The sequence below is a fragment of the Mobula birostris genome, chromosome 7 (assembly GCF_030028105.1).
Source record: "Mobula birostris isolate sMobBir1 chromosome 7, sMobBir1.hap1, whole genome shotgun sequence".
Lineage (NCBI taxonomy): Eukaryota > Metazoa > Chordata > Chondrichthyes > Myliobatiformes > Myliobatidae > Mobula > Mobula birostris.
The window spans coordinates 164,425,403-164,497,491 of record NC_092376.1 but is presented as its reverse complement, the minus strand read 5'-3'; positions in this window follow the sequence as shown (position 1 = coordinate 164,497,491).

Below are 72,089 nucleotides of genomic sequence, written 5' to 3'. Positions count from 1 at the left end.
GAACAAATGTGAGTCTACAGACATGAATCCAGGCATCACTGCAGCCAGAGTAGGCCTCAGCCGCAGTACAACACAGAGCCGAGTTAATGTCGCAGATCAGTGAGCAGAACCAGCCCAAACCTTGCCTTTACAATTTGGCCCAGCGTTTAAATTGTCCAAACATCAGGTTGTTGCTTGCTCTACGTCCTGGACCCTGTCGATTTGATACCCTCTAAGCCTGGACCTCGCTGCCATATTTCGGCCCTTGCCTGACCTTTCTAAATCAATCTGGCGCTTAGAGTGATCAAACCTCATGGTCTTTCCTCACTTTCTCTTTTGGTGGGCATGCCTTGCCTCGATATGCCTCGACCCTGCTTTGACTTCACCTCAGTTCTGCTTCACACTTGCTCACCTGCCTCTGCCTTCCCTCCATTCACCTCCTCTCTGCCTCACCTCCATTGTCTACAGTGATGGGTTAGCAGAAATTTTTCCAGAAAAAGTGTTACTTCATAAAGAATCTAGTAGTATTCTTTGTTTTGTTTGCTTTAGCAGCACCATCTTAAACTGGAATCACAGGAAGGACAGCAATGCCCAGTTTTCAGACTTGAGCAAAAAATACAGCACAGTGACTTCAATAATAATCATTGGGACATAAAATACATTGAGAAATCTTATGGATGTAAACACAAGAATGTGTTTGCTATTAGATGTCATTGTGCAAAATTACCAGGTGTTTAAGTAGTAATAGTGAGCTAAAATGAAACATTTGCAGATAATGCTGGCAGAAATTGTGATCTAACTCCTGATCACTGCCATCTTCATTTTGTGCCATGTTCTATGACATAGGCAATAATGATCTTTGACCATGATTGTTGTTGGCAAATTTTTCTACAGAAGTGGTTTGCCATTGTCTTCTTCTGGGCAGTGGCTTCACAAGATGTGTGACCCCAACCATTATCACTACTCGTCCGAGATTGTCTGCCTGGTGTAAGTGATAACGTAACTAGGACTTGGGATATTGCACCAGCTACTCATACAACTATCCACCTCCTGCTCCCATGGCTTCATGTGACCCTGATTTGGGGGGTGGGGGTGGGGGGAGGGGCGAGGGGTCTAAACAGGTGCTACACCTTGCCCAAGGGTGATCTGCAGGCTAACAGAGGGAAGGAGCAACTTACACCTCCTTTGGTAGAGATGTATCTCTGCCCCCTCAGCCCAACTGCTGGTGCTAAGTGAAAACGGAATACTGGAAATATTCAGAAGCTGAGTTAACATCTGAAGAGAGAGAGAGAGAGAGAGAAAGATAGAGAGAAATAACTTTCTCTAAGCATGCAGCTACAAGGCAAAGTCAGGGTGAGGTCAAGGCAAAGTCAAGGCAAGCAGAATGGAGCAAAGTCGGAGTGGAGGAGAGGTAGATTTGAGGACATCCACCTAAGCTGAGAGCAGGATTTAATTGTTCAAAGTGTGGGGCCGATTTGGAAAGGGCAGGTACAGGCCAAAATATGGTGGCGGGTGTTATAGCGTGTTTGAAATCACCGGAGAGACAGAGTTACTGGTAGATACAAAGCAGCTTCTTTATTCAACACAACAAGGTACACAGGCATCATACGGATGGAGACGCTTTCACTAGAAAGGTCTGCTAGCCTAATATGGGCTCAGTATTTGTATGCTGAACACAAAGGCAATCGCTACTTAAAAAGCTATAGACAATGCATAGACAATGCTTCCATTTGAAGCTACATACAAACATCACACCTTCTGCCTTCATCCTTTCCTTCCAACGCCAACATGTCTGGGTTGGTATCCACAGCCTTTAGGAATGCAAGTTAAATCCACAATACATTTATTTGGTATTTTACATGCTATCATAGAGGACAATTAATATTATAAAGTATAGGTAATACTGTCTTCGAAACTACCTGTAAACTTCACACTTCCATCGGCCGCGTCTGGCTAGTATCCTGATATTCACAGCTTTTAGGAAATGCATTGTTGTGAACTCAATCCACAGTACTTTGTCAAACAGAAGACTGGTGGCCAGAGTCATTTAAGTGTAAATGAATCATCTACCCAAAAACTCACTCTAACAGCAGGGTCCAGGCCCAGGGCGTAGCAATGCAACAGGGCCCGGGTGTTGGAGTGAGGAATGACCCAATGTTTGGACAATTTAAACGCCAAGCCAGATGGATTGACAAGATGGGATGTCGGGACAAGAGGCCAGGATCGGGCTGGTTCTGCTCATTATTCCAAGATGTTTACTCCATTCTGTGCTGCACTGAGGCTAAGGCTGCAGGCCTGCTCCAGGCTGCATGCCTGCAGACTCCATTACATTTACTTTGCTATTCACTGAACTAAGGCTGATGCTGTGACCTGCTCCAACTGCTCTGGGCATCACGTCTCACTTTCATTCTAAATGTTATTTGCTTACTTTTATTGCTTGCACAAATTGGGTTTTTTCCTCTCTCCGCGCAATGAATGTTTGTCAGTCTCTTTTTATATGTTTTTTGGGTTTCTTTGTCTTGTGCTGCTTGTGAGGAGACGAATCTCAAGGTTGTATAATGTCTACGTATTTTGATAATAAATGTACTCTGAACTTTGAACCATTGCGCACATCTACATGGAGCCCTGACACTAAAAAGCAGCATCCATCATCAAGAATGCCCACCACCCAGGAAGCTCTCTTCTCACTACTGCCATAGGAAAGGAGATACAGGAAGCTTGGGTACCAGACTACCAGATTCAGGAGCGGTTACCTTAAACCACCTGGCTCTTGTGGATAAAGTGGATAACTTCACGTACCTCAACACTGAGCTGATTCCACAACCTGTGGACTGAATTTCAAGGACTCTACAACTCATAACCTCAATGTTATTTATTTATTTACTTAATTTTTTTGTATTTGCACAGTTGGTCTTTTTTTGCACATTGGTTGTTTGTCAGTTTTTGCGTGTATTTTATTTCCATTGATTCTACTGTGAATGTTTGCAAGAAAATGAACCTCAGGACAGTATATGCTGACAAATCTGTACCTTGATAAAATATTTACTTTGGACTTTGAATGAAAAATCCTTGCCCTTCATAAATCCACACCCTAAATCCTATCTGGTGCTGTTTGGCAAAAGCAGATGCAATTTAATGTGGATAAGTGTGAAGTTATCCACTTTGGTGGCAAAAACAGGAAAACAGATTATTATCTGAATGGTGGCCGATTAGGAAAAGGGGAGGTGCAATGAGACCTGGGTGTCATTGTACACCAGTCATTGAAAGTGGGCATGCAGGTACAGCAGGAGGTGAAAAAGGCGAATGGTATGCTGGCATTCATAGCAAGAGGATTCGAGTACAGGAGCAGGGAGGTACTACTGCAGTTGTACAAGACCTTGGTGAGACCACACCTGGAGTATTGCGTGCAGTTTTGGTCCCCTAATCTGAGGAAAGACATCCTTGCCATAGAGGGAGTACGAAGAAGGTTCACCAGATTGATTCCTGGGATGGCAGGACTTTCATATGATGAAAGACTGGATGAACTAGGCTTATACTCATTGAAATTTAGAAGATTGAGGGGGGATCTGATTGAAACATATAAAATCCTAAAGGGATTGGACAGGCTAGATGCAGGAAGATTGTTCCCAATGTTGGGGAAGTCCAGAATGAGGGGTCACAGTTTGAGGATAAAGGGGAAGCCTTTTAGGACCGAGATGAGGAAAAACTTCTTCACACAGAGAGTGGTGAATCTGTGGAATTCTCTGCCACAGGACACAGTTGAGACCAGTTCATTGGCTATATTTAAGAGGGAGTTAGATATGGCCCTTGTGGCTAAAGGGATCAGGGGGTATGGAGGGAAGGCTGGTACAGGGTTCTGAGTTGGATGATCACCCATGATCATACTGAATGGCGGTGCAGGCTCGAAGGGCCAAATAGCCTACTCCTGCACCTATTTTCTATGTTTCTATGAACAGATGCTTAAAAGGGAAGTCTCAATTACTGAATTAACATGTACAAAATCCAAAGTATTAATAATGACCCAGAAGTTCTGAATGCGGAGGCTATTAATCACAAAAGAGGTTATAGCTTTCAGTAGGGCTTGTCGAGCACAACTTAAAACTACTCCTGATGAGAAAAGTCTGTTACTAATTGTGTGGCTGGCAAAATTTCCATTGTCCTGTCTTCCACTCCTGCTGACGTCTCAGACTCAAAAATAAATGAAATACTCATCTCCAATGATTAGATTACTTTAAATTAGATGATTAAATGTATCCAATGGCACCCAGTAACGGAAAAATTTTAAGAGCTGCAGTTCGGTCTCATTGTCTATTTTTGGGATCAGCTGTGGCTTATTTGACTGCACTCATGCCTTGCGTTCAAATCCAACTGCAGGATCTGGAATACAAATTCTCCACTGGCAACTCACTATAGAACAAAGTAGATATCAAAGGGAACATTTTATGAAGGCAAAATTAGACCAAAGTCATACCTGCTCTATTGCTTGCCACTACTTGAATGACGTTACAGAATGCCTCCCCAGTGGAGGGCATCTTCAAAAGGAGATGCTTCAAAAAGAAAGCATCTATTTTAAGGACCCCCATTACTGAGGGCATGTTCTCTTCTTATTACCACATCAGCGAGGGGGTACAGGAGTCTGAAAAAATATATTCAATGTTTTAGGATCAAATTCGTCCCCTCTGCCATCAGATTTCTAAATGGACTGAACCAACCCTTGAACACCAACTCACTACTTTTGCTCACTTTTTGCACTACTTAATTAAATAAATTTTTTAACATCTAGTTCTTACTCTATTGTATCGTATTTTTATGTGGTGCACAAAATCAAGTTTAATATCTCCGACATAAGTTGTGGAATTTGTTGTACTGCTGTCATCGAGCTGTGGTACTGCTGCCGAACAACAAATTCCACAACATATATCAGTGATACTGATCCAGATTCTGCCTCTGAAGAACAGATGGCTTCCAAATAACCTCCTAGTGGACGTCAAATTTCAACCAGCAAATAGACGGATGGTTCATTTTGTGGAATTGCTCTGTATGGTATTTTGATTTGTACATATCGGAAGTGGTGATACCTGCATTGTAGCAAGGTAAATTCCAATGTCGACAATAGATCAGTTGCTCACAGTAGTACTCTACTTTTGTTCCGTAGACAGCACAGAAGGAGACAGAATGGTTAAGAATCAATGTCAATAGAATGAACATGACTATCAAAGACTTCTTTACATTTTGGGTGGCTGGGATTTGCCACTTTTTAAAATGTCTCATTTGAAATCATTGGGGAAACAAGAGATTAGCATAGTTTTTCATTCTGATCGACACATATCCATCTTTTATTTCTGGATTAAATGCTGGACTCCAAATGAGCATCCAGCACTTTGCAACTGATTTTGATATAGCTCATGTAAAGTGTCATCATGCCACAGTCTGATTTGTGCATGCAATGGGTTTATTAAACATTTCCATTAATTTTCTATACAATAGTTTGTTACTTCGATTTGGATTGTAATAACACATAATCTCACAAATAAAAATAGTATAGCATAAATATTTTATATAATTAGTTATGAATAACTCAACATTACAAGCATAAGTTATGTTAGCCATGGGACTTTTGCTACCAACCTTTAAAATGAAAGGAAGAACATCTTATACTGTAATTTACTGAGCAATAATTTAATTACCTCTCTTTTTGCAGCACGTTCTTAATACCAAATCACTCACCACTGTGCAGAAGGCAATATTTTTTGATTTAATAAAAGCCTCAGATGAGAAAAATTACTTTTTTTTATTGTTTGCCTTTGTTGGCAGAGACTCCTTTGTGTTTTATAATTCAATTGCCTGTCACTAGCACTTAAGAGGGAATTGGGGGGTAAAAAAAGGAGAAAAATTACTTAATCATTTTGAGAAGAAGAAAAAAAACACAAAATAAAGGAGCAGAAGCGAATTGGTTACAAAGAGTGCTTCTCGTGACCTCGGGACATCCTAGAGCACCACAAGTGGGTTCACTGCTGGAATAGGCAGTGTATATTGGCACAGCAAGATCCCACAAACTGCACAACGACACAGTACAAGCCCTTCTGCCTATAACTTTAAACCTACTCTCAGCTCCATGCTACCCTTCCCTCTCACATAGCACTCCATTTTTCTTTCATCAATCTGTGAGTCTCTTAAATGTCCATACTGTACCTGGCTCTACTACCACCCCTGGAAGAGTGTTTGATGCACCTACCACTTACTGTATAAAAAATATCTTTGAAGAATGTCATGGGAACTTTTCCTCAAAAGCAGCTGGAGCACCATTTTAAAAGAAACTGCCTCTGAAAATGCAACACTCCCTTCGTACATAGGAACATAGAAACATACAAAACTTACAGCAGAATACAGGCCCTTCGGCCCACAAAGCTGTGCCGAACATGTCATTACCTTAGAACTACTTAGGTTTACCAATAGCCCTCTATTTTTCTAAGCTTCATGTATCCATCCAAGCAGCATCCTTGTAAATCTCCTCTGCACCCTTTCTATGGTGTCCACGTCCTTCCTGTAGTGAGGTGACCAGAATTGAGCACAGTACTCCAAGTGGGGTCTGACCAGGGTCCTATATAGTTGCAACATTACCTCTCAGCTCTTAAGCTCAATCCCACTGTTGATGAAGGCCAATGCACCGTATGCCTTCTTAACCACAGAGTCAACCTGCTTAGCAGCTTTGAGTGTCCTATGGACTTGGACCCCAAGATCTCTCTGATCCTCCACACTGCCAAGAGTCTTGCCATTAATGCTATAGTCTGCCGTCATATGTGACCTACCAAAATGAACCTCCTCACACTTATTTGGGTTGAACTCCATCTGTCACTTCTCAGCCCAGTTTTTCATCCAATCAATGTTCTACTGTAACCTCTGACAGCCCTCCACACTGTCTACAAAACTCCCAAACTTAGTGTCATCAGCAAATTCACTAACCCATCCCTCCACTTCCTCATCCAGGTCATTTATAAAAATCACAAAGAGTAGAAATTCCCAGAACAGATCCCTGAGGCACACCACTGATCACCGGCCTCCATGCAGAATATGATGCGTCTACAATCACTCTTTGCCTTCTGTGGGCAAGCCAGTTCTGGATTCACAAAGCAATGTCCCCTTGGATCCCATGCCTCCTTACTTTCTCAATAAGCCTTGCATGGGGTACTTTATTAAATGCCTTGCTAAAATCCATATTCACTACATCTATGGCTCTATCTTCATCAACATATTTAGTCACATCCTCAAAAAATTCAATCAGTCTTGTAAAACACAACCTACCTTTGACAAAGCCATGCTGACTATTCTTAATCATATTATGCCTCTCCAAACATTCATAAATCCTACCTCTCAGGATCTTCTCCATCAACTCACCAACCACTGAAGTAAGACTCACTGGTCTATAATTTCCTGGGCTATCCCTGCTCCCTTTCTTGAATAAGGGATCAACATCCACAACCCTCCAGTCCTCTGGAACCTCTCCCGTCCTCATTGATGATGCAATAATCATCGCCAGAGGCTCAACAATCTCCTCCTTCACTTCCCACAGTAGCCTGGGGTACATCCCATCTGGTCCTAGTGACTTATCCCAGGGGTCCCCAACCTTTTTTGCACTGCGGACTGGTTTATTATTGACAATATTCTTGCGGACCGGCCGACCGGGGGGGGGGGGGGGGTGGCGGTGGTTAGGATTGCCAACGGACAATAGTAGCAGTAGCGTTCGGCACGGACTAGAAGGGGCGAGATCACCTGTTTCCGTGCTGTAATTGTTATATGGTTATATAAGTCACTTATAAGTCAAAAGCATCATAACATTTTAAGTAACATTTGGATATTAAACACACAGCACATATTTTCCCCGTATGAACACATAAAATCATTGCAACGCACCAATGTCGCTGAATCAGTGGGAGCCCTGGGCTGAATACTTGTTTCCCTGCAACAAGACAGTGCTATCGAGGGGTGATGGGAGACAGCGATACTCGAAGGGGGTTCCTTATATTCCGCAATTTAGTTTTCGTTGCATTCATTGCAGAGATATGTTGGAAATGGAAGCTACGTTTTCAGTGCTTTTGTGGCTATCTCAGGATATTTAGCCTTGACCTTGCTCCAGAATGCCAGCAGATATGTTATGTCGAACATACTTTTCAGCCCGCCGTCATTTGCAAGCTCGAGGAGTTGATCTCCTTCCCCCGCTGACGTGGATGACGCATGTGTAATGACCTCGCGCGTGTTCAAGCTCGACAGTGCGTGACAGGGAATGAGGAAAGTTGCAGCTGACTCCTATTGCCAAATCATATCGTTTCCTCACGGCCCGGTGGCACATGCTTTGTGACCCAGTGGTTGAGGACCGCTGACTTATCCAACTTGGTGCTTTCCAAAAGCTTCAGCACATCCTCTTCCTTAATATCTACATGCCCAAGCTTTTCAGTCTGCTGCAAGTCATCCCTACAATCACCAAGATCCTTTTCCGTAGTGGATACTGAAGCAAAGTATTCATTAAGTACCTCTGCCAACTCCTCCGGTTCCATACACACTTTTCCACTGTCACACTTGATTGATCCTATTCTCTTATCATCATGCTCTTCACATGCTTGTAGAATGCCTTGGGGTTTTCCTTAATCCTGTCCACCAAGGCCTTCTCATGGCCCCTTTGGCTCTCCTAATTTCATTCTTAAACTCAAACCACTTTGAATAGCAGTCAAGATGTAGTTTGAACCTATACAGAAGCTTACAATGAAATGCAAGCACGGAAGGACCTGCATTTGGTTAACTTTTTAATATTCAAGATTGTGAACATACATCACTGAATTTCATTTTCTTGTGTGGTATGAGGTTTCATTCACACCTGCAAAGGTGTCAGAAGCACATTAATTAGGGACTTTTGAGAGATGTTTAGATAGGCACATGAATGCAAGGGAAATGGAAGGATATGGACATTGTGCAGGCAGAAAGGATTAATTTAGTTGGCTATTTGATAACTAATTTAATTGGATCAACACAGCATTGTGATCTGAAGGGGCTGTTCCTGTGCTGTACTGTTCTATAATCTATGTTCAACATTCATTCACACCCTCAAATGAGGTATAGAATAAATTAAATGAAGTGAAACATGCCCACATCCCAATCTGCTTTGGATCAGTGAGCATTTCTGATTACATTTCTCATTTCAGTGAGCCTGGCAATTTTTTGTTAATGGATGAGAAATTCTTTATGAGCTTTGTGCCAGGTTTGAATAGATTCTTTCCAACTGGTAACTAGTTTGTGCTAAATTCTTAGCCAATTTTCTACTAAACACTTGTTTTCAGCTCTTGAGTCACACTGGGAATCGGCTTGCGACTGCGTCAAATTAATTTCACAGAGGATTCTTGGCAGAAAATGATTTTTTTTGTAAATTCTATCAACAATTCCAGGCAATAAGATGAAAGAATTGAATTCCAATGGATTAAAAAAAACCCTTGTTCTGAATGAAATTATGTAAGTGTCCTGATGGTATCATAAAGCAAGGAATAAGTTCAAAGTAATTTTATTATCAAAGTATATATGTTGCCATATACTCAATATAGACAACTGAAATTCATTTTCTTGCAGGCATTTACAATAGGACAATGAAACACAACAGAATCAATGAAAAAGGACCCACAATCAAAGACTGACAAACGACTAACGTGCAAGAGAAGACAAACTGTGCAAGTAATGCTAATGAAATAGAAAAATAGATAGATAAACAGATAAATCAATAAATACATACATACAGAGAACATGAGTTGTAGAGTTGTTGAAAGATGGCTGAAGGTTAAAAACTGTTCCTGAACCTGGTGATATGGGACCTAAGTCTCCACATTCTCATTCCCAATGGAAACAGTGAGAAGAGAACATGACCAGGATGGTGGCAATCAGCATTCCTTTTAGATGTGCTCAATGGTGGGGAGAGCTTTGTCTGCGATGGACTGTGATATACACTGTATGCTCTTTAAGATCCTCTCAGATTCATGAGAAGGAGATAAATTTAATTAGGACTGTGGAACCACGTTAAGAGGAATATAAAAGCAAATTACAAAAACCTTCAGATTCCCAAAGGTGAATTAAAAGCAAAAATTGTCAAAAATACTTAGCAAGACAGACAGCATCTATGGGGCAGAAATGACATATTCTAAGGAGAGGTCAATGGCTTGAAGTATTAGATCGTTACCCCCTCCACATTTGCTGTCTGACCTGATCTCATATTTTCTGTTTTTACTTGAGGCAAATATCATAATTTTGCTTGTTTAAGAATTTTTCATTCTTTGGACTTGATAATAGTAATGCATTACTTAGCAGATTTATATCACCACAGAAATAAGTTAATATCATAGCCCTGAAATTACTGAATATGCCTTCTTGTTGTAGCCTCTGTGATATTGATTGTTTCTCACAAACCTTACTTTTGTGTATCAAATTGCAAACTGATAGATTCAGCAGATAGTAGTTCCTCCCAAGTCTGAGGGCAAGAAGGCAATGGTGCAGAAAATGCAAAAAGAAAAAAAGTGGATAGGAGTCAAAGCAGAAAAAGATAAATAGAAAACACAAAACATTAAAAAAACAATAACTATATTCAAGGCTAAGAACAAAAAAGAAATGTTGCTGTAAATGTTTCAAAGTATAGGCAGAAACTGAAGTTGAGGCCATAATCTTATTGAATGGAGAAACAGGTTCAAGAAAAAGGATATAGACTATTCCTGGCCCATATATTCTTGAGAGAGAGCAAATAACATGAGAAAACGAGAAATATACACTCCATAGCCACTTTATTAAGTACATCCTGTACTGAGTGTATGTTCATGGTCTGCTCCTGTAGCCCATCCACTTCAAAGGTCAATGTGCTGTGCATTCAGAGATGCCCTGCTGCACACCACTGTTGTATTCTGTAGTGATCTGAGTTACAGTCACCTTCCTGTCAGATTGATTCAGTCTGTCCATTCTCCTCTGGCCTCTCTCATTAAAATGGCAATTTTGCCCATAGAATTGTCACTCACTGGATTTTTTTTTTTGGTTTCCAATCCATTCTCTGTAAACTCTAGAGACAGTTGTGCATGAAAATCCCAGGATTTCTTTCTGAGATACTAAGATCACATTTCTTCCCCATTCTGATGCATTGTCTGAACAACAACTGAACCTTTTGACCATGTCTGCATACATTGATGCATTGAGTTGCTGTCACATGATTGGCTGATTAGATATTTGCATTAAAGAGTGAGTGTACCTAATAAAATGGCCACCGAGTGTATACTTAAATAGGAATCATGTACTCCCTATAGCACCATAATCTCACAGTTTCTGTTGTTCTCTCTCTGGGTCCAGATAGTTGAGTATCTTATCAGAATCATTATTAAAAGCTATTATCAAAATGAAAATGCAGCTCCCTAATGCCACCTACAATCCATGGATCAACCTACCCACTGCTCACGCCATCATCTTTGTATTCATTCCCTCGAGACTCATTTGGTTTATGCTAATCCTTGCTGTAGGAGGCTCCTTCAGAGATTGTAATTGAATTGTTGTCTCTTCCTGTAAACATGGAGAAAAATTCTGAAGTGCAGTCCTGTTATTAGTTAATCTTTGATAAGGTAAAGCAATATCAGTGGATATCACGGGCACAACGTACACAATGTACACATCAGATCAAGGCACTGCAGTCCTAACACACCTAGTTATGGATAATGAGGTCTGAAGATATTCCCTTCCTCCGGGATGGTCAGACCCACCGTGTGAATGCCAAAGTAAAAGCTGAAGCATTCATAGCTATGTTTAACCAGAATCTCTGTATTCATCTCATCTTCCTCTTGAAATCGCTACCTTCAAAAACAGCAAAGGTCCATCACAGGCAAAGCTCTGCCCACCATTGAACACGTTTACCGGGAGTACTGCCACAAGAAAGCAGCATCCATCATCAAAGACCCCCACCACCCATGCCATGCCCTCTTCTCATTACTACCATCAGGCAAGAGGTACAGGAACCTTGTGTCCCACATCACCAGATTCAGGAACAGTTATTATCCTACAATCATCAGGCTCCGGAAACAGTGTGGATAACCTCACTCATCACAGCACCAAACACATCCTATAGACTGACTTTCAAGTATCCTTTACAATTAACGTTCTCAATATTTTTATATTTGCACAATGCGTCTTCTGTTGCATAATGGTCATTTGTCCACCTCTGTTTATGTACATCTTTTGTAAATTCTGTAGTACAATATTTCTTTATTTTTTTTCTATAACTACCTACAGGAAAATTAATTTCAGAGCAGCATATGGTAACATATACATACCTTGATAATAAATTTACTTTGAACTTTTATCAATGTCCTACCAAGTCAATTCACTCCACGTGATAGCAAGAGAGACCTGAGAACTCCGGATGCACTAAAGACAATGAAACCAGAAAACACCCCAGCTGTAGTACAGAAGACCTGTGCACCAGATCAAGTTGCACTCCTAATTTTGTAACTGTGCAGTTACAATATTAACTTGAGACCTAACAATGTGAAAACATGACAATCCCAGTCACCACCGGCATATGTTGTTAAATTTGTTGTTATGCAGCAGCAGTACAGAGCAATACATAATAATAAAAAATATATGTTTCAAAATTAAGTTAAATAGTGCAAAAAGAGAACAAAATTTAAAAAAATAATATTGTGCTTGTGTACCTGGATTCATTGTTCATTCAGAAATCTGATGGTGGAGGAGAAGAAGCTGTTCCTGAAACATTGAATGTGTGTTTTCAGACTCTTGTACCTCTTCCCCGATGGTAGCAATGAGAAGAGGGCATATCCTGGGTGATGGGAGTCCTTAATGGTGGATGTTGCCTTTTCAAGGCGTTGCCTTTCTAAGATTTCCCTGATGCTGGGGAGGCTAGTGCCCATGATGGAGTTGGCTGAGTTTGCAACTTCCAGCAGCTTTTTCTGATCCTGTGCTGTCACACCTCCATACCATGTGGTGATGCAACCAGATAGAATGCTCTCTACAGTACTTCTTTAGAAATTTGTGTGAGTCTTTGGTGTCATACCGAGTCTCCTCAAACTCCCTATGAAATATAGCCACTACCGTGCCTTCTTTGCAATTGCATCAATATGATAGGCATGGATAAATCTTCAGAGTTGTTGACAGCAGGAACTTGAAAGTACTCATCCTTTCCACTACTGACCCCTTGATGAGGGCTGGTGTGTGTTCCTTCATAACCGGGAATCCAAATTATGTTCCTTTCACAAAAAGTAGGACAAATATATCCAATCCAATAGTCTAAAGATTCAATGTACATTTATTATCAAAGTACGTATGCAAGATACAACCCTGAGATTCGTCTTCCCACAGACAGCCACGAAACAAAGTAACACCATGGAACCTGTTCAAAAAAAATATTAAACACCCAACGCACAAAAAAACAGATCACACAAATAGTAAAGAAATGAAAGTAAAAACACAGAATATAAAACATTAAACCACAACGTCATTGAAACTGTCTAGGAATGTTCAGTTTAGTTCAGTTCAATTCAATTTAGCACTATGTCATTCATTGACTGCAGACTACCCTGATCAAAATCACACAAAACAGCAATTTTTTTGAAAAAGGAGCAACCGGAAAGATTAAACTCTTACTGTATGACATGAACTGCAGATCCAATCCACAAACCACATTGATTATGCCTTGGCGGAAACTAAAACTCCAGCACCATCCTGGCAGCAGCAAGCAGGAGGGACAGAGAGAGACCAGTCAAATGTAGGCAGTTGGCATTGAACACCTGCTCACCTTCCACTCTCGTCCTCGTTGATTTCCATCTTGCTCGATGATTTAATTAGCAAGATCAGCAAGAAATGGAGTTGATCATGAGCTCACATTCCATTACCAGGCTTCTTGGTCTCCAGGTCACACACTCCACTCCAAACTTCACAGAATTCCCTCGTACTCAGTGATTTATGAAGGCCTTCTTTATGATCCTATCTACACTTTCAAATAATAGTGGATCTGTATTCTGAGATCCCTCTGCTCTACTGCACTCCTCAGTGCCCTACCACTCACCATGTAAGACTTACACTGGGTGGTCCTCCCAAAGTGAAACACCTCACACTTATCTGTATCAAAAACTATCTGCTAGTTTTCAGCCAATTTCACCAGGTGATCTAGATCCCGCTACAAGCTTTGATGGTCTTATTCATGGACCACTACATCCCCAATGTCATCTGCAAATTTGCTGATCTTGTTTACCACTTTATCATCCAGATCATTGATGTGGATAAAAAAACAATAATGGACCCAGCACTGATCCCTGCAACACGCCAGTAGTCTCAGGCCTCCAGTCAGAGAGGCAACCATCTCCAAGCACACTCTGGCTTCTTCTGCAAAGCCAATGTTTAATTCAATTTTCTACTCATCTTAAATGGCAAGTGACTGAACTTTCACGGCCAACTCTCATTTGGACCTTGTCAAAGGCCTTGTTAACATCCATGTAGACCACGATCACTGTCTTGTCTTGATCAACTTTCCTTGTAACTTCTTTGAAAACACTATAAGATTGGTTATACATGACTTACCACACACAAAGTCATGTTCACTATCCCTATTCAGTCCCTGTCTATCCAAATACTTACAGCATATATATGGACGCTTAGAATACCGTCCAATAACCTTCCCACTACCGATGTCAGGCTCTCCAGCCTATAGTTTCCTGGCTTAATCTTAGAGCCATTCATAAACCTAACTATAGGAAGGATATCAGTAAGATTGAAAGAGTGCAGAGAAGATTTATTAGGATGTTGCTGGGTCTTCAGAAGTTGAGTTACAGGGAAGATTGAACAGGTTAGGACTTTATTCCTTGGAGCGTAGAAGAATGAGGGGAGATTTGAAAGAGGATTACAAAATTATGAGGGGTATAGACAGAGTAAATGCGAGTAGGCTCTTTCCCCTTATATTAGGAGAGGTAAATATGAGAGGACATGGCTTTAGGGTGAAAGGGGAAAGGTTTAGGAAGAACATTGGGGGAACTTCTTCACTCAGAGAGTGGTGGGAGTGTGGAACGAGCAGCCATCTGACGTGGTAAATGTGGGCTCACTCTTAGGTTTTAAGAATAAGTTGGATAGATGCATGGATGGGAGAGATCTGGAGGGTTATAGACTGGATGCAGGTCAATGGGACTAGCGGAATAAAGTTTCGGCACAGTCTAGAAGGGCCAAATGGCCTGTTTTCTGTGCTGTAGTGTTCTATGGTTCTATGGTTCTATAAACAACAGAACAACATTAGCTATTCTCCAATCATCCGGCACCTCACCTGTGGCTAAGGATGTTTTAAATATCTGTGTTAGGGCACATGCTTTTTTACGCTAACCCCCCACATTTTCAGGCCCTCGGGAGCTATCTATCCTAATTGCCTTAAGACAGTCAATACTTTGTAATCTACAGGGGGTGCTTGACCTCACTACTGCATTGCCTCACTTCTATAGACTCTCTGTCCATCTCCCGAGTAAATACAAATACAAAACATCTATTTAAAATCCCACCGCCCCAACAATTTTGGCTCCACACATATATTACCGTTCTTATCTGCCACAGGACCAATTTTGTCCCTTGCTATCCTTTTGCTCTTAATACATGTGTAGAAATCCTTAGGATTCTCCTTCACCTTATCTGCTAGAGCAACCTCATGCTTTCTTTTAGCCCTCCTGATTTCCTTCTTAAGTGTTCTCTTGCATTTCTTAAGCACCTCATTTGTTCCTGCATGCTTATACCTGTTATGCACTTCCTTCTTTTCCTTAACCGGGGCCTCAATATCTCTCGATAACAAGATTTCTGAAACCTGCCATCCTTGCCTTTTATTCTGACAGGAACATAAAACTCTACCCTCTCAGGATTTCATTTTTGAAGGCCTCCCATGGACACCCAGGACATGGACACCTTTGCTAGAAAATAACCAATCCCAATCCACACTTGTCAGATCTGTTCTGATACCATCAGATTTGGCCTCTCCCCAATTTAGAATATCAACCTGAGGACCAGACCTATCCTTTACCATCATTACCTTAAAACTAATGGCATTATGATCACCAGGTACAAAGTGTTCCTCTGCACAAACTTCTGTCACCTGTCCTGTCTCATTCTCTAATGAGAGATCTAGTATCACACACTCTACAGGTGTTGCAAGGAGGCGGCTGGAGCAACTGGAGGTGAACCCAAGTGCAGGACACAGGCACAGACTTAGACTTGACTAGGAACTCGGAACCAGGACTTGGACTTGACTTGGAACTTGGAACCAGGACTTGGAACTTGACTCAATCTCGGAGCCTTGGGACCTGGACACAGGACTCGGAGTCTTGGGACTTGACTTGGGACTCAGAGCTTTGACTTGGACTGGACCAGACTGTAACACAGAGCCTAGACTTGGACTTGGACTCGGACACGGAACTGTGATTCTGACTTGGACTCGGACATGGAACCGGGACTTGGATTTGGACTCGGACATGGACACGGAACGACAAAACAACGACAGTCCATTCGAGTAGCGGCAAACAACCTACCTACTCAGCTGGATACAAGACGACAAAACGATGACAGTCCATTTGAGTAGCGGCAAATGGCCTGCCTACTGAGCTGGATACGAGACAACGAAATCCAAACCACAACAGTCCATTCAAATCTCCGCTTGGAGTAGCGGCAACGGCCAGCAAATCTCAGCTGGCCATGGAAACGGCAGAGTTCGTACCTTTGGCTCGGAGTGGCGGCAAACGGCCGGCAACTAAGCTGGACACGAAAGTGACCAAATCCACAAAGCACCCCGGCACTGAAACCACTGAGTCCACAATGAACGGGGACCCGAATCGGGCACAACTGCACTTGCTCAGGTGACGGTCCGGCTCCGAGTAGCTGTAAGCCGGAGCTTTTATGCTCCCGGCTCGGATAGGAAATAGGTGCCTTAATCAAGGCACCCGATGGACCATGGGGAAAAGGAAATAACTGGAATGAGGAGTCAATGGACCAGACCATGACAATAGGTAGGACTGCTATGTACTGATTAAGGAAACTTTCTGAGAACACATTTGAAAACCTCTTTCCCATTCAGCCCTTTTACAGTATGGGAGTCCCTGTCAATATGTGAAAGTTATAATCACCTTCTATGAAAACCTTATGGTTCTTGCAACAGTCTGCGATTTCGCCACAAATTGGCTCTCTAAATCGTACAGACTGTTGGGTTGTCTGTCATATAACCCCATTAATGTGACCATACCTTTCTTACTCCTCAACTCTACCCATAAAGGCTCACTAGACAAGTTCTCCAGTCTGTCCTGACCAAGGACTACCATGACATTTTCCCTGATGAGTAATGCCACCCCTCCTGCTTTATCACGTCTAACACAACAGCACCCTGCGACACTGAGTTGCCAGTCCTGCCCATCCTGTGAGTAAGTCTCGCTAATGGCTACAATATGATAATTCCATATGCTGATTCATGCCTGGAGCTCATCCACCTTTCCTGCAATGCATTGAAATAAATGCAGCTCAGACCATTCGTCCCACCAGGCCTGACCTTTTGAATCCTGATTTTGTATGGTTCCCATCCCCCTGCAACTCTGGTTTAACATACCTCTCCCATGCCCCCCACCCCCAATCTCATGCAGCACCAGCAAACCTTCCAGCTAGGATATTAGTCCCCTCCAGTTCAGGTACAAACTGACCTTTCTGTACATATCCCACCTTCCCTGGAAGAGAGCCCAATGTTTGAAAAATATGAAACCTTCCTTCCTGTATCAACTCCTTAGCAACATGTTAAACTGTATGATCTCCTTACTTCTGGCCTCACTAGCATGTGACACAGGTAGCAATTCCGAGATCACAACCCTGGAGGTTCTGTCCCTTAACTTAGCATCTAACTCGCTGAACTCACTTCACTAAACCTCATCATTCATCTTACCCATCTCTTTGGTACCAACATGGACCACGACCTCTGGATGCTCACCCTCCCACTTAGAAATGCTGTGGACTTGATCTGAGATATCCCTCACCCTGGAACCTAAAAGCAACAAACCATCTCATCCATAGAACCTCCTTTCTGTTCCCATAACCAACAAATCCCCTACCACTACAGTTCCCCTCCTCTCCCCATTTTCTTTCTTTCCAAATCTTTTTATTATTATTATCCAAAATTAACAAGGGTACAACGAAGTAAGCAACACTGACAATGTCTCAAGAGAAAAAAAAACATTGTTTTAAAGATTGAAAAAATGTTGGTGACCAAAAAAAAGAGGGGAAAAAAACCCTACTAAAGCAAAGAAAAGTGAGAAAAGAAAACCCATTAGGTGTTCGACCCTGGAGCCATGCGTTATACAAAAAGCTTCTAAAGATAAACATCAAACCACTAGCAAGAAGAAAAATGTACCAAAAATTTACAATTAGATTGTGGAGTTCTCCCCACTTCCCCTCTGAGCCACAGAGATCTGTGCACTGTGGCTTTCCTCTGATAGGTCATTCCCCCCCTCCCACCCTCAACAGTATCCAAAGCAGTATAGCTTTTGATGAGGGAAACGTGTAGTTTCGTTGTTGTCAGTAGATCACCATGGCCGAGGACATTGCTGAAGGAGTTTGTCAGGCAGGTCTGGGCCCCACCATGTTCAGCTGCTTCATTAATGACCTCCTTTCCAAAAACAGGTCAGAATTAATAATTTCTCAGCAAACAAAACAGCCCATCCCTGCATGCTGCAGGACCTAAACAACATTCAAATACGGGCTGATAAGTGGCAAATAACTTACACTCCACGAAAGTGTTATTTGCTGACAGTCCCCGACAAGAGAGACTCTAATCATCTCTCCTTTATGTTAAGTGGTTTTATCCTCACTAAGTGCTCTGCTATCAACCTTACTGACCCTTCATGTTCACTAACTACCCTGCGATCAACCTTATTGACATCAGCATTGACCCAATTCTCAACTGGTTCAGCAGCTTTAACACTGTGGCTGCAAGAGAAGGTCAGAGCTGTGGTGAATGACTCACCTTCTGAAATCCAAGACATCTACATCTCTACTTTGAGTGTGATGTGATACTCACCACTAGCCTGGATGAGTGCAATGGGGAATTGGCTTTAAATATGAAATTGTGAAGCTTTCTTTTTAATTTCATATCATTTTATTGTCTGGAACTTTCTCTCCCAGAGATACTCACTTCCAGCTTTCTCAGAACTGCTACTGCTTAATGAGTTAAATAGCCAAGTGAATACAAAGTACATCAATTTAAAAGTATGAACATCTGTGGGTAACCTGCCTAACATCACCATTGCAAAAGCTGTGAGCCTGTTTCTAAAATTCTGGCTAATAGCAGAAACAGGCATTTTCATTATAAACCTAACACTTCTTGAACGGCCCACAGTGGAAATTTAACAGCTAACACATGGATTAAATGAGATGTACAACTATAGCTGTCCTGCTGACTTCAAGTTCCAGACAAACCAACAATCACTAGATATCGGAATCTTTAGATGTCATTTCCCAATGGACCAGAACTACTCTGTCTGGGCCAACAGGGAGCTAATTACCACAACAATAAGATATAGAGTCAGAATTTATTTCTTCAGCCTACCAAATCTGCTCTGCCATTCAATTATGAATGATATTTTTCTCAACCCCATTCTCTCATTTCCCTGTAATTTTTAAACCCCCGCCAATGAAAAACCTATCTCTGCTTTAAATACACTCAATAACTGAGCAAGAAATTCCACAAATCCACCACTTTCTGGCTGATGAAATTCCTCCTTATCTCTGTTCTAAAGAGACATTGTTAAAGGCTCAAAATCTGCAGATGCTGGAATTTCAAGCAACACACATAAAAGTTGCTGGTGAACGCAGCAGGCCAGGCAGCATCTCTAGGAAGAGGTACAGTCGACGTTTCGGGCCAAGACCCTTCGTCAGGACTAACTGAAAGAAGAGCTAGTAAGAGATTTGAAAGTGGGAGGGGGAGGGGTGATCCGAAATTATAGGAGAAGACAGGAGGGGGAGGGATGAAGCCAAAAGCTGCACAGTTGATTGGCAAAAGGGATATGAGAGGATCATGGAACAGGAGGTCCGGGGAGAAAGAGAAGAGGGAGGGGGGAAGCCCAGAGAATGGACAAGGGGTATAGTGAGTGGGACAGAGGGAGAAAAAGGAGAGAGAGAAAAAAAGAATGTGTGTATATAAATAAATAAATAACTGATGGGGTACGAGAGGGAGGTGGGGCATTAGTGGAAGTTTGAGAAGTCAATGTTCATGCCATCAGGCTCACCACTTAACACAATCATTCTCGCAGTCTTGATTGATAAGCTACAGAACTGTATCTCCCTCTGCAATTGGATCCTCAATTTCCTAACCAGAAGCCCACAGTCTGTGTGGATTGGTGATAGATCCTCCTCGCTGACTATCAACACTGGCGCACCTCAGGGGTGTGTGCTTAGCCCACTGTTCTACTCCTTCTACACCCATGACTGTGTGGCTAGGTTTAGCTCAAATACTATCTATAAATTTCCTGATGATACAGCCATTGTTGGTAGAATCTCAGATGGAGACGAGAGGGCGCACAGGAGTGAGATATGCCAACTAGTGGAGTGGTGCCGCAGCGATAACGTGGCACTCAATGTCAGTAAGACAAAAGAGCTGATTTTGGACTTCAGGAAGGGTAAGATGAGGGAACAAGAACCAATCCTCAAAGGGTTCAGAAGAGGAGAGAGTGAGCAATTTCAAGTTCCTGGGTGTCAAGATCTCTGAGGAGCTAACCTGGCCCCAACATGTCGATGCAGTTATAAAGAAGGCAAGACAGCAACTATACTTCATTAAGAGTTTGAAGGGATTTGGTTTGTCATCTAAAACACTTGAAAACTATAAATGTATCATGTAGAGCATTTTGACAGGCTGCATTGCTGTCTGGGGTGGGCGATGCTACTCTATAGGACCAAAAGGTGTAGCAGAGAGTTGTGAAATTAGTTAGTTCCATCTTGGATACAAGCCTTTGTCATATTCAAGTTATATACACAAAATGCTGGAAGGACTCAGCAGGCCATAAAGCATCTATGGAAAAAAGTACAGTCAACATTTTGGTCCGAAACCCTTCGGCAGGATTAGAGAAATAAAGGTTGAGGAGAAGATTTAAAAGGTGGGGGAGGGGAGAGAGAACCACCAGGTGATAGGTGAAACCTGGAGGGGGATGGATGAAGTAAAGATATGGGAAGTTGATTGGTGAAAGAGATAGAAGGCCATGGAGAAAAGAAAAAGGGGGAAGGAATACCAGAGAGAGGTGATAGGCAGGCAATGAGATGAGTTGAGAGAGGGAAATGGGAATGGGAAATGGAGAAGGTGGGGGGGTGTTGGGGGGGGGGCATTACCAGAAGTTTGAGAAATTGATGTTCATGCCATCAGGTTGGAGGCTACCCAAGCAGAATACAAGTTGTTGTTCCTCCAACCTAAATGTGGCCTCGTCACGACACTGGAAAAGGCTATGGATGGACGTATTGGAATGGGAATGGCAAATGGAATTAAAATAGGTGGCCACTGGAAGATCCCACCTGTTCTGGCAGACAGAGCACAGATGATCAGCGAAGCGGTCCCCCTATCTATGTTAGGTCTCACTTATATACAAGAGGCCACACCAGGAGCACCAAACACAGTAAATGACCCCAACAGACATTTAGGAGAAGTGTTGCCTCACCTGGAATGACTGTTTAGGGCTCTGAATGGTAGTGAGGGAGGAGGTGTAGGGGAAGGTGTAGCACTTGTTCGGCTTGCAAGGATAAGGGCCAGGTGAGAGATCAGTGGGGGGGGGGAGGGAAAGATATACTTAGTGGTGGGATCCTGTTGGAGGCAGCTGAAGTTCCAGAGAATTATGTAATTATGTGCTGGACACGGAGGCTGGTGTGGTGGTAGGTGAAGACAAGAGGAACCCTATCCCTGGTAGTGTGGTGGGAGGATGGGGTAAGAGCAGACATACATGAAATGGAAGTGGTGCGGTTGAAGGAAGTGTTGATGGTGGAGGAAGGGAAGCCACTTGCTTTGAAAAAGGAAGACATCTCCTTCATTCTAGAATGAAAAGCCTTATCCTGAGAGCAGAAGTGGTGGAAATGGAAGAATTGAGAAAAGGGGATGAGGTGTAGTCTAGGTAGCTGTGAGAGTCCATGAGTTTCCAATAGCTATCGTGGATAAGCTTTCTCCAGAGATAAAAGCAATGAGATCAAGAAAGAGAAGGGAGGTGTCGGAAATGGACCAGGTGAATTTGAGGGCAGGGTGGAAGTTGGAGGCAAAGTAGTTGAAGTGAATGAGTTTAGCATGGGTGCAGGAAGTAGTACCAATGAAGTCGTCGATGTAGCATAAGAGAAGGGCGGGACGGTCACCAGTGTAGGCTTGGAGCATAGACGGTTCCACGTAGCCGACAAACAGGCAGGCATAGCTGGATCCCATGCAAGTGCCCATGGCTACACCTTTTGTTTGAAGGAAGTGAGAGGAGCCAAAAGAGAAATTATTTAGAGTAAGGATAAGTTCTGCAAGGCGGAGGAGAGTGGTGGTGGAGGGGAAGTGGCTAGGTCTGTGTCCAGAAAAAAAACTGAGAGCTTTGAAGCCTTCCTGGTGGGGGATGGAAAATTACTACAGTACTGAGCAAAAGTCCTGGATTCCCTGGCTATATATTTGTGCCTAAGATGTTTGCACAGTACTGTATGTAGTAACTACCACTGCATACAGTACATATCACTTTACTACCACTGTAGATACTATCAGTCTATCTATATAGCAGTTACTTGTACATTGTGTTTTAAAGGATTTTTTTATTTATTATGAGCTGTATTTGTTTTTATCAATACTCTTATTGCATTTATTTATATTGCATCATTTCCAAGTAACAATCATCTACTTATCTTTTACAGTTGTGCACTGAAGAATGACAATAATAGAGATGTGACTAATAATAGCAGATCCTTTCAGTGGGGTATGCAACTAACTTCCTTTATTCCTCACGCCTTGATACAGTCCTCCCTCTGCACCCAAGTCCAAATCCAAAGGAAATGAATGTGTATACCCTGGAATTCAAACACTGACTGTAACTATCATTCTCTTGTGGCGCTAAATAAAGTAAATGTTTGGTGAAGGATGAAATAATCTTTGCTTTACAGTTTCAGTATGATTAAAATGTGTGAGACCTTTCATTATGGGATTTCCATGGGCAGTGTGTGATTAGACCAACAAGAGTGGAATCGGTTCAGTGTGGTGGAAAGGAAGTAGCTGGATTAAAACTATTGTCACATTTAATGAATGCCTTAATTGCTCACAGATGGAATTAGGGTAAAGAACAATAAATGATTGGGAAGGTTTGAAGAAGATCAATAATTCCAGTGTTCCCCCACTGTGCTGAGCACTCAGAATGTTTTAATTGATCACAACACTACGGATTGGAATAGAGCCGTATACTCTAAGACTGTAATTACTAAATGAACATCCTTGTTGCTTTGCCCAGAGTGCTGATTCATTTCGTTCCCATTTCACTCATTTTATTTTCATTGTTCAGCTTATGCAAAGTCATTTTCATTCAAGCTGGCAATGGCACTGTGAACTTTGCAGCAGAGACATGCCTCTGGAAATTGGAGTTCAGAGAACCCCTCTGAAACTAAAAGATCTTTCAGGAATGAAAATAGCTCAGAAATAAACAGTGAGACCCTTTCTTCACTATTGGAAAACTCAAATAAACACTAACAAATACGGGGAATTCTCAGCAGGATAGTTAGCAACCGCAGAAATGGTCAATATTTCAGGCTGAAGATACTTCATACGAAGGAAGTGTTTGATGAAAGATTTTTTACCCGAAAATGTTAACTCTGTTTCTCTTTCCACTGATGCTGCCTGACCTGCTGAGTGTTTCTATCATTATCAATTTTATTTTCTTATTTCCAACTTCGGAATATTTTTTATTCATTTGCATTTACTGTGAGGAAACTTAGATGCAACTCCTTCTCTGACTACAAAATAATCCTCTATTTTCAGATGTCCTTACACTCCCTTTGTGTTTCACAGTACATGGATTAATGATGACACAATGACTGTGATGATGCAGCAAATGCAGCAAACCAATTTGCACCCAACAATTCCAACAAGCAGTAATCAGCCAGAATAAAATTAGAATGCTGGGAATGCTCAGCCACAACAACAGAACAAACAAAAAAAAAGCACACAACAAAGAACAAAACAACAAGAGAAAAACAAGTCCCCTTCCTCATTCCCACCCGCCCGCACACACAGACAGCCTACCAAGCCCAGGACAGGCCTTCTGGTCTCTAGCAGACTCGCAGACAATGAGCCTCCAACTTTCCCAGTGGAAAGACATTCTGTTTGTGAATATAAATCAAGAAGAACACATAATACAGGTACATAAACTTTAAAAGAGAGGTGAGGGTGGATATTGAACCGCTGGAAAATGATGCTGGAGAAGTAGTAGTGGTGTACAAACAAACGGCGGGTGAACTAATTAAGTATTTTGCATCAGATCTTGAGTTCGAATCCAGCCGGCTCCACTGCACGCATTTCATCCATGCTGGGTTACGAGCTGGTGATCTCTTTGGAAACTCACCCGGCAGAAGACAATGGCAAACCACTGCTGTAACTTGCCTCGTACGCAGTTACTCACTACGTCAGAGAGGCGTGGAGGGAAATCCTCCACTAACCAGAGAAACTCCAGATGCGACGTACCTTTCTTTTCCTTCACTGTGGAAGACACTAGCAGTATGGTGGAAGTTCCAGGTGTCAGAGGGCATGAGGTACGTGAAGTTACCATAACTAGGGAGAAGGTTCTTTGGAAACTGAAAAGTTTGAAGGCAGATAAGTCTGCTGGACCAGATGGTATACACCATAGGATTCTGAAAGTGGGGGCTGAAGAAATCATGGAGGCATTAGTAATAATCTTTCAAGAATCACTAGATTCCTGAATGGTTCCGAAAGACTGGAAAATGTCTCTCTACTCTTCAAGAAGGGGGAGAAACAGAAGAAAGGAAGCTATAGGCCAGTTTGTCTGACCACAGTGCTTGGGAAGATGTTGGAGTCGAGTGTTAAAGATGAGATCTCAGGGTATTTAGAGGCATGTGATAAAATAGGCCGTAGTCAGCATGGTTTCCTCAAAGGAAAATCTTGCCTGACAAATCTGTTGGAATTCTTTGAAGAAATATCAACCAGGATAGACAAAGGAGAATCGGTTGATGTTGTGTACTTGTATTTTCAGAAGGCCTTTGACAAGGAGCCACACATAAAGCTGCTTAACAAGCTATGAAGAAAGATTCTAGCATGGATAAAGCAGTAGATAATTAGCAGGAGATACAGAGTGGGAATAAAGGGAACTTCCTCTGGCTGGCTACCTGAGACTAGTGGTGATCCGCAGGGGTCTGTGTTGGGACCAATTCTTTTAATGTTATATGTCAATGATTTAGATGATGGCTTTGTTACAAAGTTTGTGGACAATATGAAGCTAGGTGGAGGGGCAGGTAGTTTTGAGGAAGTAGAGAGTCTATAGAAGGATGTAGACAGATTAGGATACTAGGAAAAGAAATGGCAGATGAAATAGTGTCAGGAAATGTATGGTCATGCACTTGTTAGAAAAAATGAAAGGACTGACTATTTTCTAAATGGAAAGAAAATACAAAAGACTGAGGTGCAAAGGACTTGGGACTCCTTGTGCGGGATTCCTTAAAGGTTAATTTGCAGGTTGAGTCTGTGGTGAAGAAGGCAAATGCAATGTTAGCATTCCTTTGAAGAGCACTAGAAAATAAAAGTAAGGATATAATGTTGAGACTTTATAAAGCACTGATGTGGCCTTACTTGGAGTATTGAGCGCAGTTTTGGGACCCTTATTTTAGAAAAGATGTGCTGAAACTGGAGAGTGTTCAAAGGAGATTCATGAAAATGATCCTGGAATTGAATAGCTTGTCACATGATGAGCATTTGATGGCTCAGGGACTGTTTTCACCAGAATTCAGAAGAATGAGGGGTAATCTCATTGAAATCTAGTGAATGGTGAAAGGTTTTGATAGAGTGGATGTGGAGAGGATGTTTCCTATGGTGGGAGAGTCTAAGACCAGAAGACACTGCCTCAGAATAGAGGGGCATCCTTTTAGAACAGAGATGAGGAGGAATTCTTTTAGCCAGAGAGTGGTGAATCTATGAAATTTATTGCCATGGACCACTGTGGAGGCCAAGTCTTTATGTATATTTGAGGCTGAGTTTACAGATTCTTGATTGGTCAGGGCATGAAGGGATATGGGAACAGGAAAATTGGATCAGCCATGATGAGATGGTGGAGCAAACGCAATGAGCCAAATGGCCTAATTCTGCTCCTATATCTTATGGTTTTATGTTCTAAGAACAATGGTAGAAATAATGATCCCAGGAGAAGTCCTCTACTGCACAGCTCCCTCCAATTTGAGGAACAACTTTTCTACCCTCTGCTCTCACCAAACTTTAATTTGTACTCCATTTAGCCCATAAGCTTTAACTTTGCTTCGCAGTGAGTAACACATTAATTCAGACCAGTGTCAACAAATCCTTGTTACCTACAGAGCAAAGCACTGATTAAAGAATGTAAATGGAAGCAGAACGGATCATGATTATCAGGCTCACATTGAAATTCAAAAATATAACTGAATGAATTTACATTACATATATTATGTTCAATTATCTGTTATAAAGTATATCCAGTTACCCTGACGACCAAGTAGAAACAAACACAGCAATGATAGGCCATTGTATCAAACCCTATGATAAGCAAGCTTTCAGAAGCATTGACCTGAAACAGGATTAACAGTCACCTGGGGAAAATTGGATTAATTAAGGCAAATCAGTGCAGATTTGCAAGGAACAAATCATGTTAAATCAATTTACCTGAATACTTTGATGAGGTGGCACATTTACTATGGTGCACATTGATTTCCAGAAGGCTTTTAATAAGATGCCATATAACCTGGTTATCAACTAAAATGATGGAGGAACTCAGCAGGTCAGGCAGCATCTATGGGAATGAATAAACAGTCAATGTTTCAGGTCATGACCCTTCATCAGGATGGAAAGAAAGGGGGAAGAAGCTAGAATAATAAGGTGGGGGAGGGGGAGGAGGACAAACTGGATGATAATAGGTGAAGTCAGGTGAGTGTGTGAGAGAGGGAGGTGGTATGAAGTAAGAAGCTTGAGAGGTGGTAGGTGGAAAAAGTAAAGGGCTGGAGAAGAAAGGATTTAATTGGAAAGAAAAGTAGATCATGGGATAAAGAGAAGGAGGAAGGGCAGTAGGGAGAGGTGATAGGCAGGTGAGGAGAAGTGGTAAAAGGCCAAAGTGGGGATTTGAATAAGAGGGAAGGGGGAGGGGGAAAATGACTAAAAGTTGGAGAAATCAATTAAATGCATTCAGGTTCGAAGCTATTTAGATGGAATATGAAGTGTAGCTCTGCCAACCTGAGAATAGCTTCATCATGGCAGAAGAGGAAACCATGGATGAATAGGGTGGGAATAGGGATAAGAATTAAAATAGTTGGACACAGGAAATGTTGCCTTTTACAGGTGGAGTAGATAAAGCAATTCTACAATCTACGTGGGGTCTCACCAATGTAGAGGGCTCACATCAGGAGTACCAGATATAGCAGAAAAGCCCAATGGATTCACGGGTAAGTATTGCCTCACCTGGAAGGCTGTTTGGGACCTTGAATGGAGATGAGGGAGGAGGTGAATGGGTAAGTTTTGTGATGGTATTGCGTTTGCTAACTGCAAAGTTCTAAACTCAGATGAAGACCTTAAGCTCTATTGAATATAAACAGCCACGAGTACTCTCACTAAAGGGAGATTGTACTGTAACAATGCAATCTTCAAACACTAGTTTACTTCCTTGTTCATTCTCCACAGTGAGCATAGCTGCCAACATTCATTATTCAAGCAGTGGGTCTCCTCTCCTTACCAAGGGGATGGTGCTTCCAGCTAACAAAGTACTTTAAACCACAGTTCATTTATTTTCAGTTTCATGTATTTAAATCCAAGCAACATTCTTAAGACACATTTAAGACTCAGAGGGTTTCTATCTTAAACATTTCCAAATTACAAACCATTTCTAAAACTCAACGGATTTCCAAAACACAACTACAATTTCTATAAACTAAAAAAAACCTACTAAAGACGCAGACAAACAAATTGTCTGTTGCAGAAATCAAAACCCAAGAAATGCATTCCAGTTCATCGCATTTATTCCATGTTCCTTGATGTTCCTTATCCCATTCCAAATAAGCCTGAACAGGTTTACCCTTTTTCTTTCCCACTTGGGCAACTTCACACACATGATATTTCCTCAAATACCTTCCTTGCACAGATTATCTAAAAGCATCTTGGAGACATAGATTTCAGCATACCCATCACTGATGCTGTAAAGTTAAATTCCTTGGTGCATAAAAACTCTGAACATTAATAGATCTGTTATTGATATGTTAGATGTTTATTTCCATCTGCTCTGCAGGCTTCCTTGAACTAAAACAATTTAGTCAGCTTTGTCTGTTTTGAAACAGGCCATTATCTTATACTGTATCTTGAGCTGCAGGCAGAGTGTTTTCAAAGCTCCTCTATAGACAATACTTCATTTTAACTTCAAACTGATTACATTGACGTTTTAAGAACTGAAGACACACTCCTATTTACGACCCAGAAACTGAACACTTATTAGTTGGTGGTTTGCTTACATCTGTTTAATCTTACAAGTGGTGGCTGCTGTGTTCAGAAAGCAAGCTTAGGAAACGTGAGCCAAGAATCGAGCATCCATCACAGTGTAGCACTTCTAGCACATGCAGGGATAAATGCCAGGATGAGGATTTTTGGGAAAGGACAAATGGAGAAGGGAATCCCAGAGGGAGCAATCACTGCAGAAAGTGGAGGTGCAGGGGGGTGAGGGGTAGATAAAGATGTGTTTAGTGGTAGAGACCTGTTGAAGATGGCAGAAGTTGCAGGAAATAATGTGTTGGATGCAAAGGCTCATGGAGTGGTAGGTGAGGATAAGAGGAAAGTGGTGGGAAGATGGGGTGAGCGCAGATGTCTGGGAAATAAAGGAGATGCAGATGAGGACAGCATCAGTGTTGGAGGAAGGGAAACCCCATTCTTTGAAGGAGGATATCCCTGATGTGTGGGAAAGGAAATCCTCATTTGGAGAATAGGTGCAGTGGAGAGAAAGGAACTGAGAAAATAGAATGGCATTTTTACAGGAGACAGGTGGGAAGAAGCAAAGTCAAGACAGCCGTGGGAATCAGTGGGTTTATAAAATATATCCTCAGACAGTTTGTCTCCATAGATGGATACAGAAAAATGGAGAGAGGTGTCAGAAATGGTCCAAGTGGATTTAAGGTCAGGACAAAAGTTGAGGGCAAAGTTGATGAAATTGACAAGGTCAGCATGGGTACATGAAGGAGCACTAATGCAGTCATCAATGTAGTGCAGAAAGGATTGTGGAGCATTCCCAGGAAGGCTTGGAACATGGACTGTTCCATGCAGCCAATGAAAAGGCAGGCATACTGTAGCTGGGGCCTATGTGGGCTCCCAAGTCTACACCTTGAGTTGGAGGACGTGGGAGGAGCTGAGAGTGAAATTCTTGATGGTGAGGGCCAGTACCAACAGACAGAGGAGGGTGATGAGGGAGAGGAACTGGTTCCCACCCACTTAGCTTCATCTTTCACCTCCTAGCTTGTTCTCTTTTTCATCCACTTCCCCCCCCCCCTTTGTATACTGAGCATCTTCACCCTTTCTTTCGAGTCCTCATGAATGGTCTCAACCTGAAATATTGACTGTTGATTCATTTCCATAGATGCTGTCTGACTTGCTGAGTTCCTCCAGCATTTTGTGTACGTTGTTCTGGCTCCCTACCCTATCTATGCCTCTCATGATTTTATAACCTCTAATAAGTTTCTCCTCAACCTCCAACACTGCAGAAAAAAAACAACCCAAGTTTGTCCAACCTCTATTGTGTATACCCTCTAATCCATGTGATCTAGAATGAATGTTGTTTATCTGCATAATTTTGTGGTGAGAGAGTGGTAAGTTCATGGAGCACTCTGTAGGGGATGGTGGAAGAGGCAGATACTTTAGGGACATCTCGGAGATTTTTAGATAGGCACATAGATGAAAGAAAAATGGAGGACTATATGGGAGAGGGGTCAGATTGATCTTAGAGGTAAAAGGTTAGCACAATGTCATGGCTGAAAGATCTGATCTGTACTGTACTGTTCCACATTCTACAGTATCTCGATGGAGACGAGAGGGCACAGGAGCAAGACAGTGGAGTGGTGTCCCAGCAAAAACCTTGCACTCAATGTCAGTAAAATGAAAGAGCTGATTGTGGACTTCAGGAAGGGTAAGACAAAGGAACACAGACCAATCCTCATAGAGGGATCAGAAGTTGAGAAAGTGAGCTGTTTCAAGTTCCTGGACGTCAAGATCTCTGAGGACCTAGCCTGTCTCAACATATCAATGCAGTTATAAAGAAGGCAAGACAATGTTTATACTTTATTAGGAGTTTGGAGAGATTTGGTATGTCAAAAAATACACTCAAAAACTTCCATTGATATTCCATGGAGAGCATGGTTTGGTATGAGGAGTGGGTGGCTACTGCACAGGATTGAAAGAAGCTGCAGAGGGTTCTAAATTTAGTCAGCTCCATCTTGGGCAGTAGCCTACAAAGTACCCAGGACAGCTTCAAGGAGTGGTGTCTCAGAAAGGCCACATCCATTATTAAGGACCCCCAGCACCCAGGGCATGCCCTTTTCTCACTGTTACCATCAGCTAGGAGGTACAGAAGCCTTAAGGCACACACTCAGCGATTCAGGAACAGCTTCTTCCCCTCTGCCATCCGATTCCTAAATGGACATTGAACCCTTGGACACTACCTCACTTTTTAAATATATATTATTTCTGCTTTTTGCATGATCTTTAATCTATTCAATATACATATACTGTAATTGATTTACTTATTATTATTTTTAATTTTTCTTGTTCTCTATACTATGTATTGCATTGAACTGCTGCTGCTAAGTTAACAAATATCATGACACATGCCAGTGATAATGAACCTGATTCTGATTCTGAAATAGAAAATGTTGTGTCACAACAACTGAGACCACCAAAGAAAGAAAAGAATATGCAGAAAGCACAACACATGCCCAATTCCTCTACCTACCGTACTAACCAGGAACTTGAACTTATATCTTTTATTTCACCAAGCTTTATAACTGTCTGACATGGGGGTTACACGATCTGTTGAATTTAAGACAGACAGTACCAAATCAAGATATTGTAGTATATTGTATGGAATTAGATGAGATTAAGTTCTTCTGAAGCAAGGTACATTTATCTGAATGATCCAGGAAAAGACATTAGTCTGTCAGATTTCAATTTTAGCTGAACATCAACTGACTATCATCTATTAGCATTTAAATGGAAGATGTATGCCTGTTGAAATAGAAATTAAAGATCTCTTACCATTGCTTGTAGAAACGTAGGTAAGCCAACATTTGTCCCTCCTTCAATTCTATAAGATTGCTAACAGATCACTGTTATCACTGGTGGTTGCATCATAAATGAATGCTGTCTTTGCCTTGACAGCTGTAGAGTTTGCAAAGTGCAAAAGAATAATAAACAGCAGGGCATAAAAGAACAGAAGAACTAGGGGCAAGATTCAGTCACCATGTTGGTCAAGTCTCCTCTATCACTTCATGGCTGATCCTGTCTCAAATCCACTTTGCACCACAAAACCAGTGTCATTAGATCCTTCTAATGTCCAGCAATACATTGATTCCAGCCTTGAATCTATTCACTGCATCCGTGGTCCCTGAGGCAGAGGATTCCAGTGACTTACTGCCCATCCTGTAAATAATGTTATCCTCATTTCAGTCCAAAATGAGGCTGCCTGTCATGGTCTCTTTGTTGCTAGTCCCTCCCAGAGTCATTAATCCACTCTTCCAATTGGGGAGCTGAGGCCAACCTTGCTCAAACTCTCTTCTTGCAACAACCACTGATCTCCAGAAATCAAGCTAATGAAATTGTCCTGTACAGGCTCTAAGGCAGCTACCAATTTCTTTTGGTCAAGAAATCGAACTTGAACTCAGTAGTCCAAACAAGGTCTCAGCAAAGTTCTGAAATATCTGAATATGGTCTATCTTTCAGCACTGTGACAGTGACCTCCAACATGCCACCTGTCCTCGGTTTATGTCATAAACTGGTCCATCTATCCATGATGACCAAAATGCCCCGTTCAAGTTAGCCCCACTTGCCCACATTTGGCCATATCCTTCTACATCTATGTATCTGTCCAAATCTCTTTTAAAAACTGTTAAAGTATCTGATGCAGCGTGCACTGTATCTGCATGGTACCTCTCAGCAAAGTTCAGAGATTTAAGATAAGAAGATCTTTTATTGATGAGTTGCTGTATTTTTTAATTTTTTAATTTTGTCTTAGAGATACAGCTTGGCAATAGGTCTTTCCAGCTCAATGAGTTATGCCACTCAATACACCCATGTGACCAATTAGCCAACTAACCCATATGTCTTTGGAATGTGTGAGGAAACTGGAGTACCCAGAGGAAACCCATAGAGTCACAAAAAGAACATATGAACTTTCTCAGGCAGCGGCAGAATTGAACCCGGGTCACGTCCATAGTAATATAATGCTAACCGCTACACTACTGTGTTGGCCCATTAGAGCTCTGGAATGTTCTGGAAAGAGATTCCTCAAAGGACAGTGGAAGCAAAATCAATAATAACTTCCAAAGAGAATTATATGAATACTTGACAACCCACGAACAGACAATCCCTTAGGGGAACATCATACTTAACTCGAGCAATTGCCCTGTTACGAATGGTGGATGCTACCCTTTGAAGCATCGCATTTTCACCAAGTTGCTTGTGAATGGGCTTTGACACAGTTATTCTCAATGTTCAAAGTTTGAAACCATCAGGACCAATTACTGTCTTCTCCATACAATGTCTCATTAAGGGAGAAATGTGGATAAAATCCTAAAGGCTTCAAAGGTCCTCATATGAAGAGGAACTTTGTTGATAAAGGGTCTTCAACCTGAAACATTAACTTTCTTTCTCTTCGCACAATTGTGGCCTGACCTGCTGAATATTCCCAGCATTTCCTGTTTCTATGCTGAAAATAGTTGGCAATACGGTCTCCGCAGGCTCAATGCCCAAAGTGAGAAAAAACACAAAATATCCTGTATAATAGTAATGTAATATACAATAACACAATATAACACACTATATTTTGCAACAAGCTGCCTGATTTCAATAATATAATTTGACTTTTTTTCCAGACTTGAACGTCTGTGAATTAAGGGAGCCCACAAACTTTGTATTTGACCCCACAGGTTGGGCAATGGGGAATTGCTGGTGTAGGAGAGCAATTGTAATCAACAGATGTAGCTGAGTGTAGACAAAATGGAGGAACCGGAAGATGTGGGGCATTTGCAAGGAGGAGTGAAGCCAGGCTGGAGAGCTTAGCTGATTTGGAAAAGGAGGAAGGTGAGGGATGAAGGGAAATAAGACAATGAGGAAAAGGGATTGAATGGAAAAGAAGGTGAATAAGTGCAGGAAGAGTGCAGAGAGAAGTGAGAAGGTGGATGACAAGAAGAATGCATGGATCAGGAGAAGAGATGATTAGGAGAAGTAAGGTTCGAGGAGCCAATTAGAAGCTTTGAAAGAGGGAGTGATCATTGTGATCCTGGACGTTCTGTTCACAACAACGTCACTGAGGAATGTGCAACAATGAATGTCGCTTTAAATTTTGAGCATCCTTTCTGATAGTGAGTATACCTTTAAGTAGCATGAGGAAATGAAAGCAGCGTTGTCAGAGGAGGCTCTTAGTTGAAGCATAAGGCCAAAAACTATAATGAATCTTTTAATGAACATTTTTTATGATAAAGAACAGTTTATTGAGCCTTTCTAGTGCTAATGCTGAGTTCAATATGAGGCTTGCACCTTTGTGTTTCAATGTAACACTCTATTTTGGCCTCTTAAACACCTGAATTTACCCACAACATTACTGATCTATGCTAAAGCTTCACACATGCTCCATACTTTAATTGAAGAAGAGGCTATTTTTTAACACCTACTCTTTGTTTCATTTCAGCAGACTGAGTGGATTAATTTTTGCAACTAGGTTATGCTTAGAGTAAAAATTTTGAAACAGCAGGTTACTAGTTAACTCTCCATTTTTCATGAGCCGGCAGTCCATGAGGCTTCCTAGTGCTAAAGTTGCATCAGACAGCAAAATGCACCAAGCACAGCATAGAAATTTACAACCATGCCATGTCATACTGCACCAAAGCACTTGCCCTAATCATTATTCCCTCATAGTACAGTGAAGGGTGGATCCACATATCTTTTATGTATGGACATGCTCCTGCATTGCCCTAATGTAAAGCAAGCAGATTTCCTAGATTTTCCTCAATAACTACACAAAAAATGAGGCAAAACTCTAATTGCTCTGTGTTGAAATGTTACTTAATCTCTCTCTCTCCCTCCCCCCTCCCCCCCTCCCCCCCTCACGCGTGCGCACACACGCGCGCACACACACACATCTATGCATTTATACATTTTAATCTAACAACTTTCAATACACAATAATTCTCCATGTAGTGATAAATGGTTCTTTCATAAAGTGGCAACATTGTGACAGACACCTGAAACTTTAGCTGGAGGTAAATATGATTTGGTCCTCCAATTGCTAATGATTTCAAAGAGCTGGCGATCTACTTTGGCAGCTATCGTGTGTTTGTTAACAGATTTTGTTGGCAATGTTGTCACATGCAGGCAGAGCAGTTTGTCTGCCTTCAAGCAGAACCTTTGCCCCTCTATTACAGGCTGCTGTGGCTGCAGTCAATGTTTTCAGAAATCAAGAGGAAGGAGGCATACAGGGTTAATGCAGTGAATTGGTGCATCAGACGCAATCATTCTGTATGTTGGAGCAGGCAGGGGTTAAATCGCCTCCCCCTCTTATATTCTTATCACACACAGAATGATCACAACAATTCATCAGAGTTGTGAAACACGTTTCATCGTGACCTTTAGAGTCAGAGAACAGTGCAGTATAAAAATAAGATACTTAGCTCTTTCTGTTTATTTATTCTTTCCCTGGAGTGTAGGAGAATGAGGGGAGATTTGATAGAAGTGTACAAAACTGTGAGGGGTATAGATAGGGAAATGCAAACAGGCTTTTTCCACTGGACAACACACACAGATTGCTGGAGGAACTCGGCAGGTCAGGCTGCATCTATGGAAATGAATAAACAGTTGAAGTTTTGGGCCAAGGCCCTTCTTCGGGAATGGAAAGGAAGAGGAAGGCGCCAGAATAAAAAGGTGGAGGGAGGGGAAGGAGGATAACTAGAAAGTGATAGGTGAAGCCAGGCAGGTAGGAAAGGAAAAGGTCTGGAAAGGAAGGAATCTGATAGGAGGGAAGAGTAGACCACAGGAGAAAGGGGAGGAGGAGGGGATCCAGTGGGTAGGTGAGAAGAGGTAAAAGGTCAGAGAGGGGAATAGAGGAAGTGGGAGCAGGAGAGATTTTTCTACTGAAAGGAGAAATCAATATTCATATCATCAAGTTGGAGACTACCCAAACAGAATACTAGGTGTCGCTTCTCCACCCTGAGGCCAAGAGGAGGCCACGAACTGATGTGTCGGAAGAGGAATGGGAATCAGGATTAATATGTTTGTCCACTGGGAAGTTCTGCTTATGACAGATGGAGCGAAGATGCTCAACGAAGCAGTCCCCAAATTTATGATGGGTCTCGCCAATGTTGATGGGGCCACATCAGAAGCACTGGACTCTCAAGGTTCCACTGAGGTTAGTTTGGACCAGAACCTTAGAGATCATAGGTTAAAGGTGAAAAGTGAAATAGTTAAGGGGAGCCTGAGGGGGAGGGGGTCTTTTGTCACTCAGAAGGTGCTATGAGTGTGGAAAGAGCTGCCAGAAGAAGAGGTGGACGTGGGTTCAATTTGAACATTTAAGAGAGATTTTGATAAGTATATGGATGAGAGGGGTATGGAAAATTGTGGTCTAGTTGCAGGTCGGTAGGACAATACAGAATTACAGTTTGCTATTGATAAGATGAGCCAAAAGGTCTATTTCTGTGGCTGTAGTGCTCTATGACTGGGACTTGTGCAAGATTCTGAACACTGCTGGCCAAACCAATCAATTTTCATTACACGACCCTAGTTGCCCCTGAGAAGGTGGTGGTAAGCCACCTTCCTGAACTAGTGTAGTCCTTCTGGTTAAGGCACTTCCAGAGAACCGTTGTGTCTGGAGTTCCAGAATTTAGACCTGAGGTTGATAGAAGATCAGTAATATATTTAAGTCCAGTCAAGTTGAGTTGATTGCCACATGCCAAGTGAAAACCTGTATCAGAGGCACTTAGCATTAGAGAAGCAGCATTCACAAGAAAAACGTAAATGAAACAAAAATAACATATAAATGTATACAAGAAAGAACACAATTTTACCATAAAAAGCAATGTCCATTCTATTTCATGTTTTATATTTTAGAAATACCTCAAGTCAACGTGCCCTTCTGGCCCAGTAACACCCATGTGCACCTGGAGGAAACTCATGCAGTCACAGGAAGAAAGTACAAATTCCTTATAGACAATGGCAGAATTAAACCCGGGTTATTGGCGCTGTAATAGCGTTACGCTACCATACCCGTTAGCATGTTGCTATACTGTTGTGTGATTATGTTTGTGCGGGTTGGTTCAATGGTTGAATGGGAGCAGCCAGTTTTGAACCTGGTGATCTGACGCTTCAGGCTTGTGTACTTCCTACCCAAGAGAAGCTTTGAGAAGATGGCATGGCCCAGATGGTGGCAATCATTAATGATAGATGCCATCTTCTTTGGGCAGTAGATACTTCTGATGGTAAGGAGGGATGTGCAAATGATGTATTGAGCTGAGTGCACTACCCTCTGCAACCTCTTCCATTCCTGCTCATTCAAACTGCCATACCTGACAATGATGTAACCAGTCAGGATACTTTCAATAGTTCATCCATAGAAGTTTGGTAGAGTGTTCAGTGAAATGCCACACTTCTTTAAACTTCCAGGAGAAAGTAGAGACGTTGATGGTCCTTCCTTGTGATTGCATCTATATGCTGGGCCCAGGGTAGGTATTTCGATATGTTAACACCCAGGAGTTTAAAGCTTATGACCTTTTCCGCATTCCACCAGTATAGGTTGTTGCAGTTACAGGGTGATGTGCATCTTGCACAGAAGCAAGCAAGATGATGTTTGATGTTCTTATTCAGCTGATGGTAGAGCTTGTGGGTTTAGGAGGAGCTATTGAACTAGACTAGTTGAGTAACTCCAATGCATTTTGTAAATGATATATTGTACACTCTAGTAATTGTGTGGTGATTGTGGAGAAGTTTGGATTAGTACATGGGTGAGAGGGGCATGGACAGCTATGGTCTGCGTGCAGTTAATGGGACTAGAAAAGAAAGGTTGACATAGAGTAGATGGGCCAAAGGGCCTGTATCTAATCTGTAATAACTCAAAGACAGTGGAGCTATCTGATTGATGCCACTGCACTGTGATATCACAGTCTGTTCTTTAACTGATATTCAGTGAGTCCATTTTAATGGCCTCCATCAACATAACCAGCAATGAAAATACTGACAGGAGGCATCTTTAGAGAAATGAACAAAATAGAATTAATATTATACATTGATAACCCCTCATTTCATTTTGCCAGTCATTTTAAATCAGCCATTGAAGACGACTTCTTTTAATTTTGTCAAAACTGGTTTGGTTTTGCATGTATTCAAACTCTTCCTAGCTTCCTCAGCTTTAAGAAGAGTCACCTTGCTTCTCCCGTCATTGCATAGAATTGTAATCATTCAGCCAAAAAACATCACAAGGAGGGCAATAAAAGCAAAGGAATGGACGAGCCATGTAAGCAGCTAAACGCTCCCTCATCATTGCATAATTACGGGGGGTTGCAAACTCATCCGGCTCTGTCATGGGCACTAGCCTCCTCACCATCGAGGACATCTTCAGAAGGTGTTGCTTCAAAAAGACGGCGTCCATCATTAAGGACTTCCACCACCCACACCCCTCATTGCTCCCAGCTGTGAGCAGATACAAGACCTGAAGAGACACACTCAATGTTTTAGGACCAGCTTCTTTCCCTCGACCATCAGATTTCTGAGCAGACAATTGATCCATGAACACCACCTCACTATGTTTTACTCTCTTTCTGCGCTACCTATTTAATTTTGTTTTTATATATACTGTAGATTCTGGTTAATGGGGCCATTAGTTAATCAGGACAGTTGCTTATTTGAGACAAGTTTTAAAGAACAAAAACTAATTGACAAAATTGCCAGGGTTTCCTTAGGTTATTTGGGACACCAGGCCACTTAACTGGGGCAGGAGACTATTGCCAAACAGCTTCCAACTCGCATCAGTCACGTGCAATTGTGTTGCCATTGGACGCTACACTGTGCTTAGAGAAAACAGTTTTTAAAGAACATCAACTGCATGTGTTTGTGTTCAAAAAGCAGTGATTTTCGTCACTGATAATTGACAAGAAATAAGCAGTAAAACAATTTTAAACTGATTTGCTCACCGTGTTTTCAAGCATTCGGGCTTAGAGATAACAGAAATGGTCGGGAGTGAAAATTAAACTGTCACTATTTCAACAAGTTCTGAATAATGAAGAATTTGACAGTATTGGCAATTATCTAGAATGTTACAATGAAAATGAAGATATAGAGTGTGTAAACGTCGATAGTATTATATGAAGGCAGCCCAATATGTGCTCTTGGTAACACACAAAATGCTGGAGGAACTCAGCAGGCCAGGCAGCAGCTATGGAAAAAAAATGCAGTCAAAGTCTCAGGCCGAGACCCTGCCAAAGGTTCTCAGCCTGAAACATCGACTGTACTTTTTTCCGTAGATACTCCCTGGCCTGCTGAGTTCCTTCGGCATTTTGTATGTGAGTTGCTTGAATTTCCAGCATCTGCAGATTTCCTTTTGCTTGTGATCTGCATGGGGCATCTGTGCTGATTTTGTTCATTTCATGTACTGAATGAATTCCTCTGTTGAAAACTATTAGGAACTAACAGTTTTACAGTACTGTAGTTATATTGGTAATGTTCTAATTTGTGTTGTATTTCATTTAAATAAGTAATTTTTTTACTCCGTATTTTTTATATTTTTTTAAACTATTTCCATGAAACTTCAGTTAATTGGAGCAGCCACTTAATTGAGCCATAATGTACTGCTCCCAATGTGTCCCAATTAACTGGAATTAACAATATTTCTGATTGTATTTTATATCTTGCACTGTTCTGCTGCCACAAAACAACAAATTTCATGACATGGTATGTCAGTGAGAATAAAACTGATTCTGATTCTGGACCTCACCGTGCTACCACATTAATGAAGAATCATCACCTGGACGATGATAGATAGTTATTCCAGTTTAAGATGGCGCTGGTGAAACACAGTGACACCTTACTAGCAGCAAACAAAACTACTAACTACTCTATTAATCACACTTTTTATCTGGAAAATAATCACTGCAATCAATAGCCTGAAGCTTCCCTTTCAGAAAAGAGCATTTGTGGAATGAATTAAAGTCACAAAGGTCTGGGATGGTTGTGGCATGGGCCAAATCGAAGAAGTGGGGCCAAGGCCCGAGTGCGAGGGATGAGCCAACACTTGGCCATTGCTGGAGTGGACTTGAAGCCAATTCAAATCAGCGGACCCGAGTCGAGGTGGTGGAGCCTGCCTGGGCCTGAGAGTGAAGGGTGAGTCGAAGCCTTGACCCATTTAAGCACTGGGCCAGATTGGAAAGGTCAGGTACGGGCCAAATAAAGACAACGAGGCCCTGGCCAAAGAGCATTTCAAAGCAGCAGGGCCTGGGTCCAAAAGCAAGGAACAAGCTGAGGTTTGGCTAATTTAAGCGCCAGTCCAGATTAACATAGGTCAAGAGTGTCGGAACTGGAAATAAGCCAATGTTCAGCTGGCTGCTTGACATGATTTACTCATCTCTGTGCTGAACTGAGGCTGTAGCCTGCAACTAACGGACTCCTGGACCAACTGTAGCAATGAACTGGCTGCGAACTCACTTTTGTGAGCTTTAGTTCTGAATATTATTTACTTACTTTTTTATTGTTTGCATGATTTTTTTTTGCACATTGGGTGTTTGATGGTCTTTTCAATGGGTTCTGTTGACTTTCTTTGTTTAGTAAGGAGACAAATCTCAAGGTTGTTTAATGTGTACACTCATTGATAATAAATGCACTTTGAACTTTAATATCAGGACCCGACCTGCCTACCAGACAATAAGACCTCTCCTTTCCTGAGAACAAATACTAAATATTTCATTGTACATAAAAACACTTATTGGCTGCAATAAGAAAAAGAAAAGTCAGGAAGATTGAGGCAATAGGGACAACAGTGTAATAATCATTAAGAGAGAACAGATTTAGAAATATAAAAAAGGATGCTAATATTGACAAACAGCACAGCAAGTGGAAACACTTAAAGCTGTGTTTAACAGAGATGATGACTAACATATTTCATTAGTACACCATAAATGATTCAGACCATGAATGAATAAAGACATAAAGAGAATAAAAGAAAGAAGCTGCAAAACTAAGAAAAGGTAAACCTGATAGTGGAGAATACAGAACAATCAGGAGAGAAGTCAAAAAGAGGAATCAGGAAAATGAGGAAACCCACAGTAAATGATGGAAATACTCAGTAGGGCAGTCAGCAACAGCAGCGAGGGAGAAAAACAGAATTAATGTGAGATTGTTGACCTTTTACTACAATGTCAAACATAGAACGATGAGCACAGTGTGAGACCTGCAGCCCTGTCTGTTGACATTTCCAGCATTTCTATTGTTATATCTGTAGCCCCCCTGGCCACCCTCAGGGTCGCTCGGCTCGCTGTCGTCTAGGGAAACAGCCCTCGGCCCCGCCAAACTGGGTAATTAGTTTGTGTGGATGCTGTGTGAGGTACCCCACCCCGCCCAAATAACAGACAATACACCAGATACGATTAAATGATTTATAGTTTATAGATATTACTGGAACTATATAATTAATAGAGAATAAAATATAAAAGGAAAATAAAAGGCGCCACACTTATCAAAGTTCAATCTCTTCGTGCACAAACAGTTGGAGCTCAGGACCCTTCTTCTTCACCCTGCGACCCCTCGGACCACCTCGACTGGCCGCCTGGGACCAACAACGGTGATCGACCAGACGCTCCACACGAGTCCACCTCCACCTCCTCTCCTCATCGAACGCCCCGCTCGGGGTCCGACCCCTTTAGTGGACTCACAGCACCTGGTCCATCCTCTGTCTCTCTCTCTCCCGCCTTCTGTCCCAAAACCCCACGCATACAATATCTTCAGACACACCAAAAGCATAACAGCTATCCCAATTGGTTCGTAACACATTTCTTATAAGTAACGTGATCCAAACAAACTGCTAGCAGGTGGACTTTCTCAGCAGTTAACATAACAAAGAAGCCATTTTAATTAGACTATGCAGTAACAAAAAAAAGAAACCCCCTTACACTCTCCCCCCCACCAAATAAAGTCATGTCCTCATGACTGCTAAATAACTTGCCAACCAGTCCTACAGACACAGAAACCCATCCAGATACACACAGTGACATTGCTCCCCCAAACAGTGGACCTTCCGCCCGTCCACGGGCGCTACATAGGCCAACCCATCTGAGAGCTTCCTAATCCTCCGAGACCTCCGTACCCCCTCATCTAAACCCTAAAGGCTCAGACACTACTAGGGATACCTTGGGCCTGCCTGCCAACTCCTCTCTCACTCAGGCCACCATTACAACTCGGAGCCCCCTGTCCCATGTCCAGGGCCCCACTTCTTTTCCTTCCTGGTCCTGCCGTAACTCAGACTGCTCACAGCTAGCCCTCCCCACTACACCTGATTCAGTGGGAGAAGGGCCAAAGGTCTCTTCCTCAATCACGGGGAAGTTAGCGAAAGGCAGCATGTACCACATGTCCAGCACATCATCCTTCGAATCCGTATTCTTCCTCAGTCCCTCAATCGGTAGCTGCTGTTTGAGTTTCTCCAAACTGAAACATTTAGCCGGGGCTACCCCTTCAGCCTCCTGCAGTCGAGACATCAGCTTCTTCAGGGACTCCTTCAACTCTCGCCACAGCCTCAGCAGTTCTGACTCACGGTTCTTGGCCATCTCAATCTGGGATGCAGTTACCCCACCAACTTCTTCCACCCTGATCTGAAAAGCAGCAGCTAAAGGATGTTCTGCCTCCAGTTTTTTCTTCCTGATGACGTCTTCCAGGGCAACTTTCAGTTTTTCCACTTCATTTAAACTGTCGATAGTCATCTTCAGGGTCCTTTCAAGCGTCCGCCTCCCTTTTCCGAGATCTGTCCTCCATTTCGTCACCTCCTCGGGAGTGTAGTCAAACTCCCCTCCCTGGGCTCTCTGTTTTCTGTTGGCCTTAGTCAGAACACTTCCTTGATCTTCCCCAATTCGTAAGTCTTCCAATCTTTTCTGGATCGACGTTTTGAGTTTCTGCTGATCCCTTCGAAGGTGGGTCATTGTTTCTTCTCGCTGGATTAATTCATCAGTACATGACCGCAGTGTCGGCTCGGAATTCTGTTGCTCCTTCTCCACGTTGACGAGCGTGAATCCCAAGTCTGCAATGGTCGTCCCACAAGTGCGGCACTCAGTCTCCGGCTGGCATTTCTGAGCACTCAGTTCCGCAGTGCAAATCCCCTCTCTCCCCTGTGTCTCATTCAGATTGATGACCTGGGTTTCCATCCCCAGGTCCACCACCATCTGTTCCAACACCAGGAAGTTCAACTGGTATGTCGGGTCAAATTTTTTCACATTGCACCAAATTCCTCTGGCCAAAAACTCCTCCACATTTGACACTTCGCTTCTGTCACCCGGGCTCAGCCACTCGCCTCGCCTCATAGTCCCCCCAGACGAATCCAAGCTCTAGGCAGTCATCCACATACGCCAAAACTCCACACACCTTCAGTTCCCCCATAGTCTTCCTCATGCCCTGCGGGAAGGTTGCAGGGGCTCTGGATATGCCCTTGGGCATCTTTTTGGATCGGAATAATCCTAGGGAACTAATAACGGCCATTGTCGGCTCAACAGCAGCACTCCTCGGGATCTGGCAACATCCACTCCTCAGATCCAGCCCATTAAACCACGTCGCATAATCTGCACACACACTGCCTACGTCTTCATGGCTCCAGGGTCCACTCGCCATGACCTCTCTCTCACTGAGGTGTCTTCAGCGGTCAACTCCCCTCCCTCATGGTAGTTCAGAGCGCCTACTAAGAGGGTCTCACCCTCAGCTACTCTCCCCAGGTTGTACCACCGCTGGGTCTCATTTAATTTCGGTACTGGCTCAAGGCTGCTACACATGTCCTCAGAAGCAACTCGACACGCTGGGTGCCCAGACAATGCCCCCATGAACTCCAGGGTCATTAACCAATCATCGTCTTCTGGATAACTACTGGCACTGGTACCCAAAATCTCCGGTGCCCTTGCGGTTGTCAAGGGTAAATGCTTCAGACACCAGTTGTAAAACAAACTGTACAACAACTTGACCTGCGCCCCGGGGTCGGGGATGGCTTTAGCATCGCTTCCCTCTATCCGTAACGACACCCTGGGGCGTGATCCCTCTAAGCCTTCAGGAATAGGGTCTTTTCCTTTTGGAAGTTCATTGGTACATTGCTGGGAACGAGCTCCCCCAGAGACCCCAAGCCGTTCCCCCACTGGGCCTCCACTAAGTTTCCTGACACCTCTCTGATCAGCTGAACAACTGAAGGAAGGGCTTATCCCCTGAAATGATCCCCCGGCACTACAAGCAATTTAGCTGCCCTCCTCGCCAGAGAAGACACACTGAAAACTTTTCCCCCTCTTTCAGATAACTGACAGCTGTCACTACGGTGTAATTGAACCTGACAGCTCTAACACCGTCACCAACCCGCCTACTCAAACTTTCAACCAATCCCTGTCACTCTCCCTCAACCGAGCACTGCCATTTAGCTAACAACTGAGAGATCCGCTCCGCCTACATCTAGAATGCCTCCGCCCCCCCTTGGGGTGGAAACTATTAAAATGCCAGGCGGAGCCTGCCAGAGCTAGAACAGTTATTCGCAGACACTACCTACAAATCTGACCACTCTTTTTTCTCTCTCTCCCAACAGCATGGACAGTCCCGAGTTCCACCTCCAACTCGTCAATGCTAGTGTGAACTCGAACAAAAACCTCACCCACCACGCATGCAGCAATAACCAGCAAATAACCCACAGAGACACACATTACTGATTTAAACAGGCAACCACACAGCATACCAGTAGATTCAATCCCAGGCAAAAGCCCACACATATCAAATAATATTTGTCAGCGAAACTGGTCAGTTGGACATAAAATATGAAACGCTGTATAAGAAACTGTAGTTTAAGTTACTCCTTTGCATTAATTACTTCTGGTTGATAAATACAGGTGGGCACAGTGCTCCTTGTGGCACTGAATTGCTGGCATCCCCTTTATGATACACCTACACAGGAAGTCTCAGAGCAGTTTGCATGGTATTGGTATTAGTATGGGAGATGGTTTATTATTGTCACATGTACTGAGATACAGTGAAAAGCTTGCCATGCATACTGTTCACACAGTGCATTGAGCTAGAGAAGGCTAAAACAATAACAAAGCAGGATAAAGTGGAAAAGCTACCAAAATAGTGCAGTGCAGGTGAATGATAAAGTGGAAGATCATAACAAGGTAAGTTGTGAGGCTGTAGTCCATTATCTTTCCAGAGGTACATTCAAAAGTCTGATAACAGTGGGATAGAAGCTGTCCTTGAGCCTGGTGATACATACTTACAGGCTTTTGTATCTCCTGCCTGATGGGAGGGCAGAAGAGAAAATGTATGGGATGGGAGAGGTTATGCTAGCTGTTTTACTGAGCCAGCGAGAGGTGCAGACAGCGCCACAGAGGGGAGGCTGGTTCCTATGATGTGGTGAGCTGAGTCCAGGACTCTCCAGTTTCTTGCAGTCATATGCAGAACAGTTGCTGAACCAAGCCATTATGCATCGAGACAGAATGCTTAGTATAGCACATCGCTAAAAATTGGTAAAAGTCAACGAGGTCATGCCAAATTTCTTTAGCCTCCATTGATATGGACAGGAACATTTGCAATGTCCCCCTTTTGTAATGAGCTCTTCAAGCCTGTCGGGGGCGCCAGAGAGGATTGGGTGCCAAGGTTTTACCTGAATTGGGTAATCGTTATTTAATAAGAGTTGTTAATCATTTAGAGCTCCCTCTAGAGTGACTTGCTCTTTATAATGTAGTTTCTGGTGCTTTCTGTTTAAGTTTGTTATGTTTATTTTGATAGGCTCAGAGATCCCATGGTACTTGTATTAATTAATCAGATGCCCTGCTAGCACCAACCGTGGGGTTCCAGTTGAGAGAATGCTGCTTTTCACAGTGTCGCTGATGTTCTTTGGGACTTTATATATTTATTTTTAATTTACTTATTGAGATATGGTACTGAATAGGCCTTCCAGCCCTTCGAGCTGCACCGTCCAACAATCCCCTGATTTAATCGTAGCCTGATCATGGGACAATTTACTACGACCAATTAACCTACCAGCCAGTATGTCTTTGGACTGTGGGAGGAAACCCACGCAGTCACAGGGAGAACATGCAAATTTCTTACAGGCAGCAGCAGGAATTGAACCCTGGGTCGCTGGTACTGTAAAGAGTTCTGCTAACCACTACACTACCATGCTGCTATTATGAATAAACTCTGGTTGCCATCTCTACATCAGAGTCTGTCTACCCTCCGCACTTGAGTTCTGATATTGCCAGCACACACCGTGACACCTTTCTGAAGTCCATGCCCAGCTCTTCAGTTTCATTGACATTACAGGGAAAAGATGTTGTCATGACACCATAATCACTAAGCTCTCTGCCCCCTTCCTGTACTCCAACTAATCATTATATGAGATGCAGCTCAGTACAGTCATGTCATCTGCCAACTAGTAGGTGGAGTTAGAGCAGAATCTAGCCAAATAGGGCATCATCCAGTGACCAAAACCTTCAGTAGTTGTAGAACAGAATTATACATTCGGAGCAAATGAACGTCATGGGTCAGAAACAGGAGTGCAGCATTGACAGTAGGAAAAAAACCCAATCGAGGGGAATTATTGGTGGAGTCTGCCAACATGCCTCTGTCTCTAATTCTCCAGTGGAACAGACTGTACAGCAGAGGCTTAGCTCCTTTGCTGGTTTGTGAATGGTGACTCCTACTATTGTGAGCCTGGCCCCAGGTATTTACCTCAGATCAGTCTGGCATTTAAAAAGAATATAATTAAACACTTGACATAAAAAAGCAAAATCACTTTTGAGGAATGATAATTTTTTTTTCCTTTCTCCAGCCATAATAAATAAAATAATCAAATGATTAGGATCAATAATCTGGTTTACAAAATTATGAGGGGTATAGACAAGAGTAAAGGTGAATAGGCTCTTTCCACTTAAATTAGGAAAGATAAATACAAGAGGACATGGCTTTAGGGTGAAGGGGGAAAGGTTTGGGGGGAACATTAAGGGGAACTTCACTCAGAGAGTGGTGGGAGTGTGGAACGAGCTGCCATCTGATGTGGTAAATGCAGGCTCACTCTTAAGTTTTAAGAATAAATTGGATAGATACATGGATGGGAGAGGTCTGGAGGGTTATGGACTGGATGCAGGTCAATGGGACTAGTGAAATAATGTTACGGCACAGACTAGAAGGGCCAAATGGCCTGTTTTCTGTGCTGTAGAGCTCTGTGGTTCTCTGGTTCTATGTTCATTTATTACAGACATATGACAAGTTATTATGCTGAATATGTTGTCAAAATGGTTGTTGTGACGCATCTAGTGAGGTAGTGTGGTAGGTGGTGCTTGTCGCTCTCATTTTCAGCTTCTACCACTAGAAACTCCCTAATACTTTTGCCCAGTACTGTAACCAGACAGGGTACACTCCATAGTGCATCGATAGAAGCCAGTTAATATTTTTAGATGACATGCTAAATCATGCAATATTATACCTTCTTTGTAATGGTACTTACGTGCAGAACCCAGGACAGATCGTCTGATATGATAACGCCGAGGAATTTAAAGTTACTGGCCCTCTCCTCCTCTGATTCGCTAATGAGGACTCCAGTTTCTTTCTCCTGCGGTCAATAATCAGCACTTTAGTTTTGGTGATATTGAGTGAGAGGTTGTACTTATAGCACCATGCATCAAGATTTTCAATCTCCCTTCTTTTTGTTACTGATAGTATTAAATGTAATTAAAACCCCGTAAACAACAGTACATGGTAAAACATGCATCTTAATTAACCTCAGAGAATGATTTTGTTCATATTAAACATCTAAAGAATAAATGCTTAATTAATCCATTCTAACCATTCCCACTGTATAATCTTCCTCTTCCACATTCGGGAAAAACAGCTCTCTGCTGCCCCCTTGCAGAGATGGGATATGTAATTAATCTCCAATGACTTCGTTCATATCTGAATTTAGGCTTTACATTAATGCCAATAAATCTTCAAGATCTTTGTTTCAACTTCTTCCACTAATGTCAGTGTATCTTCTTTTTGGGAAAAGAAACGGAATGAACTCTTTTCAGAAGACTTAAAAAGGATATTTTCTTTTTAATTTTGTGTGCCACCGTCCCAAAGAATCATCAGGTTGCATAGAGGGAGAGAGAGTAAAGAAGTGAGCAGGGGCAGTTGGCATATTTTTTTGCGTCACAGTCCCAAGGATCATTAGATTGCGTAGAGGGAAGGAGGGTTTAAAGGAAGAGAGCAAGGGCGTCGGTACATTTTGCACGCCACAGTTCCCTAGGAGACTATGAATTGTGCATAATTAGGCGCTTGGCAAGGTGCAATAAAAAGCAATTAGGTTTAAGCAGTGTTGCCATTGTGGGAGCGGTTATTATGTGAGTGGGCTAACGTTAGAGTGGGAAGTTGAAGCTATGGCTCATTGGGGCTTCAGCGAGAAGAGGCGCAAGCCACAGGTAGATTATTTTCATTGTTTCTTCTTTCTTTCTACATTTTTGCACATTTAGAGCAGTGGGGATGCCAGGCAGGGTAGTGGAATCCTCCTCTTGCGGGATATGGGAAAGCAGGGAAACCATTAGTGCCCCGATGACATCACCTGCAAGAAGTGCATCCAGCCTCAGCTTCTAACAAGCTGTGTTAAGGAGTTGGAGATGGAACTGGATGAACTCTGGTTCATTTGGAGGCTGAGGGATTCAAAGACAGGATAAACAAGGAGGTAGTTACATCCAAGGAGCAGAGTGCAGGTAACTAGGTAACCGTCAGGAGGGGGAAAGGGAATAGGCAGCCAGTGCAGAATACCCCTGTAGCCGTTCTCCTCAACAACAGGTACACCGCTTTGGATGCAGTTGGGGGAATGACCTAGCAGAGGAAGGCCACAGCAATCAGGTCTCTGGCACTGAATCTGGCTCTGTGGCTCAGAAGGGAAAGGGGAAAAAAAGCAAGCTGTAGTGATAGGGGACTTGTTGGTTAGGAGATTAAGAAGGAGGTTCTGTGGACAAGAACGAGATTCCCAGCTGGATTGTTGCCTCCCAGGTGTCAGAGTCAGAGACATCTTGGACCGAGGCTGCAGCATTCTTAAGTGGGAGGGTGAGCAACCAGAAGTCGTGGTCCACGTCAGTACCAATGACATTGGTAGACTGCAAAGTGAGTTCAGGGAGTTAGAAGTTAAAGGACAGGACACTCCAGGGTTGTGATCTTAGGACTGCTACCCACGCAATGTGCTAATGAGGCCAGAAATAGGAAAAATATAGTTTAACATGCGGCTAAGGAAATGATGCAGGCCGGAGGGCTTCAGGTTGTAGGATCATTGGACTCTCTTCCAGGGAAGGTGTCACTTGAACAGAAGGGATAGTTTGCACCTGAACTGAAGGGAGTCTAATATGCTAGTAGGGAGGTTTGCTAGTGCTGCACGGGGGTGGTTTAAACTACAGCTGCAGAGGGACGCAAACCAAAGCAGCAGAACAGATAATCGACTGGATGAGGAGAAAGATGTTGCTAAGTCAATATTCAAAGTCAGGAAACTAAAGATTAATTGTAGTGGGACTAATGTTCTAAGCTGCACATATTTCAATGCAAGGAGCATTGCAGAAGAGGCAGATGAGCTTAGGACATGGATCAGTACATGGAGTTATGATATTATAACTATTTATAAGACTTGGTTACAAGACGGGCAGGACTGGGAGCTCAATGTTTCAAAGTTCCATTGTTTTAGACATGATAGAGCGGGAGGGATTAAACTGGGGGAGGGTTGGCATCAATAGTCAAGGAAAATGTAACAGCAGGTGCTTAGACAGAAAAGACTGGAGAACTAGTCTAGTGGACCTTTATGAGTAGACTGAGGAATAAAAAAGGTATGACTATGTTAATGGGATTATATTAAAGACCAGCCAACAGTCCGCAGGATTTAAAGAGATTGCAGGCTATTGCAAGAAACTTCAGGTAGTGATAGAAGACGATTTTAACTTTCTACATACTGAGACTGTAAAAGGGCTGGAGGGAAAAAAATTGTCAAATGTGTCAAGAAAGTTTCCTTAATCAGTACATAGAAGTCCCAACTAGAGAGATTTGGAAAAGCATAAGTGTGGTTCTTTAGTTCAGATTCTAAATTAGAGAAAGGCCAATTTTTATGCTATCAGAAGGGATTTGGCAAGTATGGATTGGGCTAGGGTGCTTTCTGGCAAGTGTGTACTTGGTAAGTGGGAAGCCTTCAAAAGTGAAATTTTGAGAGTACAGAATTTCTATGTTCCTGTCCTAATAAAAGGCAAGGATAACAGGTTTATGGAACCTTAGTTTTCGAGAGCTATTGAGGTCCTGGATAAGAAAAAAAAGGAGGTGCATAGTAGGTATAGGCAGGCAGGAACAAATGAGATACTTGAGGAGTATAAGAAATTCAAAAGAATGGTTAAGAAGGACATAAGGAAAGCTGAAAGAAGACACAAGGTTGCTCTAGCAGACAAGGTGAAGGAAAATCCTAAGGACTTCTACACATATATTAAGAGCAAAAGAATAGCAACGGACAAAATTGGTTCTCTGGAAGATCAGATTGATCATCTATGCATGGAGCTGAAGGAGATGGGTTACAGAAAAGGATTTTTTGCATCTGTATTTACTCAGAAAATGGACACAGAATCTATGGAAGTGCGGCAATATAGCAGCGAGGTCACGGACCCTATACATTACAGAGGAGGAAGTGTTTGCTGTCTTGAGGCAAGTCAGGGTGGTTAAATCCTCAGGTCCTGACAAGCTGTTCCCTTGGACCCTATAGGAGGCAAGTGCAAAAATGGATGGGGCCCAAGCAGAGATACATGTATTTAAAACATCCTTAGATACAAGTGAGATCCTGAGGGGTGGAGGATAGCTAACGTTGTTCCATGTTTAAGAAAAGTTCTAAGAATAAGCCTTGAAACTATAGGCAAGTGAGCCTGACGTCAGTAGTGGGAAAGTTATTGGAAGGTAGTATCAACCATCTGGGTGATAATGTGGTAAATTGGATCAGCACATTTGTGGATAGCACCAAGATTGGGGATGCAGTGGAGAGTGAGGAAGACTATCTAAACTTTCAGCAGGATCTGAGCCACCTGGTGAAATGGGATGAAAACTGACAGAAGGAATGTAATGATGGTACTATACTTTTTTCTTTTCCAATGCTTCCTCCTACATACATTTTAGATACTATAATTAACCTTATTCCATGTCAGAAAGGTGCATCGGCTATGATTTATAATATTATTATGAAACTTAGGAAAGCTCCATTTGATAAGATTAGGGTAGATTGGGAACAGGAATTGAGGTCTATCATTTCCATGGATGACTGGGGGCAGATTTTACAATTAGTCAATACTTCCTCTATCTGTGCTAAACATTCCCTAATTCAATTTAAAGTTGTTCATAGAGCACATATGTCCAAGGATAAATTAGCTCGCTTTTATTCTCATATTAATCCTTTTTGTGATAGATGTCCGGGGCAGATAGACTCTTTAACTCATATATTTTGGTCTTGTCCTACTCTGGAAACTTTTTGGAGAGACATTTTTAATATTATCTCAAAGGTATTGAATATAGATATCTCTCCTCACCCTATTACTGCTATCTTTGGACTACCTAAAATTTCCAGTAATCTTTCTCCTTCAGCCCGTAGAATGATTGCATTTCTTACTTTAATGGCGAAAAGATGTATCTTACAACATTGGAAAGAGCTTAACGCTCCAACCACCTTTTTTTGGTTTTCTCAGACGATACTATGCTTGAATTTGGAGAAAATTAGAAGCAATCTTTATGATTCCTCACTTAAATTTGAACAGACCTGGAGATCTTTTATTCAATATTTTCATTTAATGTAATTTTTTTTTCTTCTCTTTTTTGCTCCATATTTATATACCCTTCTTGTTTTTTTTTACTGTTTTTAATGGAGGTCGGGTTTGCGGACGTGATTTTAAGTTCTTTAACTCTATTTGGTTCCAAGTTAGCCCATTGCTTTGCTTTGCTTTTAGTTTAGTTGCACGGTGGGTTTTTTGGGTTTTTTTTCCTTTTCTCTATTGATATATATATATAAAAATTAGTATACTATTACGCTACCTTAGTATGTTATGTTTAAATTACATTGTTTGTATCACTTTTTTTTCTGTATTAATATTTCCTGTAATTTTATTATATTCTAACAGTGTATTAGTGCCCATATGGCTTACCCTTTTGTATACTTATTCAATAAAAAGATTTAAAAAGAAAGAAAGGAATGTAATGATGGATGCGGAGTCGATTTCAACGTTCAAGAGAAATCTGTATAGGTACATGGATGGGAGAGGTATGGACAGCTATGGCCTGAGTGCGGGTTGATGGGACTAGGCAGAATAATGGGTCAGCATGTATTAGATGGGCTGAAGGGCCCGTTTCTGTGCTGTCGTGTTCTTTGACTCTGTATCTCTATGACTCCATGCCTTTGGCTTAGCAATGGATCTTTGAGTCTCTGTGTGAGTTGATCACTAACTACTACTGAGGACCACATGGGAATTAAAGATATAAAAATAATGCACATTTCTTTGATAGTGTTGTTTTTGATATACTACAGTAGCAGGCCCTTACGGCCCATAATCCCATGCCACCCAATTACACCCAAGGGAACAATTAGCCAACTAACCCTATGTCTTTAGAATGTGGAAGGAAATGGGAGGACCCAGAGGAAACACTCATAGTCATGGGGAGAATGTATAAACTCCTTACAGGCAGCAGTGGGACTGAACCAGAGTCACTGGTGCTGTAATAGATTTACACTAACTTCTATGCTACTGTAATGCTCTTAATAAGTGCTAATGACAGAGCTGGGATTGAAACAGGAACCTTTAGATCTTCAGTTTAATGCTCCCCTGAATGAGCTATTTCAGCAACCATTATAATAAGGATCACCAATCGAATACAGATATTTCAGAGCAAATTTGACTAGATACTTCACACAATAGATAAATAGTGTTAAACCAAAAACTAGGATCAGTAGTCAAGGAGCCATTTACAGACTTGTGCGAATAAAGGTAGACCATGAATTAGCCCTTGAACCATGCTACTTATTTTACAAATAAATGCACACTCATATTGGTTGACAGGTGAACAGGTAATTTCACGTTGTACCACAGAGTCAGGCTAACCACAAGAATAATTAGCTAGGTCACTGACTTTGACCATATTTCATTTCTGCTTATCAGGATTTGGTGTGCTTACATGTCCTCAGTGGTAGTTAGTGATTACCTCACACAGAGACTCAAAGATCCATTGCTAAGCCACATGCATAGATTCATAGAGACATAGAATCGAAGAACACAACAGCACAGAAACAGGCCCTTTGGCCCATCTATCTGTGCCACACCATTTATCTGCCTAGTCCCATTGACCTGCACCCAGACCATAGCCGTCCATATCCCTCCTATCCATGTACATATACAGATTTGTCTTGAACATTGAGATCAACAATGCATCCACCACTTGTACTGGCAGCTTGTTCCACACTTTCGCTGTCCTCTGAGTGAAAAAGCTCCCCCTCATGTTGCCCTTAAACATTTCACCTTTCACCCTTAACCCTCTAGTTGTAGTCTCACCCAATCTCAGTGGGAAAAAGCCTGCCTGCATTTACCCCTCATAAATCTGTATCCCACTATGTAATCTCCCCTTAATTTTCTACATTCCAGGGAATAAAGTTCTAACCTATTCAACTTTCCCTATAACTCAGGTCCTCAAGACCCAGAAACATTTTTGTAAATTTTCTCTACGCTCTTTTTAACCTTACTTACATCTTCCCTGTAAGTAGGAAACTGCAAAAACTGCACACAGTACTCCAAAATAGGTTTCATCAATGTCGTATACAATTTCAACATAACATCCCAACCCCTGTACTCAATATATTGATTTAGGAAGGCAAATGTGCCAAAATCTTTCTTTTTGACTCTGTCTATCTGTGACACCTCGTTGACTGGTGACGTAGTGGCACCAGCGCCGGACTTCGGAGCGAAGGCTCCAAAGTTTGAACCCAGCTGTCTCCCCAGGCATGCTTTCCATCCGTGCTGGGTTGAGCATCGAGCTAGCAACTCGACCTCATAAAAGAAAAATTGCCTGCTACAGAAACATCAACAGCAAAAAGTTGATGGCCTATGCTCTCTTGTGAGTTTAAAAGGCAATTTCCTTTCCTTTTCCTGTGACACCACTTTCATGGAATCAAGGATCTGTAATCTCTCATCCCTCTGTTCTACCATGCTCCTGGGTGCCCTACCAAGACCTACCCTGGTAGGTCCTCTCAAAGTGCAACAACTCACACTTATTGGCATTAAATTCCATCTGCCACTTTTCAGCCCATTTCTCCAGCTGGTTCAGCTTCCGCTGCAAGATTTGATAGTCTTCCTCACTGTCTACTATACCCCCAATCTTGGAGTCATCCACAAATTTGCTGATCCAATTTACCACATTGTCATCCAGATCGTTAATATAGATAACAACCAACCATGGACCCAGCGCCAGTCCGTGGGGTACGTATCTAGTTATAGGTCTCCAGTCAGAGAGGCAATCATCTACAGCCACTCTCTGGCTTCCTCTGTTCCCACAAAGCCAATGTCTAATCCAATTTACTACCTCTTCCTGAATGCCAAATGACTGAACCTTCTTGACCATCTTACCATGTGGGACCTTGGCAAAGGACGTACTAAAGTTCACTTAGACAGCATCCACTGCCTTGCCTTCATCAATTTTCCTAATAACTTCCTCAAAAAAACTCTATAAAATTGTTAGACGTAACTTACTAAGCACAAGTCAGCCCCTGTCTATCCAAATACTTACATGCGCGGTCCCTTAGAATACCTTCCAATAACTTTCCCACTGCTGATGTCAGGCTCACAAGCCTATAAATTCCTGGCTAATTCTTAGAACCTTTCTTAAACAATGGAACAACATCAGCTATCTTCCTGCACCTCACCGTGTTTAAGGATGTATTAAACACATGTAAAATAAAGTTGGATAGATTTTTGCATGGTAAGGGAATTAAGAGTTATGAGAAAAAGGCAGGTAGGTGGAGTTACAGTATGTCCATGGCCAGATCAGCCATGATCTTTTTGAATAGCGGAGAAGGCTCGATGGGCCAGATGGCCGACTCCTGCTCCTATCTCTTTATGTCCTTATGTATCTCTGTGAGGGAAATTTTTGCACTTACCTCCCACAGGGTCCAAGGGGACACCTTGTCAGGACCTGAGGACCACCCTGATTTGCCTCAAGACAGCAAACACTTCCTCCTCTGTAATCCGTATTGGCTCCGTGACCTTGCTGCTGCATTGCAGCACTTCTGTATGCTGTGTCCACCTTCCAAGTAAATACAGATGCAAAAAAATCCATCTCCCCATGAATATGAAACATTTATAACCACCCTTTGCCTTTTGTGGGCAAGCCAGTTCTGGATCCACAAAGCAAGGTCTCCTTGGATCCCATGCCTCCTTACTTTCTGAATGAGCTTCACATGGGGAACCTTATCAAGTGCCTTACTGAAATCCATATACACTACATCCACTGCTCTACCTTCATCTATGTGTTTTGTTACATCCTCAGAGAATTCAATCAAGCTCTTAAGGCGTGACCTGCCCTTGACAAATCCATGCTGACTATCCTTAATCAGGTTATGTCTCTCCAAATACTCATAGAAACTGCCTCTCAGGATCCTCAACAACTTGCCCACTTCCTGGTCTATAATGTCCTGGGTGACCTCTACTCCCTTTCTTGAACGATGGAACAACATTTGCAACCCTCCAATCCTCCAGTACTTCTCCTGTCCCTATTGATGATGCAAAGATCATCACCAGAAGCTCAGCAATCTCCTCCCTTGCTTCCCACTCATCCAGTCCTGGCGAGGTTTATTACTTCAATAAATCATCAACTGCTGGCATTTAGGGCCGCTTTTTTGCTGTTTCTGTAACAAGTGTGTTTGACCAGTCAGGGTTGTTAGCCCCAAGCTAAACCTGGAGGACCTGTGGACCATTTTCTACCCTTTGGCCCGTTTGGCATGGGTGACTCTACCAAGAGTCAAAGCACAAGGTCCTAACTCTAGTCTATATACCTCTGTGGGTGACTGAGGCATGGAAGCCTTCAAATCACAACAAGGTTGTGATCCTCTTGGAGGAAATGACTTGTGTAGCTGCTTTTAATGAATACATCCCTGTGAAGGATCCTGGGACATTTGACTACATTGAAGTCACGGAGTAAATGCAGTTATCTGACACTTATCTGATATCCTGATGACTGGTCAATTCATTGCATACATATAATTTAATAATACATGTATATAAAATAAGTATATGCGTGTGTGTAGCTAATAATGTATCCTATCTATCTATCTATCTATTCTCTCTCTCTCTCGCTCTATATATATATATATATATATATATATATATATATATATATATATATATACACACACACACACACATAAATCAAAAATATCTTAGGTTCCTATCATTATATTTACACAACTTTAAGATGATTATATGTGAAGATTAATATTTATGATTTGTTTTACCTATGTTGTAAATAATCATATATATATATATATATATATATATCTGAAAAAGTCAATGTAAGTAGAACTGTTTATATATGTACTTACACGCTGTAGCTGTGCTTGCATACATTTACGTCAATGTGTGTACGTTTATACACGCGCAAGGATGCGTGCACAATCGATCACTCTGTAGTCATACCTTCTGGGTGCGCAATTTTCCCAGAAGCTTTGCAAGCCTGTAACTAGCCTGCCACCAAGTGGTACTTGTCAGTAGTGCAGAAGCAGCAATATTCCCAATGTCAGTCGTTTTAACAGAGGAAAATATTTCACCATTATCAAGGTAAACACGAGGAATTCTGCAGCTGCTGGAAATTCACCATTACCAAATTTCTTTAAGGAATGGTTTATTTAGGTAAAAACAGTTGTGATTCATTTCAATTTATAATGTTAAATAAAAATTAGCTTGAAGATCATTGTTAGAAAAATGCAGCTAGGAAACCATTTCTGAGCTGTAATTCATTGACTGTGAGAGTGGCAAAATAGATTTTTTTTTAAACTGGGAAAGAGAATTGAATAAACACTTTATGATGAGAAAGTACAGGTTATTTTGTGAGAGGAGGAGAATGGAATTAATTTGTAATTCATTTTTTCAAATTTTCCTAATGGCGTGTCAGGAGACTATTCAAAGTTCAAAGTACATCTATGTTGATATATACATACTACCTTAAGATTCATTTTCTTGCAGGCATAAAAATACAACAGAATTTATGAAAAACTATGTCAGAATCAGATTTATTACCACTGACTGATCTGATGCGAGAGTTATTGTTCTGTGCAGCATTACAGAACCAGAATCAGGCTTATTATCACTGTACCTACAGTAATGTGCAATGGTTTTAGGCACATATATATAGCTAGACTGCCTAAGACTTTTGCACAGTACTGTATTGGTCAACGTGGAGTGGAGAGTGAGTTTGTAAAGCTGGCCATAGCAGAGGATGGCACGGGTGGAGCACTGCCAGACTGTGAGACAGGTGGCAGAGAAGGAATGCTGGGGTGGGGTGGTGGCACGGGTGTAGAATACCCACCCCTGAGACACCAGGCAAGGTCATTTGATTTCAAATAATTGGTTTATTGATCATTACAGAATGTCTCCCTGGTGCTTCCCACTTCCTCCCTCTCCTGTCCCCTTTTCCCAACCGTAATTCCCCTCTCCCTGCCCCCTTCCCACACTCAATCCACAATAGAGATCCATATTGGACTCATGTATATCATTAAAATTTGTTTTTTTTTTGTTGCAGCAGCAGTACAGTGTAATGCATTTTAAAAATGATAAATTACAATAAGAAATATGTATTAAACATTAAATTAAATAAGTAGAGTGCAAAATGAGAGCAAAACTAGTGAGGTAGTATTCATGGGTCAGTTCATGGTCTGTTCAGATGGCAGAGGGGAAGAAGCTGTTCCTAAAATGTTGAGTGTGTATTTACTGCCTCCTTGATAGTAGCAATGAGAAGAGAGCATGTTCTGGATGATGGGGGTCCTTCATGATGGAAAGACAAAAAACTTCTATCCCTTCGCTCTATATTGGCTCTGAGAAGGGCCAATCAATCCTATTCTCCATATTTTTCCCAGTAAATTATACTCTCTCACAAGTCCATTAACTCCCAATCTATCACCCACCAAAGTTAGATGTAATTGACAGTGGCCAGCTAACCTGTAATTGGGATATGGGAGGAAAATGGAGAGCCCCAAAGGAGAAACCCATCCCCTCGCATTGTAATGTAGCAGTTAGCATGATGTTATCACCGTGCCAGTAACCCAGATGCAATTCCTGACCCCACTGTCTGTGAGGATCTTGTATGTTCTCCCTCTGTCCACGTGTGTCGGATTTCCTCCCACATTCCAAAGACGTACAGGTTGGTAAGTTAATTAGTCATGGGGGTGCAATTGGCTTGCTGGACCAGTGAGGTCCTGATTCTGTGCTAAATCTCTGAAGAAAAATAAATAAAATTCACAACTCCACATTGACAGAGGTGGAAGACAGAATCGAATTAGATCGCCGGAGCTGCAATTGGCAATTGGCACTGATCTGGTCCGACATTTACGTGCCAGGCAGCACCTAATTAATTAGCATGTTTATTTCAGCTTTTTTCTTAACGATGTGCTGTGTGCCTCCTGGCTACCGCTGCGTTGTTCACGGCAATGTATCGGGTTGGAGGCCTGGAGGGTGGGGGCCACTGCACCAGCCAACCTGCAACGACTCAGCCTAACACACCACCATCAGTGTGCTCGGCGCTGTTTTCCCAATTCCGGTAAGTGATACTACACTGTACATACATTATTTCTACTTTATATAGGCTACGTATTTTTACGTGTTATTTGGTAGATTTGGCAGCTTCATAGTTTAAAAGTTACTGGAGAGCGTGTTTATGCCAACAGCGCTTGCGTGAGATTTTCGCTACAGAGATTTGTGCAGGCAATCGTTGTAGAGAAGTATTTCTACTTTATATAGGCTGTGTATTTATCATATCATTCCTGCTTTTACTATATGTTACCGTTATTTTAGGTTTTATGTGTTATTTGGCATGATTTGGTAGGTTATTTTTGGGTCTGCGAACGCTCACAGAATTTTCCCATATAAATAAGTGGTAATTGCTTCTTCGCTTTACGACATTTCGGCTTACGAACCGTTTCATAGGAACGCTTTACCTTCGGATGGCGGGGGAAACCTGTATTGTGTCCAAGTTTCGACAAAGACTACAATGGAATGAATGGCGTTAAATACTACAACAATGAAATAATAATTAGCTGACATGCGCATACTCACGAGCGCAATTTCAGAATCTGCTGCGCTGCCGAATCCGTGGCTGTGACACATGGTGCTGTCAGGCACAGCAGGGGTGATTATTTCCGGGGCCAATAGGGAAGGACCAGAGAGTAAAACTAATTGACTCTTCTTTTCAAAGAGCTGGGTGGGACACATTCAATCAGATGTCCTCTCTCTGCCCATATCAGGTGAATAGCAGCAACATACATCACTAGACAATGGATTTGCCATGCACTGAAGCAGGAGATAAGCAGCATGATTACATGGGGACAGACACTCTTTCTAAAAGAGGGAGGCCCAGTAGGTAGTGGTTAGCATAACGCTACTACAACGCAAGCAATCACTGATTGGCATTCAATTCACACTCCTGTATGTAAGAAGTTTGTATGTAATCCCCATTATTGTGTGTTTTTTTCCTGGTGGTCTAGTTTCCTCCCACATTCCAAAGACATACTGATTAGGGTTTCGAAGTTGTGGGCATGCTATGTTAGCACCAGAAGCAGGGAAATTCTTACGGGCTATCTCCAGCACATCTCGGACAGTGTTGGTCATTGACGCAAAGGGCACATTTCACTGTATGTTTCGATGAACAAGTGACGAATGAAGCTCATCTTTATCTTTCTAAAATGTTCCAGCATACGTCAGCCTCTAGAGAATGGTATAAGGATTCAAAATACATTTATTATCACAGCATATATAAGTTATACAATCTTGAGATTTGTCTGCTTATAAACAGCTGAAAAGCAAGAAACTGAAACAACCCAATTAAAAAATAAAGACCAACACTCAATTCACAGAGAAAGACAAAAATAAGCACAAACCTTGCAAACAATAAAAGCAAGCAACAGCAACAGCATCAGAACGAAATAGCCCAGAGCCTATAGCAGCTGGAGTAGGCCCGTAGCCTCAGTCTCAAGTTCATCATATAGTGGGGCAAGTCGCCAGGAAGCTCACAGACAAAAAGCGCCTAGCGGCTGGAGCCGTGGAGAGATGAGTGAACATCGCAGAAATGCACGCGGAATTGGCCCAACCCTCGCCTCCGGTCCCGAGACTTTGTCTTCCAGTCTATCTGGGCCGGCGTTTAAATCTTCCAAACACTGGGTCGTGCCTCATTCTAGGACCCAGGCCCCGCTGCAGCGATAAGCTCTGGGCATGGACCTCGCCACCCAGCCCTAAGCCATTCTTGGCCTTTATCAGCTCAGTGCATAGAGCGATCCATCTTCACTCCTGGCTTTGGTAGACAGGCACTGAAGCTCCTGTACCACATCTCCTCTATGAAACGTTAGCTCCAACTCCGACTCCGAAACCATCTCGAACACGTTACGTTCTGACTTAGCAACACACCAGCATGGCACATCCCTCAATTCTGCTTCGTCTGCACTCGCCTCTTTATTGTTTGCGGTGATAGTTGACCCACAATTTACCTCAGAAAAGGTGTTATTAATAATGTTCTAGTCAAATTCCTTGCCTTTTGAACTACCAGTAAGCTGATGCCCATCTTCAGTAGCGCCATCGTAAAACGGAAGTACCGTATATCAAAGTATTATCAAGAGCAGAGCAGTCTGGTTAAATTTAGATTAGCTGTGATTCCTGCTGTTCCTGCCATCATTGTGGGTTCCGACGTTGTGATGGTTTCGCTCACTGTTTCTGCTGGTATTTGAGGCTTTGTTGAAGGACATAGGAACTAACAGATTTTCCACACAAGTCACTGCCAGGGGCACTCCGTTATATTCAGCTTACCTAGGTTTTAGTCCTGCTTTCCCAAAGGGAGTTATGTACGGGAATGTTAAAATCAAGTGCAACGCACACAAGGTGCTAGAAGTACTCAGCCAGTCAGGCAGCATCTCTGGAGGGGAAAGAACATTTGATGTTCATGCCATTCTAATGAGGGGTCTCAGCTTGAAATGTCAACTGTTTATTCCTCTGCATAATTTCTGCCTGACTCTCTGAGTTCCTCCAACATTTTATGTGTATTGCTAAAGTATTTCAGCATCTGCAGAATCGCTTGTGGTTAGCCTGAGACTTTTGTACAGTGCTGTATTTGACAACGTGGAGCAGAGAGTGAGTTTGTAAATCCAGCGGGAGCTAAGGATGTTGGGAATGGCAAGGTTGGAGTGCTGTTTGAGGAGTGTAGTACAGGTGGCAGAGGAGGAGTGCCAGGGACTCAAGGTAAGATAATTTCATTCCAAGCAATGTGCTCATTGATCATTAAATAATGTCTCTCTGGTTCTTGCCACTCTTTCCCCTCTCCCTTCCCCTGTTCCCAACCATAATTACCCTCTCCCTGCCTCCTTTCCATTCTCAGTCCACAATAGAGACCCATCTCAGAATTAGGTTTATCATCACTCACAGGTCACGAAATTTCCTTTTATCTTGCGGTAGCAGTACAATACAATACATAAAATTACTACAGTACTGTGTAAAAGTTGGGCACCCTAGATATCTATCTATCTTTACCTCAGAGTTTTGCACAGTACCGTATATTCATCCACACCTTAACCATTTTAATGAAGATTCATAGAGTTCTGCACCATGGAAACAGACCCTTTGATTCAGCTTCTCCATACCAAGCAAGACGCTTATTGACACTCAACCCATTTCCCTGCATTTGGCCCAGGTCTCACCAAACCTTCCCTACCCAAATTTCTTTTAAGCATTGTAATTGTACCTGCCTTAGCCATTTCCTCTGGCAGCTTGTTCCATATACTCAACATACTCTGTGTGAAAAACTTGCTCCCTCAGTTCCCTTTTAAGCCATTCCTCTCTTGTCTTAAATTTAGACCTCTAATTTTAAACTTCCCTACCCTGTAAAGATAGTGACTACCTACTGTACGTATGCCTCAGGGTAGAACAGTAGCTTACCAGTTAAATATGCATTAAGTCTCTATCAGGTCACTCCTAGGTCTCCTTCTCTCCAAGGTAAGCAGCCTATTCAGTCTCTCTAAACACTCATGCCCTCCAGACCAAGTAACATTCCTGTGATTTTATTTTCTTCACCCCCTCCAACTTAACTTTCACACAGAGTGGTGGGTGCATGGAATGCACTGCCAGCAAAGATATGATAGGGTCTTTTAAGAGGCTCTTAGCTGGGTACATGGAGCTTAGAAAAATAGAGCACTATGCGGTAGGGAAATTCTAAGCAGTTTCTAGAGTAGGTTACATGGTCGGCACAACGTTGTGGGCAGAAGGGCCTGTAATGTGCTGTAGTTTTTCTATGTTTCTCTGTTAACTTCTAGGATTATAACTGTTTAGATGTCTCCCACAGTATTAAGATGTCAAATTTACATCTGGATGTGGTCCAAGGCTCGTTGATGCAATGTTAACCTAGAAAGTAAACATTGCTTTAGAGAGGAGTTAGCACTCTCCATACATCTAATCTACAATTGTAATTTTGCTGTTCTGATACTTCACAGGAAGATAAATCAAAGGCAGCCCATAGAGTATTAAACTCCGAATGAAATGTGCCAGAATACAAGGCCTGAAGAAGCACGTGATTCTCTTCTGGGGAATCTTTTGGACTTAATTTTTGTTCTCCCATGTTAGATAACATGAGCCCTCACGTTCTGTTCACCTGGGCTTCTTCTGCCTTGCTATGTCATTCAATCAATTGGATTAATGTTGATTGGGAGATAATATGTACTTATTGAGATATAGCGTGGAAATGGCCCTTCCAGCCCTTCGAGCCAAGCCGCCCAGCAACCCCCGAATTTCACCCTAGCCTAATCACAGGACAATTTATAATGACCAATTAACCTGCCTACCAGTTCCTCTTTGGACTGTGGGAGGAAACCAGGGCACCCGGAAGAAACCCACACAGTCATGGGGAGAAGGTACAAACTCCTTACAGGCAGCGTCGGGAATTGAACCTGGGTCACCTGTACTGCAAAGCGTTGTGCTGCCTTGTCGCTCAAATATTGGCCTAGCACACACTCCCTGATATGGTAAGCACTTCTTTAATAATTGAGAAGTATCCGGATGAGCAATTGAATCACCAACGCATAGTCCAAAACTGGGTACTTGATGGTCGGCATGGAGACAGTGGGTGGGAGAGCTGACTGGCTTCATCTGTTCATTTCCATAGAACCATAGAACCATAGAAACTACAGCACAGAAACAGGCCCTTTGGCCCTTCTTGGCTGTGCCGAACCATTTTCTACCTAGTCCCACTGACCTGCACACAGACCATATCCCTCCATACACCTCCCATCCATGTATCTGTCCAATTTATTCTTAAATGTTAAAAAAGAACCCGCATTTACCACCTCGTCTGGCAGCTCATTCCATACTCCCACCACTCTCTGTGTGAAGAAGCCCCCCCTAATGTTCCCTTTAAGCTTTTCCCCCCTCACTCTTAACCCATGTCCTCTGGTTTTTTTCTCCCCTTGCCTCAGTGGAAAAAGCCTGCTTGCATTCACTCTATCTATACCCATCATAATTTTATACACCTCTAATCAAATCTCCCCTCATTCTTCTACGCTCCAGGGAATAAAGTCCCAACCTATTCAACCTTTCTCTGTAACTGAGTTTCTCAAGTCCCGGCAACATCCTTGTAAACCTTCTCTGCACTCTTTCAACCTTATTTATATCCTTCCTGTAATTTGGTGACCAAAACTGAACACAATACTCCAGATTCAGCCTCACCAATGCCTTATACAACCTCATCATAACATTCCAGCTCTTATACTCAATACTTTGATTAATAAAGGCCAATGTACCAAAAGCTCTCTTTACGACCCCATCTACCTGTGACAACACTTTTAGGGAATTTTGTATCTGTATTCCCAGATCCCTCTGTTCCACTGCACTTCTCAGTGCCTTACCATTAACCTTGTATGTTCTACCTTGATTTGTCCTTCCAACGTGCAATACCTCACACTTGTCAGTATTAAACTCCATCTGCCATTTTTCAGCCCACTTTTCCAGCTGGTCCAAGTCCCTCTGCAGGCTCTGAAAACCTTCCTCACTGTCTACTACACCTCCAATCTTTGTATCATCAGCAAACTTGCTGATCCAATTTACCACATTATCATCCAGATCATTGATATAGATGACAAATAACAATGGACCCAGCACTGATCCCTGTGGCACACCACTAGTCACAGGCCTCCACTCAGAGAAGCAATTCTCTACCACCACTCTCTGGCTTCTTCCATCGAGCCAATGTCTAATCCAATTTACCACCTCTCCATCTATACCTAGCGAATGAATTTTCCTAACTAACCTCCCATGCGGGACCTTGTCAAAGGCCTTACTGAAGTCCATGTAGACAATATCCACTGCCTTCCCTTCATCCACTTTCCTGGTAACCTCCTTGAAAAACTCCAACAGATTGGTCAAACATGACCTACCACGCACAAAGCCATGTTGACTCTCCCTAATAAGCCCCTGTCTATCCAAATGCTTGTAGATTCTGTCTCTTAGTACTCCCTCCAATAACTTACCTACTACTGATGTTAAACTCACCGGCCTATAATTTCCCAGGATTACTTTTCGATCCTTTTTTAAACAACGGAACAACCTGAGCCACTCTCCAATCCTCCGGCACTTCACCGGTAGACAGCGACATTTTAAATATTTCTGCTAGGGCCCCCGCAATTTCCGTTGAATAAAACTCCCAGAAGTGATGGCTTACAAGTAGAGTTGCACTCAGCTCTGTGGGATGGGATGCTGGAAATCTATGCTTCTAGCAGGCAGCATGTCAGAGTCCACGAGGAAGGGCACAATCGTTATGCTCATTAGCGAACAGAAGAGGGAGTTGGAGACAAATCTCACTGTTAAATGTAGATTACAAGATCCTATCCAAGGTCATTGCCAACTGGATCAGGTCTGTTCTGGAACAGGTGATTCACCCAGACCAAACCTGTGCCGTACTTGGTAGGAAGATCTTGAGCAGCCTCGCATTACTCAAGGATACCATTGCCTACATGCAGGACAGAGGAATGGATGCCAGCCTGGTCATCTTTGTCCATGAGAAGGCCACTAACAGGGTATCACAAATGAACATGACGTACATGCTCTACAAGATAAGTTTTGGGGAAAGAATCAGGGATTTGATCCAACTGCAATACACAGATATGGATAGTGTAGTGGAAAACCTCCTGGGAGGGGGGAGAAGATGGCGGCGCGACCACAGTGCGCGTGGCCACTTCGATGACGAATATCTGTTATATGTCAAGTAGGGGACTGTGCACAATCCTGATTTGATAGAGACAGACGTGAGAGCACGGAGGAACATCTGGAAAACTTCTGAAATGCCCGCTTTGCTACCGCTGCTACTGTGTGGTAACCAAAATCTCTGGAGCTGAAGGCCCCGAAATCCTCAGCTTTGTGTGTTTCAGTGGCCAGGGCGAGGTCAAAGGCGCTTGGCAGAGGATAGCACTCGGGAGGCTGGGGTCGGCTGCTTCCAAGGCATCGGCAAGTTGATGGTGCCTGGAAGTTTATGGCAGGGAGTTTCTCCCTTTTGCCACCTGCTATTGGGGACTCGGGAGTCGATCGACTTGGGACTTTGAACTTTTTTTTACTGTGCCTATGGACTGTTCTTTATCAAATTATGGTATTGCTTTGCACTGCTGTAACTATATGTAATAATTATGTGGTTCTGTCAGTGTTAGTCTTTGGTCTGTCTTGTTTTCTGTGATATCACTCTGGAGAAACATTGTATCATTTCTTAATGCATGTATAGTGCACAACAAAAGAGGACTGAGTGTTCTCATAATCTAAATCAAAGGGCGGGAAATAGATAGCTTTTCCATCAAGTCTGGGGTCAAGCAGGGTTGTCCACTCTCCCCTGTCTTGTTTGTATGCTCTGTAGAACCTTTTGCTGAACTGAACAAGAAGGAGAAGATAGTGCCAGTGAAAAACATTACCAAAGGCGACAACTTCCTCAAATTGGTTCATGAAGCAAATCCTTTCACATATTTTACTTATTTTATATCGTCTTTTATTTCTGATGTGGTCCTGCTACTGTTGGAGCCTGTTACCTACATTCTGGCAGTGTGCTTACAGGCCAATTGGACAATCTCCAATAGGGTTCCATTGGACTGCAAGCAAAGAGTGTGGCATGGACACCAGGAAGCCAGGAGATGGGACGTGAGCCCATGGTCAACTCCATCTCTTGCCAATGTCGAGGAAGATTGAAATCACTGAGGTAGGTGCAGAGGGCAAAAGGCTGTTCAGCACCATCTACCAGCCTCTTGCTGCTCCTGCTGGAGGAAGGTGTCTGCCTGTGGAGGTCTCTCCCTCTCTCCTTCGTGCTCCTGAGGGAAGGCCCTTGCATTCAAGTGATCACTCTCTCCTTCAAAGCTGTCGAGGGTGGTGCCGGAACAAGTTTTAATCGCCGTGGTTTGTAGACTTGGACAAATTCTGGTGTACCATCCAGCTCAAAGCCAGATGTAAAGGAGTTCCTGCGGGAGGCACACAGCGACCCACGGAGGGGTCGGGGACTAGGAACCAATCGGGCTGTGCGTAGACCGGAAAAACCATCAGTTGAGCTGAGTTTGAGGGAGCCTACATGGCATGAAATCCAAGACATCATCTGGAAAGCTAAAGCATCAGCTACCCCAGGCCCAAACGGGATACCTTGTAAGGTGTATAAGAAATGCCCAAGACTTCTTCGGAGGCTGTGGAAAGTCATGAGAAAGATTTGGGCCAAAGGTACTATTCCATCAAGTTGGAAATTGGCAGAGGGATGCTTTATTTCAGGACAATTTCTCTCCTGGATGTGGAATGTAAGGTTTTCTTTTCTGTGCTCGCAAAAAAGCTGATTTCTTACATGACACAGAACCACTATATCAACACATCCATCCAGAGAGGTGGTATTCCAGGCTTTCAGGGTGTCTGGAACACACCTCAATGATTAGCCATTTGATCCCTGAGGCTGAGCAGAAAAAAGACGACCTAACAGTTGTCTGGTTAGACCTCACGATCGCCTACAGGTCTATTCCTCATGACCTCATCCGAGAAGGACTCGACCACTAAAACATCCCAGTGGCTATTCGAGACATGATCACCAGCTACCTAGCAGGATTCAACCTCAGATTTACAACAGCCCATTTCACAACTAGTTGGCAGGACCTCCAGAAGGGGATTCCAACAGGGTGCACCATCTCCCCCATCCTATTTATTATGGGAATGAACCTCCTATTATCTGCAGCAGAAGATGTAACCCGCAGCCCGATGCTGGAGTCAAGCGTTGTTCAGCCGACTCTACAAGGGTTCATGGATGACATCAGTATAACAACTGTGTCACATGTCCAAGCAAGATGGGTATTGAAAACCCTGGTCAATGTAGCCACTTGGGCAAAAATGTCCTTCAAGGCCGAGAAGTCCAGGTGCATGGTGATCAGAAAGGGCAAAGTTGCTAGCAAGTTTAGCCTCCAGGTTCAGGGTGAGGTCATCCTTTCCATCAAAGATAACCGATAAAATGCTTGGGGAAGTGGTTTAATGTGTCGCTGACAAATGGGGCCAATATCACCAATGCTGTGGAGCAGACAGACGAATGGCTGAAGAAGATCGACAAATCCAGACTTCCTGGTAAACTCAAGACCTGGCTGTACCAATATGGCCTTCTGCCTAGGCTTCTCTGGCTCTTCACACTTTATGAGTTCCCCATGACTGCCGCAGAGGGCATCGAGAGGAAAACCAGCAAGCACCTGCGGAGATGGTTGGGAGTTCCCCCAAGCTTCTTTTCAGTGGGCCTCTATATTCATTCTGGGCAACTGCATCTTCCCCTGTCATCTGATGCGGAGGAATTCAAGGTGGCAAAATGCAGAGCCTTATTAAGCTTGAGAGGTTCCAATCACGTCTTGATAAAGCAAGCAGGCATTACAACCAGATGTGGGTGCAAGTGGGCAGCCAACGCAGCTGTGGAGCAGGCAGTGTGTTCTCTGAAACTGTGAGATATCATTGGCAACCCCTGCGTCGTGCGGCAAGGCCTCAGCTCAGTTCACTTTCAGCAGCATAAGGAACAGGCGAGACATGGTACAGGCAGAAGTACAGATCTGTGAGGAGGAGAAGCGGATGTCAAAGGCAGAGGAACAAGGGTCCCAGGGTGCCTGGACAAAATGAAATCTGCCCAAGCGCAAGATCTCATGTTATGGAGTTATGGAGACTGGAGCCCTTCCGTATTTCCTTCCTCTTGTGATCCGTGTATGACACCCTTCCTTCACCATTACATCTGTACACATGGGGGATGAGAGAAGACCCGAACTGTAAGCTCTGTGGTCAAAAGGGGACACTGGCTCATATACTGTCTGGGTGTAAAACAGCTCTAACTCACGGACGATATAGGTGGCACCATGATAAGGTGCTTCTGGCTCTTGCTGACACACTAGAGCGGGAGAGATGCAAGAAGAGGATGGCTGGCACAGACTTGAGGAAAGCCATCACCTTCATCAAAGAGGGAGCTCAGCCTTTCGTAACCAAAAAACCAAAGCCCAATCTGCTGCTAACGGCCAGGTCCTGGGAGATGAGGGTCGATGTGGGAAGGAGGTTGCAGTTCCCGGATGCGGTGCACACAACCCTACGCCCGGACATTGTACTGTGGTCAACCGAAGAGAAGAAAATAATTCTGGTTGAGTTGACTGTGCCGTGGGAGGAGGGATGGGAAGAGGCCCACGGGAGAAAGGCCTTGAAGTACCAGCCCTTAGTGCATGAGTGTAAAGACAAGGGATGTCAGGCATAGTTGTTCCCTGTGGAGAACGGCTGCAGAGGTTTTCCAGCCAAATCAGCGTAGCGGTTATTGTCAGATCTGGGCCTGGACGAAAGGAGCCAAAAACAAGCAGCTCATAGGATGGGGGGAGAGGCAGAACGAGCCTCTTGTTGGATTTGGAGTAGGCAAGAGGAGGGAAGCTGGAAGCCAGGAGCAGATGGGCAGTGATTTGGCCACCACTGCCGGCCCACCAACTGGAGAGTGTCATGGTTAAGGGTCGAAACACTCAGTGAAGGTCGGGAACCACCTGATGACATCTGCTCCTGGCTGAAGGCTGCGGCTACCTTATAAGGTATCTGGAGAATGCACCCTAACAGTTGTTTGTAACAAGCAAGCTTTATGATATGTTCTAGTTTTGCTCGTTTTTTTGTTGCTGCTTCTGGGCGATTTTTGAATCGGGCGATCTGCAGATAGTGAACACTGAGCTGAACTGAAATATGCCTTTGGATTTTGTGTTTTCTATTCTATGTTATCGCTTGTTTCTTTTATTGCTGTTAGCATGATTTTTATTGTGCGTGGGGGAGGGGGCTTTTCCTTTGAACGGTTGGTTCCATGGTTCTTTGTGGGAAGATGAATTTCCAGGTTGTATGCTGCATACAAGCTTCAATAATAAATGTAATTTGAATCTTTGAATCCTTGAGGAACATAAGAGGGCTAACATTGCCAGACAGGGGAGGGAGCCAGGTGAGAAGCTCCCTGTATATGGACAATGTCACTGCCTTCTGCTCAGATCTGAGGTCAGTTTGCAGATTGATCGGCATCTACAACCAGCTTGAGTTGGCATCAGGGACTAATGCTAACTGCACAAAGAGCAAGGTCATGCTCTTCGGCCACTAATCTGACTGATACAGTGATACCTGAAGCTGCTGGGGATCTCTTTACACCCATAGCTGTGTGTCTAGGCACAGTTCAAGTGGCATCTATAAATTTGCTGAAGATACAACCATTGTTGACAGAACCTCAGATGGTGACATGAGGACATACCAGAGCAAGATATACCAGCTAGTTGAGTGGTGTTGCAGCAACAACCCTGCACTCACGTCAGTAAGACCAAAGAGCTGAGTGTGAACTTTAGAAAGTGTAAGACAGGGGAAAATATACCAATCCTCATGGAGGGATCAGAAGTAGAGAGAGTGAGCAATTTCAAGTTCCTGGGTGTTAATATCTCTAAGGAGCTAACCTGGTCCCAACATATCGATGCAGCTATAAAGAAGGCAAGACAGTGGCTATGTTTCATTAGGAGTTTGAAGAGATTTGGTTTGTCACCTAAAACACTTGAAAACTTCTACTGATGACTTTCTAGAGGGGCACAACTGAGAGCATCCTGACCTGCTGCGTCACTGCCTGGTGTGGGAATTTTACTTCCCTCAATCACAGCCCTCTGCAGAGAGTGGCACGGATAGCCCAGCGCATCTATAGATGTGAACTTCCCACTATTCAGGACATTTACAGAGACAGGTGCATAAAAAAGGCCTGAAGGATCATTGGGGACCCGATTCACCCCAACCAGAAACTGTTCCAGCTGCTACCATCCGGGAAACGGTACCGCAACATAACAGCCAGGACCAACAGGCTCCAGGACAGATTCTTCCATCAGGCCATCAGACTAATTAATTCAGACTGATATAATTGTATTTCTATGTTATGTTGACTGTCCTGTTGTACATACTATTTATTACAAATTACTATAAATAGCACATTGCACATTCAGACAGAGATGTAACGTAAACATTTTTACTCTTCATGTAGTACGTGAAGGATGTAAGAAGTAAAGTTCAATTCAAAATGTGACCCGATTCTGATTCTGGTTCGGAGGAACCTGGGCATGTAACAGGATTTGGCAGGAGTAGATTTGGAAGTTTAAATAAAGATTTCTCTCAATATCAGGAAGAACTTGGTCATTTAGTGCTTTGGAGCTGCACAGGCAAGACCTGTCTCCCATTCCTCCAGCTTGGAAATCACGACAGCTGTCTTCGGCTTTATCTGGGGATCAGAAGTGGAATGAGTCAGATGGGTCACAATGCATAAGTTCCTGGACAACGGGGGGGAAAGTGTACCAATGTCATCCTCATCCTTTGTGCGTGGCTATAACAGGTTGTGCGTGCCCCCGTGATTGCAAAGGATGGGTCTGGCCTCGTTGTCATGCAACATCACAGTCAGCTGGATGCTACTGAATTACCTGTTCAGATCAACACCTAGGACCACGGGTCCATCAGGCAGTGGTCAGCATGGAACGTCCTGCAGATACTACAGGAGAAGGACTCAATGGATACAAAGGGTTGTTCCCTGAGCAGATTGTCCATACCATCTGGCAGGATGTCTCAGCACTAGATTTCACCAACAAGCATCACAGCCTCACTTGGCCGTCAATGATGGTCAGATCTTGCTTGCATGGTCAGAACGGCACTCCCAACACATGTTGCCCTAGGGATGACTGTCACTCACCTTTTTGCGAGCTGTGTGTTTGCAAAGAGGGTGTGGCAAAAGATCCGGAGAAGCTGAGTACCTGGGATTCTGGAAGAGCCAAAGAGGAGGTACTGAAAGGTCCAGATGCAACTGCAGTGGCTAAAGTAACTTGGCCAAATGGGAAGCATGCTGGAAAATGCAGAGAAAGATCACCAGGTTGATTCCTGGGATGAAAGAACTGAACAAATTGGACATATACTTATTGAAGTACGAAAAAAGACAGATACAGAACATAGAACATAGAATAGTACAACACAGTACAGGCCCTTTGGCCCACAATGTTGTGCCGACCTTCAAACCCTGCCTCCCATATAAGCCCCCACCTTAAATTCCTCCATATACCTGTGTAGTAGTCTCTTAAACTTCACTAGTGTATCTGCCTCCACCACTGACTCAGGCAGTGCATTCCATGCACCAACCACTCTCTGAGTAAAAAAACCTTCCCCTAATATCCCCCTTGAACTTCCCAGCCCTTACCTTAAAGCCATGTCCTCTTGTATTGAGCAGTGGTGTCCTGGAGAAGAGGTGCTGGCTATCCACTCTATCTATTCCTCTTATTATCTTGTACACCTCTATCATGTTTCCTCTCATCCTCCTTCTCTCCAAAGAGTGAAGCCCTAGCTCCCTTAATCTCTGATCATAATCCATACTCTCTAAACCAGGCAGCATCCTGGTAAATCTCCTCTGTACCCTTTCCAATGCTTCCACATCCTTCCTATAGTGAGGCAACCAGAACTGGACACAGTACTCGAAGTGTGGCCTAACCAGAGTTTTATAGAGCTGCATCATTACATCGCGACTCTTAAACTCTATCCCTCGACTTATGAAAGCTAACACCCCATAAGCTTTCTTAAGTACCCTATCCACCTGTGAGGCAACTTTCAGGGATCTGTGGACATGTACCCCG